The sequence below is a fragment of the Mytilus trossulus genome, chromosome 9, assembly GCF_036588685.1.
Source record: "Mytilus trossulus isolate FHL-02 chromosome 9, PNRI_Mtr1.1.1.hap1, whole genome shotgun sequence".
NCBI classification, from domain to species: Eukaryota; Metazoa; Mollusca; class Bivalvia; order Mytilida; family Mytilidae; genus Mytilus; species Mytilus trossulus.
Genome location: NC_086381.1, coordinates 10,658,829 through 10,730,917, shown reverse-complemented (window position 1 = coordinate 10,730,917; position 72,089 = coordinate 10,658,829). Strand labels below are relative to the sequence as shown.

Genomic DNA, 72,089 nt, shown 5'->3' with positions numbered 1-72,089 from the left:
TTGGTGTGTGGTCTGACGAAGGATAAAACTAATAAAATGAAACTTTTGTTTTTTGGGAGATTGTGTCGTGCAAATTCGACAACAATACATGAACGGTTAAATTTTCGTATGGGACAAATATAAACCGGTGAGTCCAGTCAAATATTATCGACTTACAAGACAATGTACTGTGGAGCAAAATTATATAACCGACTTTAGACTTATATGAAAACAAATGAAAACACTCAGTTGAACGGCGACCAAAATTTAGCAGTACTATAAAATACATACATACATAGTTTTTTTACATACATGTTTGACGGAGCATGGTTTGTTACGACTAGCGGTAACCTATCCATCTCTAAATTCAAAATTTATGACGCTTGTGAAATTAGGAGCCATAGCTATTCAAATGGGGTCTCATTGGGGGGTTCCGATCCTGGATCCCGCTTACTGTTTTGTCAGATTCCCGTATCCCGCTTACACTATGTACGTAAGCAATTCTCACTTTTTCGTCATTTCCCGGGTCCCGCAAGACCCCATTTCCCGTTTTCACGCCACAATAATTTGACTTTCACGTGTCACGCTTACCAAAAATCGACAGTCCCGCGTCACGCTTAGACCCCAATGAGACCCACTTCAAACAGGCAAATGCTCCTTGAGTAACTTATATAAAACGGATAGACTTATGCATTATATACTTTACTGTACATCTCCTTTACAAATTCGTACTGAAATGTTCAGCAAAATTGTTGATCTTCTTGACGTAGAAGATTCCGTTCGTTTCTTTAATCAAGATGATGACGAAATTAATAGTTCGTTACTTGGAAGTATTACTCATACCATTCAAACTATAAATGCTGATGTATGGAGCCTCTTGATGTGCCACATAGCAGATTATATGTATAAACTATATCAGGTCTTCAATTATGATCTTTATAGTCACATATTTGATCTTAACTAATGTTGTTCTTGTATGAAATTAGTGAATTAATACGTTTATTTTTTAGACTGTATTTCATATAATTATGTAACTACCTATGGACTTTTTTTCGTTTGGCACCATCTTACGGTGTTTATATTTCACAACTTGTTCTCTATGCCCGTGTCTGTTGTGACGTTTTTGATTTTAACGAACTTTCCTATGTATTACTGGTAAATTGTTAAACCAGGGATATCGTTACCTTAAATTACTTATATCTTTACTAAATTTTTCCATAGATATAAAGATTTGGTTTTGAAAATTGGTTGTACCTGTAGAAAACTTATTTCAAACGGTATAGCATATCCTCATGTTTACCGAAATGTTGTTAACCGTGCCCGAAAATTTAGAAATGATCCATGTAAACTTGTTGCTCCTTTAAATAAACTTATTCTAAAATGTTACCTATTCAACACAGTAATAAGATCATTGAATATTGTTTTTATTGGTATAAATATTGATTTTTTTATCAGTAGGTTAAAAGCTAACTAAATATTACTGGTATGTTATATACATATACATTTTCATGGATCTACAATCTGTCGATACCTGTAACTTGGCATTGCACAAGGTCATGTTTTTTTCTCTGGCTGTTTATGACGTCTATACACTAAATCCATTGTATGTTGGATGTGTACGGATTGAGTGTTTAATCTTAGAGGCATGATTTTTTTTTATTAGTTGTTAGTGGCTTTGAACTAGATGTCAGATAACTGAGAGTACTTTCAGATCTGTTCATTGTGTCTTTTTGTGTCTTTTTGTGTCGGGATGTATAAGTACCCAGCCACGTCCACTTGTATTTTTTGTTTATCTGATGAGTTAAGCCTTTTTCAACTGATTTGTATAGTTCGTTCTTATGTTGTACTGTTATACCACTGTCCCAGGTCAGGGGGAGGGTTGGGATCCCGCTAACATTTGTAACCCCGCCACATTATTTATATATGTGCCTGTCCCAAGTCAGGAGCCTGTAATTCAGTCGTTTGTTTATGTTTTCATATTTGTTTTTCGTTAATTTTTTTACATAAATAAGGCCTTAGTTTTCTCGTTTGAATTGTTTTACATTGTCTTATCGAGGCCTTTTATAGCTGACTATGCGGTATGGGCTTTGCCTATTTTTGAAGGCCGTACGATGACCTATAGTTGTTAATGTTTGTGTCATTTTGGTCTTTTGTGGATAGTTGTCTCATTGGCAATCATACCACATCTTTTTTTATATATTAGTCCAATGTTTCGTTGACGATTTTTTGTTTTCCTATGTAATATTTTGAAAACTTTGTTTTACATGTTTTCTTATTTCTTCATTACAGTAGTCTGACCTGGATCAAGAACTTCGCCTAGGCCTATGTGGGCGGGGAAAAACAGTAAGCATCTTACTTTTTGGCTTCTTCTCTATTGAACAAACAGTTCTCTGCTGGATACTTGTCTCATTGTCAACAATGCCACATCATCTTCTTATTGTAACAATTGATTTTCTCATTTAGACAAAAATGGAAGAGAAAGTCAATTATCCATCGCTATTATAAATTACAAACTAGTTGAGTCGGAACGACACGAATAGTCCAGCTCCCAAACAAAAGTTTTAGGTCAATAGGAGTTGAAAAGTCCTGTAATTGTGTTTTTATCAGGATATTTTTTTAAGTCCGAAATCCGTAGTTTCGGCACAACACAGTGGAGTGTTTACAAACATTAACTTGATCAATAACTCATCAAAGCAGAATCGCATAAATAAATTCAGCTCAATATTTGAAAAAAATCCATATACATGTAACTGTTATTTTTACGACATTTTTAAAGTCCAAAGCCCGTTATTTCGACTCAAATCAGCGAAATGGAAGTTAGCCTGATCAAAAACTCATCATTGTAGAATCGCATACATAAAATCAGCTCAATATGTGAATGCGTTTAAACAAAAGGTCTGTACAAGTGTTATTTTCATGAAATTTTCAAAATTCAAAAAAAGTAATTTTGGAAAAAAATATTACTCTAAACAAAGTAAACTCATCATTCGTATTCTTAAAGTCGAAAGCACGTAATTTCGTCAACAATAATCGAAACAGGACCAAACATAAATACGATCGGTAACTCAACATAGTAGACTCACATACGACAATTAAGCTCAATATATGAAGGCGAGTCCGTTATTTTCACAAAAGTCCATAATTACGGAAAGAATCAACAAAGCGGAATCAAATATAAACACGATCTGTAGCTCATCAAATAGTAGAATTACATACTGAATACCAGCTAAAGATGTGAAGGCGTTTTAAACAAAACAAAAAAATCGTATAACTGTTATTTTTAAGAAATTTTCTAATTCTGAACCCCGTGATTTACCAAAAATCAAGGGAGTAGAACGTACATCCGATGCCTGAAGGCGTTTAGAAAAAAATCAGTATAATTGTTCGTTGCGAAATGACGGATAAGAGTAACACTATATGGCCCGACTGAACTCAATAGTTTCAAAAATCATGGATGTATACAAACGTGGAAACATTAAGAGCAATATGATAAAAAGGTACATCAGAAGAATTGCGAAATGTATCTATAGATAGAAGAAACCCATGTGAAATGACTATAAGATCTAAATCGAACGATCGGAGTTTGCCGCAACATAACCTTTTGTAAATCCACAAATAAATATAGTTATCAGCTGAACTAAAACAAAATAGTAACACCACTTACAGCCAGATACCGATATTAACACTTAATAATGACCAGTTGTCTCATTGGCAATCATACCACATCTTCTTATTTTTATACATAAAATACTGTTTCGTTTAAAAGTACAAAAAAATATAAACTTACAATCATTGTATTCACCATTACTTTTGTTGACAAACACAACAATATACTCTAGCTCTCCGCCTAAACTGTTAAAAACAATACAGGAATAATTACCACTGTCGTTTGTTTTTATATTTGTTTTTTCAAAAATTGGATCAGATGATAAGATTACACTATCTTTTACCCAAGTTATATTTGTCTTAGGAGGATTGCTTTTTTCTAGACACTCCAATTTCATTTGATGACCTTCTTCTATATAACCAGCCGGGTATCTTAAAATCGATATCTTTGGTTTGTCTACAAGAAATATACATTGCATTAATAACAGAACCAGAAACATATATAATATAATACTGTAGTATGTGTATATGATAGTGCTAATATGTATCGCAACACAGATTCAATGTACGTTTGCGCCGAAAAAAACCCACTTAATTGAATTCTTTAAGCGTACGGTCATATAGCGACCATATAATATTAGCATGATCAACTATAACGTTCTTTAACAATATTGTATGACTTCTACTAAAAGTGAAACCTAAAAATGACGTTCAATTTGAACCTCTTTCGAAACCGCGCACCAGTTTCCTACTTTCCTTGTTGGGTAAAGTATAAAAAGTATAAAGTATTGCACAAAAAAATAAAGCCCCTTAAACAGTAGTTTGGTTTTACTAAAAGGGATAAAAAGCTGATACTTTTAAAATATTTTTGGGGTACTGAATGCGTAGAAAAGGGCCTACGGTTTGGTAGTCTTGTCATTTTGATGGTCTTGTAGGTGTGTATTTGTGTATGATGTGTATAATTTCGTTTTGTAAATTGAAAGCAGGACATTTACACTTAGCGGAGGAAGCAATTCAGTTTATAACGTCTCTGGCATATTACGCTTGTGGCGGCGTCAAAATATGTTTACAGACAACCTTGCAAGACATTTTCATTAACCCTAAAATATTTTTATAGAGAACCTTTAATCGTGTTAAAATCAGGTGTTCCATGCCAATTACAACTTTTAATTAAAAGTTCTTTTTATTGGTAAAATATTTAAAGCTGAAAAATATAATTCTCTTGTTTTTAACGCCTAAATGTTTTTTTCTGAAGGCATGGCAATTTACTTCAGACAATTCCGCAAGACATTGCAAACCTATTGTTTTGAATCAAAGATGTAGCTAAATTTAGTTGATAAACCTAATTTGCCCTTTGACATTTCATTTCATTATGTTATTTTTCAAATTCAGTGATACTGTTGGCTACCTCTACCCTTTTTTATTTGGAAAATAATCATAATTTTCATCAAATTGGGAAATTTAGAATATTAAAACCATGAATTTTACTAAAAGTTCAATTTACAGACCCCCTTTCAAGAGTCAAACCCTGCTTTGAAATAAGACCCCTTTTTGTCAGTGATGATACATAAATAAACCCTCAAATATGCATATGTACATATACTTTAACCTATAATGGTTTAATTTTTAAATTGTTATTTGGATGGAGAGTTGTCTCATTGGCACTCACACCACATCTTCCTATATCTATATAGTAATTTTAGGCATGACAAATGTATAAATGAGTGTTTTTCAGTTTGAATTCGTGCACAATTACTACTGAGACTGCACTGTTTGGGAAAAAAGTAGTGTTTTGGGGAATAATTTTAAGCCATTTTTTTCAAATTGGGATTCTTCTCCAGGGGAAAAAGCCTTTGTTATCCGTTCATTTAAGGCAAACAATATCACTGAAATTCTATGCAAATTGTAGATAAAGGCAGCCATGCAAATTAATACTTGATAAAAAGATGTCATAGAACACCCATGCAAACTTTCAAAGAGTTGCGTGAGAATTTAAAGAAATAAAACAATTTTAGTGTATTGAGTATGTTACCAGGGACACCGTTAAAACCTTGGTCACAACGAACCCACGGCACATCTATATGCAGCGCCACGACACGATCATTGGTCAAATCGTGGGTCATTTGTGATCATCGTACGACAGTCGCACTATATGTTTAGCATCGTGGCGCTGTCGTGTGTCGTGGGACGAAAATAGGACATGCACCTTTTTTTGCTCTACGATTTTTTGTCGTGTCACTGTCTGGTGGCTGTCGTGGTAGTGTCTTACCACAGTCGTGCGATAAACACATTTTTGTCGTGGACACCAACATAAACCATTTTAAATAAAGAAATATCGTACGATTGCTGCACGACTGTCGTACGACAATTCTACGACTGTCTCAAGACACTTGTGATACAGGCGCCTTGCCGGACTCCAGGAAGAGCAAAATATGGTCCTTTGAGCATTGATTCGAGCCCATGAATAGTATAGGAACCAGCGAAACGCCTGACGTTGGTGGGTTAGGCCATGGACCGAACGGCGCCTGGTGTTTGGGCAGTAATGTATACACTGAAGCAAAAGTTGGAGCGGGAATCTTCCTGTGATTTAGTTGGATTCATACGGATGGAGCCTGGTATGCTTCAAGACAGAAGCACGACAGTCTTACGAGAGTGGCATGATAGTGACACGACAGTAACACGCACATCCCATTACATGAAAACCTGAAAAATAGCCCCAAACAACTCACGATTGTCGTACGACTGTCGCCCGACCGACTTGCGACTGACATACGACAGTCAATTACAATTCTTTTTTCTCTGCCGTGTACCCATCGTGGACATGTCGTAGCTGATGTGACAGCTCGAAATATTTTTTTTGACGTTTTGCATCGTACAATCTGTTGTGACCGGGGCTTAGGAAACATTTTTCTGATAATCTGTTACTTCCAATACACCTAATCGCTATTTATTCCATTCCGGGAAAGTTCTAAAATTACACAACTTTTTCATCCAGTAGAAGCTATCTGGAACCCTGTTTAAACAATTCACCATGCATGATACTTTTTAATGAGACCTGTTTAAACTACCGTAAGTACTTCAAACGAAATATTTTTTTACTTCATTTTTAATTTCGAAAAAAGTGGATCATACTATATCAAAGTTTCTTGATGATCACTTTCTAAAGTTTTTCCTCCCTCAGCTCACTGCTGATGACCTCAATTTTCGGCCCGCGTGACCTAAACAGGAAGTTGTATAAATGACTGTTTTTCCAGGAATGGACTAAATAGCGATAAGGTGTATTTCTATATACATTGAATGTTTTATTCCCTATTTATCCGTGTGAACATATGAGAAAAATTCTTATTTACGGTTAAATTTTGACATATTCATTTCAGCATTTCTTAGAAAAAAATCCAGTCAAATATTATTTTATTATTGGATATACCTGGTACATGGGAAATAACTACCTCACATGTATTGAAAGTCATCGGAGCGTTTTAACATAGCAGTAAATTAAACAGTGATCAAGCATTTACGAAGAGATGATTTCAACGTGACGTGAAGTTGAAGTTGAAATCATCTCTTCGTAATACGGACGCCATCACGAGTTTGTTGACGCTAAAATTCCGTTTCATAAAACAATCGCACTTTGCGATGGTCGTACATTGCGTCTGAATCGCGAACGCTATTTACGTGTGGTTAAACCTGTCGCAAAGCAATCGTTAAATAAAAGATGGCCGTCGCCTTGCATACTTTCGGGTACAACCGACGCCGATTTTTTAGCCGACAAGAGGTTTTCAGGGAAGGATTGAAATCAGTGATAATTTAAATGATACATATATCATATCTCGCTACCGTCTTGGTAGACAGGGCATATTTGAGTTCGCATATTAAAGCTTTTACCACGCCTTAAAAGAACGACTTTGGCAAATTTCTCCAACTTTGACCTCCTTTCACCCTGACTTTCGAGTAAAATAAAAGAAAATTGCGTGCTGTGTAATTACAATTCATATGTATAACAAGTTATGTCAACAAAACAATCAGAAATATCTGGACCAAACCATTTGTTTGTGATATATGAACAAAATATCTAGACAATAAATTTTATACCAATGTTTACTGTTGACGCTACTAAAAGGTGTCTTCTGTCACGTCCGCGTTTTTGGCAGGGAGTGCTTGTTTGTCCAATTATAATAACTCCGGTTGATTTATTATATTTTTCTTATTTTGATTTCGAGGGGATTTGAAACTATCAAAATCTATCAGTAGCTGTTAATTAAAAAAAAAGCAGCACTCTTTTATGAAGATATGAGAAAGGTATATTTTAAATATAATAAAAATAAAATTTGTCAGATAATTTTATACTGCGCGGGATTCATTATTTAGGTTCCGACGTTTGATAATAATTTGCATGGCTTTTGTTGGTACATACTAACCAATATTTTAAGTCAACCAATTAATTTTTCTCTATAGGCCTTGTATGGCTAAATTGTCAAAACTTCGAAATCAATAGATGAAAAATAAACATAAAGTTGGAACTTGAACAATCAAATTTGGTCGTAAAGTTAAGAGTGCCTCTATCCACACTTAAATTCCGGGTATGCAACAACACAGTACCGTGCTAAATCCCATTAGAATTGTTCCACTAGTTATATAGAATAGAAATAGTTTTTACAAATGTTATTATTACTATGAAAATGAGTATGGTACGATAGTCAAAAAAGGAACAATTACCGAACATAACCTAAATACTGGTGCCTTACATTTTTAAACAATGAGACAAGAACGAGATAAAAAAATTAATAGAAAGCCATTTAGTTTAAATATATTTTATCTGCAAAATAGCGGCAAAATGGATATAGATATAAACAAAGAAAAAATATTTTAAAATGACGATAACCGAAATGGAATACATGTTATAAAAAAATCGGAACCTTTTCTCTCGCGATGTTATGCTGCTGTCAGCGTAAAAGTGTAATGTTAACTAAAAAAATAATCCATTTATCAGTAAAGCACAGAATTAAAAAAAAAAATCTTAGATGTTATATCTTGGTTTTCAAGATAAGCTTCTATCTAATTTCCATAACAATCCATGAAGGTTCACTTTGTCATGGCAAAAAATGTATTCCAATACTTTCTGTAAATGTGAACTGGTATATTCAAAGTCTATTCATCAAAAATATACTATCATGTATAAATGAAAAATAAAAAATCATATTTTCAAACATTTGCTTCAGATATTTTAAAAACTCATTCAAAAACTTTAGCAAAACTTTAACCCTAGACTGTATCTACTTGTTAATTGTTAAATTAAGTGTATTTACTAGTTAAACAAACTGAAAATGAAAAAAATATTTTCAAACATTCACTCTGGATACTGTCTTTTGGTCATAAATAACCTTCTGTCCAATTTCATGAAATAATATAAAGGGCTGACAAAGTTACTGGTGTCTCAAACAAACTTTTCACAAAAGTATGTACATGAATCTAAATGATGACCCCGACGCCGACGACGTAATTTATTATCGGTATGTCCTTCTTTATTAAGCTCGGCAAAAAGGGTGGAAATACAATGTACATGTAAAATGATAAGACTGGTCTGGATTGGAAAGAAAGAATTTAAAAATTCATCATTTTTTTAAATTGAATGTTTTGGATCGTTGTGTTACTGTAATGCTGACTTAAGAATGTAGGGACTCAAAAATGTAAAATCATAATCTTTCAGTCAGTTTAATTGAAGTCTGGAGCTGGCATGTCAGTTAACTGCTAATAGTCTGTTGTTATTTATGTATTATTGTCTTTTTGTTTATTTTCTTTGGTTACATCTTCTGACATCAGAGTTGGACTTCTCTTGAACTGAATTTTAATGTGCGTATTGTTATGCGTTTACTTTTCTACATTGGTTAGAGGTATAGGGGAGGGTTGAGATCTCACAAACATGTTTAACCCCGCCGCATTTTTGCGCCTGTCCCAAGTCAGGAGCCTCTGGCCTTTGTTAGTCTTGTATTATTTTAATTTTAGTTTCTTGTGTACAATTTGGAAATTAGTATGGCGTTCATTATCACTGATCTAGTGTATATTTGTTTAGGGACCAGCTGAAGGACGCCTCCGGGTGCGGGAATTTCTCGCTACATTGAAGACCTGTTGGTGACCTTCTGCTGTTGTTTTTTTATTTGGTCAGGTTGTTGTCTCTTTGACACATTCCCCATTTCCATTCTCAACTTTATAGTATACATATTTACAAAAGAGTTGTCGCATTGGTACTGATACCACATCTTCTTACAACTATTTTCCTGAAATGTAAGGTCACCACCAACAGCCAAGTAAAGCTCAAATGTTTCACGCCATTATTACAACAGCTCATTAGTCCCACAGCCCATTTTCCCCACTGCCCATTTGTCCGACAACCCAATATTCCAACACTTTTTTTTAGAAGGGTGATATAATAATAAGGTTAACATTGAGACATTACAATACAAGTATAATATAAGTATCATTATATCACCATTATATCACCATAGGTCTCAGAATCGGAGCTAAAACATGATAGAATTTTTTTTTATCGGTTTTGAAATCAAATAGTAGTATCAACCCTGTTCTTCACTAGTCAAAAGAACTTGCAATAAAATCATCATTTTCCCATAAAAGTAAAGTTTATAAAAAAAAATCGAAGATTTATCATGTTTATCTAACTTTTTAAAGTTCTGAAAAATGCAATCGTTATTGGAAGTGCTGTTTTACTTTCTCCATATTTCGTGGATTCGTATTCCCCAACATGATATTCATAAAATCGCACGCTTGGCGTATTTGTAGAAGCTTGAATTGCTCATCCTTTTGGAACACATATTTCGTCATATGTGTCATCTTATTTTCTTTGGACCTGGATTGTATTTGTGTTTTTGGTTTCAGTCTCATTTTGACTGACGTTGCATTAGTGCTAATTTCAGCGACAAAATTAATTTAAATAAAACTCAGGTAAGTGATATAAGGGGTAGAATTAAGTGTAGCGACCAAAGAGGGCGGGTAGTGTTATCCAATTCTGATATATTTATGTATGTAGTTAATATATGTGAAACATCACTCCCCTGATACACGAGATGGAGAAACCGAAGATATTAGCTTATAGACTAATGAAAAACTATAGATAAAAACAACAACCAAGAGGAGCGAACTAGAACAGCACAGAATGACAATGTACACACAAACGCCGAAATATAAAGATCAATAAAATATCAACACTTGTAAAACGAAAGAGGGACGAAGGTAAGGACTGAGCATGCAGTTGCAATAAGCATGTGTATAAACTCCAATATACTGAGACAAATATCCCGCATGAGAAGATGAATCGAAATCAAAACGGATAATTACAAATATTATAGAGTACGGAATAGGTCTTTTTAGAGAAAATTTACACATACACTGAAGACAGATGCATTGTCGGAATAATGAGCTGTCGGAATAACGGATGTCGGAATATTAGGCTGTCGGAGTAATGGGCTGTAGGAATAATAGAGTGACAAAGTAGTGGACTGTATGAATAATGGTTGTTGGACTAACGACATGTCACCTTATCATTGTGAAAATGGAACTTAAAAATTGTGAAAACATTATTCATGCGTTTGACAATTTTGTGTTTCCCAAAATAACTGTAACGATTAATTATTTCAGATCTCCGAATCTCGATAATCCGTTCGCATTATGCGGCTACATGTATAAAAAAACGAGATACCTATCTTGTGGTAACGACATTTAAAGTATACAGTCTGTGATGCACTGGTTGTCGTTTTTTCCTGTATATCATATCTATTGTTTGCTTATTTGTTGAAGGTCGTACGGTGATCTTACATTTACGTCATTTGGTCTAGAGTGGACAGTTTTCTCATTTGAAATTATACTGTATTTTCTTATTTTAACAAGAAGCGACAAGAAGAATTTTAGCGACAAGAAAAATTTTAGCGACAAGAAGAATTTTAGCGACACGAAAACTTAAAAAAAAAATTTTTTTTTATATACGGGCAGTAATAAAGTTATTTTCCTTCTTTTTTTTTTATTATATTGATAGATATTTCGCTGTCATATTATGCGTTTAATTTGTACATATACTTGTGTTTAAAAACTATTATATATTTATTTTATAATTTTTTTCATTGTCTAAAATATAATAAACTGACTGCATGCAAAGAGCTTTATTCGTGAACCAATGTCCAGAAAAGAAAATGTTAATAAAACGTGAATATTTAGTTTTGTGTATTGACTCATTAATCTCTTGAAACCATGAACAAAGCAATAACAGGATACATGAGTACATATCCTATTGAAATAGTTAACAAGCATGCGTAATGCTGAAATAACTAAGTTATACCAAAGAATTAAACGAATGTCTAATTTGATAACGTTAAATGTTATAAATATACTGCAATGTAATACCGCAGTCCCACTAGGCCACGATGCACTACGATCTGTGACAAAAATGCGATGAGGATCGTGGTATGATCGTGTAGACCGCAGTTAGGTCGTATAACGTTTGTGGTGAGGTCCTCAAGATCATGATCAGCGTGGCCAACTTTAAAAATATTCAAAACAATCGTGGTGCGGTCGTGGCAAAATCAGGACGTAGTAGAAGTGCAGTGAGAGCGCACTAAGATCTTATTAAGATCGCAAAGGTCGCTGTACCATCGTAGCGAGAGCGTGTTTCTATTAAGAGAGACTGCGCTACGACCTCACTGTGACCATCACGTTCTCATCATGACCCAACTACGCTTCCACCGCGACTATACCACGCTGTTACCTCAACTTGCAAAAGTTAAGACACGTACAGTACATGAAGGAATTTTTGTGCAGTTAAAAAATGTTGCCAATATATTTAAGCAGAGTTAAGAGAGTTAATCAGATCTTCACACACTTTTAGAGAATCGTGTAGCAGTCATGTGTCATCGTGTACGGTGGGGTAGAGATCGAAGAGTGGTCGAATGTGGTCGCGAAGGGATCGGGTATTGGTCGAATTGGTCTGAGATAAAAATGAAAATAAAAGTCGCAGTGATCTTAAAGCGATCGGGCATTTGTCGAGTTAATCTTCTGTGGCTGAGTTTTCTCTAATAAACTAAACTAAAATTACGTCGCCTGAATTACAATTTATGTATTTTTTTTGTAATTTATTTATATTTGCCGTTCGTTATAATTAACTTAAATATATGTTTATTCGGCATGCCATACTCGATAAAATTGCGGACGTGATAGAAAGCACTCTTTACCAAAACGTCAGCGAAGATTACATTTCACGGAGGTTACACTTGTTCATTTATCTAAGATATAACATAACTGAAGATAAAAGTTGTACTAAAATTAAATGCTGAGATCTTTTGGCTTGGGGATTTATTTCCAAAATGTGTGTTTGTTTAGAATAGACCATTCAACGGAGATGTGACAATAGACTTTCAACTTATCTACTATAGGACTTGCATGAGTATTATTATTTTACTTAGATTAGAAACAATTTTAGTGAGTTTACCTATTTGAAGGAACAATTATTACTATGGCATTCTTGGATTAAGACTCTTACTCTCCGTCGTTTACAAGCATATTTTTCTCCAACGATAGAGAGTGCGAAATCCTGGGATTCCCGTTTTAAAAATAAATAGCGATTGTATAGCGATCGAAAAATCTAACGATTCGTCAACGTTTGTTTTATGAAACACACGTAAACGTAATCGTTGTGTAGTCGTTAGTTACACGCTAAACTATACGTTAGTCGTTATTAGCGATTGCTTTATGAAACGGCAGCCTAGATATGTTTCTTACGTCGTAACTACAATCCCCTTCCCTTAAGCTTTCATAAATGTGACCTACCGAATAAGACAATTTACCGGATTTGTTATATCATAAGCAACACGACGGGACGGGTGCCACATGTGGAGCAGGATCTGCTTACTTTTCCGGAGCACATGAGATCAACCCTAGTTTTTGGTGCGGTTCGTGTTGTTTATTCTTTAGTTTTCTATGTTGTGTCATGTGTACTATTGATTGTCTGTTTGTCCGTTTCATTTTAAGTCATAGCGTTGTCAGTTTATTTTCGATTTATGAGTTTGACTGTCCCTCTGGTATCTTTCGTCCCTCTTTTATGAGGGGGAGGACAGGGGGTACCCTTCTCCCTTCTCCCACCCCTCTTCTCCTTTCTCCTACCCCCGTTCTCCTTTCTCCCATTAGAATAAAACATCTCCTTTTAAGATATTTTTTCTTGAAATATTAGATCATTTTTTAAAAGGAGAGATATTTTATTTTTTCTCCTTTCTCCAACTTTTTCTCCTTTCTCCTACCCCCTTTCTCCCTGTCTCCCTTACCCCTGTCCTCCCCCTCTTTTATGTTGTTTATATTTTGCTGTGAGAATGTCGTAGACAGATCCAGTAAGCTGTACATATTTGACATCACCAAACATTAAACTAAAGAACTTCTTTTTTAATAATGTGGATGAAAAGTTAGATAATTGCCATTTATACATGAAATGCTTTAAAAAAAATACACAAATGAACTGAGTCTGATGAGTTCTGAAGCAACTATTCTGACTAAAGGACCTGGTGGCATCATGGAGAAAAAATCTAAGAAGTTTTGGGAAATTTCGATTTGAACATATGAGAGGGGGCAAGGGGTTTAACTTTTATGCTATTATGTGGCAATTTTAATTCTTTGCTATCTGTTATATCTGCTGTTAGCTGTTATTGTCTTATTCTTTGTAAGCTGTTATTGGGCTTTTAGTTTTTTTGTTATCTGTTATTGTGACAATGTATAAAGGGAGCTCATGTAAAAAGATATAAACAATTCTCTAAAATTCCTTGCAAATTTGTGGAAAAATCCTTTTGAGATATTATCAGAAAACGGGAGAAAAAAAACACAATTTTTATTGAAAAAAACCCCATTACTCAGAAACTTAAAATCTAAAATTTATAAAAATTGAGCTCACGTCATTAAAACAATTTCCCAAGGTTTAATGCAAATTGGTTAAAGAGAGCTTGAGTTAATGTACGACATGTTGACGACGGAAGAACAACAGTCTACCATAATATGTCCCGTAAATAAGCGTATAAAGATATTATAGGATTAAACACATTTTTTCTAGAGGTTATTGATGTGTAAACCAGGGCGATTATCTCACAAACTCAATAAAAGTCCGAAGGACTTTTATGTTCGGACTTTTATGTCAAGTTTGTGAGTTAGAGACACGTTGGTACTCCACAGTATATTGTGCCTAATATAAAGCCTAAGGAGTTTTCTTCCAGTTCTTTAAGAAGATCTTCAACAAATATTTTATATAAGTGGGTTGATAGAATACCCCCTTGTCTAACTCCTGGTTGGATGTTAAAGCTGTCACTGAACTGCCATTTAACTTTGGAGGTGAGACCGCTGTAGAAGTCTTTAATTAGTAACCATATATCAGGGTGTGTTCCACGGTCGAGGAGCTTGTCAAGAAGAATGGTAGGTTGAACGACATCAAAAGCCGATTGGAAGTCGACAGTTGCTAGATATAAGGATAATGTACTGCTTATTTCACATTTACACTCAGAGATTATTAGACTTGCGAAGAGTGGCCAAAGACCTGCAGTAAATCCAAATTGTAAGTCAGTACCGGAGTTGATAAAGAGTTTGCCAAGAATGCAGAATTCGTGTAGTTTAGAGTTTACTGGAGTCACGGTGATGCCACGGTAACTATTAACCAGAGATGGATTTTTTTTCCTCAACAACAAACATAATTATGTAAAAATTGAACAAATTCTAATTTTTAATTAGTACACGAACTCTGAGAATGATTAAAATAATCAGTAAAGGATATCTCTGCTTCTACGTATAAATGTGGCATTCCAACAATGACATTACTATAAAGTAGGTTGGATATATTTAGGATCATTTAGAATATCTCGTCATACTGATTTTTCTAGATTGTTAAAGAAACGTAAATAGTGTAAGGGAGAGCTTAAGTTGCGTTAATTTCTCGAGAAACAGAAGAGAAATTTGTACAAAAGTGTTTAAATTTAATTTATTTATTTGTGTCTCCTTCTCGTCAATCTCAGTAAGATTTTTTGGGTTGTTTTCCCCACTATAAAAACAAAATGAATGACACGAGGGGATGTCAGTCTTATCAACCACATTGGGGATTGACAGCTTGAAACCGTCTTTCTCCAAAAATTATGTCAACCCGTTCCAAGGATACTCGTCCCAGACTGAATATCACTGTTTTTCCTTATAAAATATTACAATTATTATTGGGACAGTACTCCTTTGACTATTACAAATTAAAAGATTGCAAAGACAGTCTGTAGGAGGTTTTGTAAGGGGAAAATGAATTTTGTCCCGAAATGTTTTCGTGTGCCTTGAAACCCAACTTGTTGAAAAATTGTGAAAATTTCAAACAGTCGCATTCAATAAAATTTTGTGATTTTAAATCTTCAAACAAATTTTTGCAAGAATTTAACTACAACATTTTTTTCTGGCTAAATTTGAATGTTTCTTCTATGCCATTTAACAGTCAGGGGTATTTATAATGACATTATGTGCAAAAACACTCAATGATTTTTACATACTAGTGTTTTCGACCGTTTTTTAGGGTACCCCTAAACTGATCATATTCAATATACCCTAAACATAGTATGAAACGGTGAATGTCCTTAAGACTTTGGCAGATGATGCATGGACGCCTTTCTTTTCAATGATGTGAATATAAAAAAAATTTAAACGAGTGGAACATTTTGGTGTTACCAAGACCTACCACCTTAAGCACTATTTTTTTGTGTGGCAGTAGCAGTATCTAACGTTACGTCGCAACTTCCAAGCAAGAACCAAAGCTCATAAACTCGGCCGATTCGGACTCAACCCCTATGAATTTTACTTATCCTCTAAAGATCCGTAGGGGTCAGTAGCGAACCATATAAATTTGGAAAAGTTTAATAGGTATAGGGTACTGTTATTTAACATCTAAATGAAAATTGTAAATGTGCACACTATAAGTAAATATTTTGCAACAGAAATCTCTGGGGAGGATTGAGATCTCATAAACACGTATAACCCCGCCGCAATTTTGCTCCTGACTTGGCGCCTGTCCCAAGTCAGGAGCCTCTAACCTTTATTAATTTTGTATGATTTTTGGAAAATGACGCTTCGTGTCTTGTTCCGATACTATTGACCTGAACTTCCATTACATGCCTCTGCCTATCGCGCTTGGTTCGTGTTTACTTTCCATTACATTTCTCCGTCTACCGCGCTTGGTTTAGTATTTACTACTTTACATACAAACTGGAATCTGTTGTATTGGTTATCATTTTGTGTAGTAATCAACCGGGAAACAGTTTACATACCATTCGGTCCGTCTTATTACCAGAAAGATCGAAGTGTACCAGCCAATGTTGTTAGGATACTCATAAATCTATTTTTATACCTTTATTGATTATGTGAAGTAAGACTAAAACATTGTTAAAAGATTAAAGATATATAGTTAATCGGGGAAAACTTGATAGTCTTTTCGTTTTACAAACAACTGGGTTTTTTTTAAGAAAATATAATTTGCCTTGTTGGTCCATTTTCTACTGGTTATACGACGGATCGGTGTACCGGTAATCCGACTCAATCTTTGTTTAGGCCGGAGACCACAATTAATTCCTCTATCATTTCTTTGTAATATAAAAAAGAAGATGTGGTATGATTGCCAATGAGACAACTATCCACAAAAGACCAAAATGACACAAACATTAACAATTATAGGTCACCGTACGGCCTTCAACAATGAGCAAAGCCCATACCGCATATAGTCAGCTATAAAAGGCCCCGATAAGACAACGTAAAACAATTCAAGCAAGAAAACTAACGGCCTTATTTATGTAAAAAAATTAACGAAAAGCAAATATGTAACACATAAACAAACGACAACCACTGAATTACAGGCTCCTGACTTGGGACAGGCACATACATAAATAATGTGGCGGGGTTAAATATGTAAGCGGGATCACAACCCTCACCCTAACCTGGGACAGTGGTATAACAGTACAACAAAATCAGTTGAAAAAGGCTAAACTCATCAGATAGACAAAAAATAAAAGTGGAAGCGTTTTGTCCCATTAAACATTTTTGCCTCTTCTTTTTGTCTAATTTTTGGTGTGTGTAATGTACAGTACAAGTCCAAAAATATATGCAATTTTCAGAAAAATTGCATCATTACATCATACAAATTTTGCCAATACACATCCATTCCCCTATAGGCAAGTCAAGAGATGTTCCGAAAACTTTAAATATAACCATTTTGCACCCGGCCTAACCATTCTTTCCTTATTAAAATCAGTTAAAATATTACATCCAAAAGTTTATTTCAGCTCTCTTCTTTCATTTCCACCCCAGATAAGCTAAGAAATGAATGAGAAAGGGATAGAAAAAAATAAAGAAAATATACACTATAATTAAAGGGAACTATATTAATTGTGGTCTTGGGCCTTTACAATGCAACAGTAGAGTCTGTAACAGACTGTATCTGTATGACATGTGAATAAATTGTCGATACCGATGATGGCTTTAATACAACGGTTTGTGAAAGCGCCGCCGATTTATTGGCGGGGCGGCAGAACAGATTTTAAGCTCTATACTATTGATGCGTCAACAAAAATGTCGTCTAGCTGAGTCGGCGCGATCACTGTCTTACACAATTTGAATATTGTACGGTGTTTTACTTGGTGGAATGTCAATACACTCACAGTTAGAGTTATTCTTTACTTGCTTTTTCACAATAATTCTTGCGTGGTATTCTTTGAATTTCTCGGCAGTTATGGTTCTCCTCGGACATGCCTTTTAGAGAAATTCGTCTGGTTCAATAGCGTGAATCAGCTCCCTAACTACTTTGTACATAAATATAAACTTTGGCTTCAATGCCTTGTTCGTCCTTGTCTGGAGATCTTGTTGTAGTTCCAGTTTGGCAAACAATTTGTCAACTTATCCATCCTCTTTTTACTTGTAATCTCTGGTGATAAATTTTGCCGCTTGACATGTTTATTTTTGTTACCGGGTAGGGGTCACATAATATGGCTCCATATTGAATGATGAGATCAAGTCCTACAGGTCTAGTTCATTATCCAATCTGACACAAATTTCAATAACTGGAATGCCACCCAAGTTGAATATATGGTCACCCATTATAACAGCATAATTACTTGGACTTGTGTGTAAAACCATGATGGTTCAATGGCATAAACTTAAATGGAGACAGAAATTTGACATGAAGATTGTGGATTTATATAATTTAGTGTAAAATAACAAAAACTAGCTTACTATGATATATGGTTAAAGAATGAATATCAAATTATATATGGGTTATGGGCAGAGTTGTTATTAGGACCGTAACTACCTATGAAAAATGATTTTTTTTTTGAAGTAATAAAACGAAATATTAACAATATGTACAAGAAGAACTTGAATTTATAAACAACACAATTTTACAGTTTTAACAGTGTTATCATGATACGTGATATATCTCATATTCGGGATTTTTTATCGAAAATTAACCGTTTAGCATTTTTTTTTATTTCTTTTTTCCTGTGGCCGTCCGTCTGTTATTCAGTATTCGTAAAAGAACACATATGAAACTTTGCTTTCGACAATTTTGAATAAAGCTTAACTATTCACGTGTATTTAGGGCTCAATTAAGCAGAGGAAGTTCCCTTTGTATTGTGAAAGTTATGATATAGAAAATTCGTAACCGGCTGAATCACCTGTTGGGTCATTTGATCTCCCGATCGTACAAGAACATTATGGTCAATGCTTTAGTAGTTAAACACTCCCATTATTTGAAGCATGGACTTTCTGTACTAAGTATATATTAGTTTAGAAAGTCCTTGTTGTAGTTATATACATGTCTGTTCAGCTTTCAACAATATTGAAATTCAAGGTCCTCGATAAAAAAATATCTTGCGTTCTATGATTATGCTTTGTATGTGTTTTTAAGTTACTAGTTTGATTTCTAACAAAAATATCTTTAAATAGTTAAGGACCTGGTTATATAATATCAATATGGCAGAGAAGTGGTTTCAAGTTTCGTATAAAGGGACCTGGCTGACATTAAATAAAAAATCTTTAGTCTTTATTTAGTATGTACAAAAAAACCAGCCAGTAGTCATTGGATAGTGTAGATCATTTAAAAAGTCTTGACATATTTATCAGTACAAAAAACAGCTAGTAATCATAGGATATTGTAGATATTTCCATCATTCTTGACCTATTTATTTGTATAAAAACCAGCCAGTAGTCATTGGATACTGCAGATCATTCAGGTAGTTTTGTACTATTTATTTGTATAAAAAAACCCAGCCAGTAGTCATTGGATACTGTAGATAATTCAGGTAGTCTTTCAGACTCTTGACCTGTTCATTTGTATTTAAAAAAATAAATCAGTTGTCATCTTCACTTCACACACACCTATACGAATATCAATTATATGCTTACAAGACATGTTGCAATGTTAAACTTATTACTGTATGTGAAAATCAAGACTTGCATAAAAAATATCCCAATATTAGAGGCAGCGACGTCATTTTACAACTAATGTATTTGTTAATCAAACTGTGTCTTAACAATAATGGTAAGCTATACGATCATATACTATTAAAACTTGAATATTCACCACCCCACCAGTTTTTTCCGTCACCCTTTCTTGGGCCGAAGTACATCCCTTATCTCTAATTTTACTTCGTTGGTAAGTTTTAGAAAATTAAATCTATATAAAGAAATACTTACGAAGTATGTTTAATGTAACTAAAGTTTCAATGTTGTCTTTAAGCATTTCATGTGACACGCCACATGTCATGTTCGTCCAGTGATGTTTGTAATCTGGTACAAACTCTAAGGACAAATATGGCCACGTGCCAAACATGGTAACGTTTGATAACATGCTTTTCCAGTAAATACGACCTTGTGGTTTCCCGCCTATAACTTGACAAGTTACATTTAACACACGACCCTCAGTTCCGCTTACAATACCAGTGTTATTGCTGTTTAAAATTTCAATGTTTTTTGGAGCTTCTGAAAGAAATTGTATCAATATTCAAACCACATATACTGATCAAATGAAAAGCTCTCACATGTTCAACTTCATTGAAGGTTTAGTGAAGATAATCGGTACTGCATGTGTCATTATGTATTTCAAAAATAAAAAAAGTGAAAATACCTAAAGAATTTAAAGAAATATTTGTAATGGTATAGGTACATTTGTTTTACTGTAGCAAATAATTACAGAAAAAAACCGAAAGCCATATTTTTACAAACTGGTTAAAACTTTATGAACATATAAAATTAAGCCATTATCATGACTTCCAGGTATACAACAAAAACATGTGGAAGTGTATTACTGCGCATGGTTTTTCTTGCGTTGGTATTTACCCTAGCTTATATTATATAATTAGCAAAGTTTAAATCAACTTATGATCAAGAATGCCCAATTAGTTGAATTGTCCAAGAGCATCGAAATAACAACAGTAATTAGAGGGTAACCACACCGTGAAACAACAGCATAGTTGTTCCGTGTACTTTGCCATTGTTCTAATGCAACAATTTGTCAGCTACACTGAAATCTCATTAGACATTTTATAACATGAATGATATTAAATATGAAACTTCTAAGTAACACACCTTTCATCTGAAGATTAATATCTACCGTCATAATTTCTCTGTCTACTATGATACATCTGTATATTCCCTTGTCTTGTCTTGTAAAGTTGAGAATTTTAAGATGATATTCTCCATTATTACTTTTTCCAATAATTTCTATTCTGTTTTTGTAATTTGGATTGACATCAACACCATACGTTAACGTCACTTCAGAAGCATTATTTTTCAGTACGTACGACCAGAACATCGTTGAATTGTTTTCAGTAACTGTTGTGTTACATTTCAGTACTATATTTTCTTCTGGTTTGACATAAACGACACCAGTTTCTAATGGATTAAGATTTAAATTTAATATGTAAAAAAATAATGCATTCTTTACATATACCTGTTCCCAGTTTTGTGATAAAGATACGAATAATACAATTCACAGTCTATGGAAAAGGCGAATCGATACAAACGTTTCTTATATGAAGTAGCGATATTGTCTTTCATCATATACTTATAGAAAATAATGGTTTAATTGGACCCTATAATAAAACTAATTTGTAATACATATATTTACTCATTAAATTTGAAGAATTGCTTTAGGCGTATGATATGACTTGTGTTATCAACTGCTTCCGGTTTATATCAACTGTTTCCGTTTTATGTAAACTGCTTCCGGCTTTTATCGCATGCTTATTTGTATCATTATCGTACATTTCGACTTCATTTGACAAATTCCAAAAAATAAATCTCAATGGGACGTTTTCTGTGTACTTTAGAACAGAACAAAGTTGGACAAAACATTTATAAGAAATCGGGAACATTTATTATTGAAAAAATGCAAAACAAACAATTCATCAAATGCGTTTTTTCATAGTTTTAAAAATAGTTTTTGTAGTCTGTATGTATTCTGCTGATGTACATGATAAAAAGAACATAACATCTGGACACTTTTAATTTGCAAAACACTCATTTGCAAATCCGCCGCCGCCTCAAACAAGAGCTACAATATCATGTATATAACCAAAAGGTGCGGAATTACCTGGGATTCAATAATTCCATTGGTTTTATACTGTTACTTTCATATTTATTTTGCAATTTCAATTATAAAAACATGGGATTTTCAATATCCCATGGGACAGGGCAAAATCCCATGGGATTTACCATTATCCCATGGGATTTTGGTTAAATCCCATGGGATTTTTTTTGGTCGCATGGGATTATTGTAGTCCCATGGGATATTTGGTTAAATCCCATGGGACAAAAAAAATCCCATGGGACTATAATTATCCCATGGGGTTTTTAATATCCCATGGGACAAAATAAAATCCTATGGGATTAAAACTATAAATATATATATATAAATAAAAAAGTTATGTGTATGTTACAATGAATGCTGTTTGGTAGTAAAATGTTTTAAATGTATACGAGTTTTTTTTTATATTTTTTATATATACATATATATATTTTTTTTTATATTTTGTCACAAACATGTTTTTTATTTGTTTATATGACAATAAAGATTATTCTTATTTTGGAATGTATAATAATAATATTTTACAGTCAAAGAATAAAGTCCTTTCACTGAAACAAAATGATGAAATTTCTAAATAAATGAAAAAATATTGTTTTGAAATCTTTGTCTTGTTTATTCTATTATGAAAAATAGAACTGAAAAAATATTTCATATTCTGACTGAATAGTTCACTCTTTTCATGAGGTAAGATTTTCTTTGTTATAGGTTCATTGCAATACTTGTATAGGCAAACAATTTGAATTATATATACCTTTGTGGTGTACAAAATAGTATGCTTATATTTGCAAATTTATAATATAAACACTTTTTGTTAAAGTTTTTGCTTTCTTTATTCACAACTTGCTATGTACAATTATTCAGTCCACTATATAAGAGTGAAGTCAATAAATAATTTCATTCACTAGAATATTCCTGCAATTCTTAGACAAAACATTTTTTCAATCTGTTCTTCAAAGATCTTCCTCTGTACATCTTTATTGAATGGAGAGATTCAAATGAGAAGACAAAGCAAGTTTATTTGGACAACAACATTCTAATATCTTGTTCAGTCGTTCCATCTTTCAATTGATAATTACATTGTTGTATTTATATGATCAAGTTCTTGTGCATCAATGATCGTGATGATATGACTCCTTTTTGTTTATAGTCATCATGTTGAAATTTCCTCTTTCAAATAAATGTAGGAAAAAACATGTTCCATTTCAAGTTAATAAAAAAGTCGCACTATGGAGAAAAATATCAGCTTTAAGTTTTCCGTTCAGTATTGATCTGTGAATGATGACCATGAAAATCGAGATGTCTGACCTACAAATACACAAACTCAAAAATTATCAGTGAAGAAATCAATAAAATGGCTATTTTATCATGTTTATGATTAATATGATAAACTTTCATTTAAATATTCCAGTACTAAATTACAGAAATCTTTTAAATTTTATAATAGTTTAGTTTAAGTACAGCTTATTTAAAATTATAATAAAAAAAATATAGGCCACCGATGAGTTAAATAAGATATTACATTTCTAATGCCAAAAAATGGCATTTTTGCACCAAAGGGAGATAATTTGGAGCTTTTCCAATGATATATGCATTTTAAAAGTCATCTGGGGCCAAACCGAATTGATTGTTTTGAATGATTTGGTGTACCATACATGTATGATAAATTATAAATAAAATGAGTTATGAAAAAAAATATTAAACATTTTTCTGAAATTGTTATACCCTAGAGCCTCCTTAAATGTCATTTGATCTCTATTGGAGAAATGTCTCATATTGGAAATCAGAGTGCTAAGTTTTTCTTATTTTTATATCAACCCAGCCATATTATACCTGTCTAATATCAGGAGCTTGTACATAGTTCAGTGGTTGATGTTGGTTCATATCCGTCATTTTTATTTTTCATAATTTTTTGTTTTTTATAAATTAGTCTAGTATATTTGACGTTTGAATTGATGCTCTGTTTCAAATTTGGTTAGTGTTGACTTTTATAGATTTCTATAACATGTATAGGGTATGGGTTTTCTCATTACTTACAGGTCATCAATGGCCTCTAATAAGTAATTACAATGCTTACATCCACTAAATTGAACTCTGATGGATAGTTTTTTCTTTCATCATACCACATCTTATTTTAATAAATATTTAATCGTTATTCAAGGACAAAAACTTTTATAACAGTGGACTTACCATTTAGGCTTTGTTGACCTCTGTAAATCTTATTTTGTTGATAATTTCTTCTGTTTATAGTTTCCCCTTTATCTTTCATGTTCTTGCCCTACACATAAAAGGGTAAACATCATTTAATGACAAAAATAACTACTACATGTATTACATAATTAGTAGGCAACTGAAAATTTTGTCTTATTTGTATATAACATCAACTTACTCATCATTCTTGCTGTTCAATATCATGAATATTATCCTTATTCTATGAATATGAGGTCACAGTAAAATTAACCTTGGCAGGCAGACATCTTTTTTTTTATATGATACATTGTAGTCATTCCATACAACAAGTAGACCTATGCTTAAAAAATCTAAGGCCAAAATTTAAAATATGTTTGTTTCCCCTCCCCCCACACGGGTGAAAAATAAGCGCCCGGGTCAAAAAATTATTTTCCACAAAAAAATCGAAATTATTTTTTTCCTGAAAATAATTTGTTTCCATTTTTGGAAAGTGCTTGAAAGCAGAAGGATTGACAAACAACATGATTGATAATCTAAATAAATACACTCAAATTGAGCACAAACAACTGATAAGTGGCCTGGACTGGACAAGTCAAACCATTCATGTGACCATGCTATGACAATCACATCCAGTTAAAAAAAACTAGAGGCTCTCAAGAGCCTGTGTCGCTCACCTGTTAATGTGTTTACTGATGTCGGCCATCTTCGTTGGTAGGCGGGGTCATTAGACACTTTTTTTTTTAAATAGATACCCTAGTATTATGATTGTGGCCAAGTTTGGTTAAATTTGGCCAAGTAGTTTTAGAAATGATTTTTATACAAGTTGCAAAAATGACGAAAAGTTGTTCAATATTGACTATAAAGGGCAATAACTCCTTAAGGGGTCCTCTTACAATTTTGATCATTCAGACTTATTTGTAGATCTTACTTTGCTGAACATTATTGCAGTCTACAGTTTATCTCTATCTATAATAGTATTCAAGATAATAACCAAAAACTGCAAAATTACCTTAAAATCACCAATTTTAGGGCAGCAACCCAACAACAGGTTGTCCAATTCAACTGAAAATTTGTGAGGGGATATATCTTATTATGATGGACATTTAAATCTGGAAAGATTTGCCCTAAATGTCTTAGTTTCAAAGATATAAAGCAAAACCTGCATTTTACCACTATGTTCTAATTTTAGCCATGTCGGCCATTTTGTTTGGTAGGCTGGGTCATCAGACACATTTTTTAAACTACAAACCACAATGATAATTATGGCCAAGTTTGGTTAAATTTGGCAAAGTAGTTTCAGAGAAGAAGATTTTTAAAAAAGTTACAAAAAATTATGAAAAGTTGTTAAAAATTGACTATGAAGGGCAATAACTCCTTAAGGGGTCGACTGACAATTTTGGTCATGTGGACTTAGTTGTAGGTCTTACTTTGCTGAACATTATTGCTTTTACAGTTTATCTCTATCTATAATAGTATTCAAGATTATAACCAAAAACTGCAAAATTTCCTTAAAATAACCATTTCACAGGCAGCAACCCATCAACAGGTTGTCCGATTTGTCTGAAATTAGGGCAGATAGATCTTGACCTGATCAACAAATTTACCCCTGTCAGATTTGCTCTAAATGCTTTGGTTTTTGAGTTATAAGCCAAAAACTGCATTTTACCCCTATGTTCTATTTTTAGCCATGGTGGCCATCTTGGTTGGTTTGACGGGTCACGCTACACATTTTTTAAACTAGATACCCCAAGGATGATTGTGGCCAAGTTTGGTAGAATTTGGCCGAGCAGTTTCAGAGGAGAAGATTTTTGTAAAATATTACGGATGACGGACGACAGACAACGGACGCCAAGTGATGAGAAAAGCTCACTTGACCTTTCAGGTCAGGTGAGCTAAAAAGAACCTGCCTTCCTGGTCTGTTTACAAAGGGTAAACCCGGGGGAGGGGAAACAGACATTCTTTTAAATGTGGCCTGATAAAATGACAAAACCAAAAAAACTTATGATTGACCAAAGAACAATAAAATGCTGTCATGGTTTATATATGAATCTGCCATTCAGACATGCACACCTTACAATTGTTTCATATCTACCAAATATAATCTACCTGTAACTTTAAACATATGATAAACTGACAAAACAATGCAGTGTTTCATTGACCAATGAACCATGAAAATTAGATCAAGTTCATATAAAATATGAGAGACAGCTAAGTGCATCATACAATTATTTCATTCACTAAATAAAGGGGCCTTATTGCTTACAGTATCCGGAAAATAGACCAAACCACAAAAACTAAATATTTTCAAAGTTCCTTATACCCTGCCAATTTGTTATGGTTGTGCCTGTTCCAAGTCAGGATCCGATAATTCAGTGATTGTGTTTATGTGTTTCAATTTTTTTGTACATAAATTAGGTTGTTAGTTTTCAACTTTCAACTTGGCTATCATGTGTAAAATCATACAAGTGTTGGGAAAACAGGAAGTTGTCGAGTGATGAATCTGAAAATGCATCACACGGTATAGCTGACTTATTTAACCCTGAAACACAATTTCAGAAATCCTTCTATTGTAGTTCCTAAGGAAAATGGGACGAAAAATATTCATCGGACAGACTGACTGACGCAAGGATAGATGGACAGACAGGGGGAAAACAGTATACCCCCCCCCTTTTTTTAAAGTGGGGGCATAATTTTAATACGGGGCTATAAAAACCCATGCAAGATGTCAAAACAAAAAGAAGTAACCTAATTCTTACTTGTTAGGGGCTATTTATTTATTGTGAGGCCCCTCATGGGGGGGGGGGGGGGTCCTAGTAATCACATAATCACCATTTTTTTGCAAATATAATCACATAATCATTAAATATTTGCTTATCTTTAGTAATCAAATAATCATAAACTAAAAATACAGTCCTAGGTAATCAAATAATCATGAAATATTTGGCTTAATAATCAAATAATCATTAAAAAAACGGCCAAGTAATCACATAATCAAAAAACCCATGAGGGCCCTCTATTGTCGGTTATACATATAACAATACAACATATTAAAGGTCTGTAGAGCTTTTATCCGACATACATATATGACAAGCACAATTCATTTGTACATGAAACATAAAGCTCATCACTGAGATAGTAGTCTCAGATAGAAGGAGGCGGGGTCAACCAAACTCCCCTATTCAATCTGAATGTAGGACAGAAAGTCACAGTCAAAAAGTCACACACTGTCACAGGACAAAAAGTCACAATTAAGTTTTGAGATTATTTTTCTTCGAACAAGAAAACACTCTTTTTGTATTTTTCTTGAAGTTTTATACATGAACATGATGTAGCAACTTTAAATTAAAATTTATTAAAAACAAATAAATCAGTGCATTAGGTTTGTGCACATTACCATTACATTTGCGCACAAAAATCATTACGTTTGTGTGCAGCTTTTGATTACATTTGCACGCATTTTTTAACATGTAAATATAAAAAAAAAGATATAGTATGATTGCCTTTTACAGCTGACTATGCGGTATGGGCTTTACCTCGAGCTTTGCTCATTGTTGAAGGCTGTATGGTGTCAGACCTATTGTTGTTAATGTCTGTGTCATTTTGGTCTCTTGTGGACAGTTGTCTCATTGACAATCATACCACATCTTCTTTTTTATATTATGAACAATTTCCGAAAATTAAAAATGAATATATGTAATAACAGCCGGAGCGCAAACATCTGATTTGTCCGTTAAAACCCCGGATATGCGACAAGACAATCAAGTGGAGATAATTTGAGGAAAAGCTGTCAACAGACAGCCGGACAGCAAATCTCATAATGGCGTCGATTTTATTATTCTGGTCACGTGATTTTCAGTTCAAAAAATGGCATTTTTTAGCAACGGCAATGACGCCACGAAATCGACGGCGTAAAGCTATTTTGTGTATTTATCATGCTAAACCAAATACATAATTAAATACGGCAGGTTTCAAACTTTAACTTCGTTATACATTTAAGAATGAAAAAATAGAATTTCATTGATTATTTGACTCGGAAAGATGAAAAAACGTGCCGCGGCCGTGACACTTCTCAGTAAATAAATGTAAATTGAAATGACACACGGAATGGTAACGTATTTTCCTTTATAGGGATGATACCTCCCGATATTATGAACATGAAATGCCTTTTGATACAAAAACTCGCCAGGTAAAACGGCATTGTGTCAATTCAACAGGCTCAAAACTGGCGACCGGCCAAAGGGAGATAACTCGAATGAAAAGTCGTTGAAGGGACGGCTGATCAGAAACGAGAGAAAATAACCATTTCGCTCAATTTTAGTAAGGGAAAGAGTGATTCTGGGGTAAAATATTCAAAAATTTATCAGTGTGCGATAGCAAATGTGTAAATATGAAAAATACCTTGGATATTACAATTAATCATTGGAATGAGGGCACCTGTCAGGTATCAGGACCCAAACTAGTGAGAGTTAGTATAATAGAATGTATGTCTGCTTTGGTAAATCACTATTTAATTACATATTGCATACAAACATCTGATAATCATCTAGAAATCGGGGGAAATTGCAAATAGTATTACATATTCACATTATTCAGTTTAAAAAATATATTATACTACAGCTTCAGAAGAAATATAAAAAAGTTTTCTATAGGGTTATTTTTTTTTATATAAAGTGAGGGGTTATGGACAGTAAATTATTAGAAAAAAATACTTACCCAAAGCGTTTGTGTTAAAATTCCATCATTAAAGAGGGAATGTTTCAGCATATTCCCTGATTGCATGTGTGTAACCTTTATTTTGTCATATATACTTTGATATGAAAATAATTATTTTATGGCATACTTTTTAGAAGAATCATAAATTATAATTATTCTTGAATACACATAAATTATTCATTTTGATTCAGCATTCAGTCAGCATGGTCAGATGCAGAAACATACTTGTTTCTTAGTAGATTTACATGGAAATATATTTTATAAAGATTATGGGCATAAAATGTACATTTTTATTGTTATATATATTCTTTTCTAGAGTAATGTTTTTATAGAATTTCTGTTAAGTTATGACCCAATGTCAGTTATATCTGTGAACTTATTAAATGTTTATTTCCATTCTAAATATGTTTATCCATGCAAGTAATTATTTATGTGAGGCCAATTAATGATGAACACTGACATGTAACAACTTCTAGTCACTGGCATAAAAATATTGCATTTTATATTGGTCTTTGTTCTCTACAGTGTTTTTTTTTCATTTTAACTATATATTTAGATTTGGCCTGATAGTGACACTGTCATGTGTTTTGTTGTGTGCTGTCTCATTTTAGAAAAGGGGTTAATTATATTGTAAAATATAAATTCTTAAAGTAGTATTTTTTTAAAAAATCTTTTAGAACTTAATAGGGCTTGGGAGATATTATATAAATCTAAGCATAGAATATGGATACCCATACAGTCCTCTTGAGTCATGTCTGTTTAACATTTAAGATAAAGTAAATTTTATATTTTTCTAGAATAAAGTAAAATTGAAAATAGCTTTCTCACTAATTACATGTATATGTAATTTAGTGGGATAATAATGCATGTACTTAAATTGGGAAAAACCCAATCACAACATTCAACAGCTAGAGCCATGGGGTGTGAAAAATAATTATATAATGAATATGATTTTTTTTTAATATAATTCATATATATATATCATATAGTATTATATCAGGAACATGTATATATATATATTGCTATACTGTTCTCAAATGATATGTACATTGTTCCATCAGAAACATAGATAAATATTTAAAATAACCGTTTGTGGTAACATTATATATAATACTGATCAATACTGAAATATGTGTAATAATGAAGAATTTAAAAAAAATACCATGTTGACCTGATATATAAATCCTCAATCATCAAATGCAGGTACATGTATGTAAAAAAGAATGAACTAGACTAAGTATTCATTATAAAAGAGATTAATTTACCAATAGGTAAACTGGGTGCAGATTGAACAATCATCTATGAAACAATTTTTGAATGACTGTTAGAACCTAGAAGATGAAATGGGAACTAGCACAAGCAACATTATATTATGAAGTGCAGATATTATCTGCATTCATTTGAAATTACATCTGAAAGCTACAAAATAAGGATCTGACTCTGTTCAAACTGTTTTCCTCTGTTATTTATCTATGATATATCTGATCTCAGAATGTTTACACTGAACATGTCATTTTTTCACTGATTTAGGACAAATTTAAACCTAACAAGTGTCACAATAATTTACACCTGGACTGCCCAAAAAATAATGCACTGCTAAAGGGATGTTATTCGGAGGTTTGTGTACATTTTATTACATGTTTAATGTACAGAATTCATACTATTTGTGTGATTTATAAGAAAGTAAAACAAATTTTGTACATTTTTTTATATTTTTGTGTACTGGGGCATGAAAAAGGGAAATAAATTACGCAAAAAATAACAGATTTTGTTAATTTCAAAGGACATGTTGATTTTCTTATCATTACTGGCAAGTTAGTCGTGTTTTAGGCAAGAGCAGAGCAGTTTCAACCAAAAAAAGAAGGGAGTCCCCACAGGGCCTTACCAATTTGTGATGTGTACTGAAATTGTGCTCGTGTGTAAACAACGAAGGGTAACGGCATGTGACTACCCAAGTTCTGTTCTCCATGCTCTAGTTTATCAATATAAACTTCTCATATTTATTTTCCCTAAGTAAAACGGGTTTGTGTCAATTCGTCCCGAGTTGAATATTTATCAATGACAGTCGATGTTGAAAAATGGCGGTTCAGAAGGCTGAAAATAAATGACTTGAATTTCCGATTCAACGATGAAATTATTTGACTTCTCATATCTTTTAAATACTTGTTAAACTTCTCATATCATGCATACCGCTCGTGATACGTTTAATTTCTTATAATTTAACAAAACCATGATTTTCTACCGGGTCGTCTTCCGCGGGGAATTATTTTTCTACGCAGCGACATCTGTCGACGACGTTCTCTTAAATTATCTCCACTTGATTCTCGAATAATAAATCCGGGTTTTTAACGGACAAATCAGGGATTTGCTGTCCGGCTGGGTCATATGACGTTACCAGTCGATTTAAAATACTTAAGCGGCCTGTCAAACTCAAAGCCTAAATGTAGGTAGCGGGAAACAAAATCCTCTTCTTATTATTGAAATACGTCCATATTTTGAACCAAATGAAAGTTAATACTGGTTAAATCATTTAGAAATTATGTTATCTTCATATTTTCTCCAATTTTTTACCTTTCGAGCTAATTTTTACTTATTTGTTCCCTTTTTCTGCCCCACTGACGTAGTCTGAATTTCAGAGTTCACAGTTGAAAAAGATTGTTTACCAACAATAATGTCCACGTGTTCATCTACAAAACGTATTTCTGACTCGTTGAAAACTTACAAGACACTAATTTATAAATTTAAAGTCAAAAAGAAAGAAAAAATTGGGGTGGGGCAACATTCAGAGCCTTCAGACCATGAATATTTTATTAAAAATGTAGCCCTCCTTTAACACCTAAAATACTGAAATTTGTTATCATCCTCAGCATTCTGATCATATGCCCATAAAAGAAATAGCATACAAATAGAATAAAAAATGGAAATGGGGAATGTGTTTGAGACGACGAACCAATCAAATCGAAAATGCACAAAACAACCCAATTATAAGCTAGGTCTTCAACACAGCAAGAAATCCTACAAGTATGAATTTTAAAGGGTGAGATTGACGGGGACCAGCCCTGTCCACACCGACTTTTCAAGCTTATTTGATGATAATAGTATGTCCCACTTCTCCCTCTGTTCATAATCCTTATAATCTGCATCTGGTTTAATTGAAATTGCTAGGAAGGGCCCTTAATGCCTATTACCCCTATTTCTCAGAATCTTATGTCGTTTTATAGACTTTTTTGGTTTCCTTTTTGATAATTTCAAGAAAAATGAAACATGCACATGTATATTTGTATCTAAAGGACTGGTGATATAACTTTTTCTCCAATTAAGGTTACTTTAGACTTTTCTACGTTTAGTGTTGACCAACATATTTTCATCCTTACAGACAAATGGATATATTTGTACATGTAATTGTATAAAATTTGTATAGGCATCCTTCATACTCATTTTAGAGCTCTTCTTAACATCTAAAGAAATTTATTGACATGACAATTAATTTTTCCTGTTATCTTTCAGTCTATTAAATTATGAGCTCAGATAATTATATATGCAGCATTTAAAGCCGGTATGTTATAGTTCATGTAAACGTTTCAATGTTCATGATGTTACAATGCTCATGTAGATTCTAAATTGATGTTTATAGTCCCCTTCCAACAAAGTTGGCACCCTGTCCATTAGACTTTCTGTCAATCAATCCGTCTGGCAAATCTAGCTTTCCGCACTTTTTTGTCATGGTTACTCAGTTTTTTGTAGAATTATGGCCCTTGGACTCAGGAAAATCACTTAAGTTATCTGTTAACTGCATATATACATGATATAGTTTAACCTTTACAAATTTCAGATCAAATTTGAATATTGTTCTGATTTGATAATATTTTGCATAGTTATATGATCCTAAGTCCTAGAAAAAGTAGAAAAGTCATGCCAGACTACCATTATACTGCTTTGATATTTGGTATCTATAGTTTTAACATGGCAATTTACATATCAAGTTCAAATCTGGTTTAAGTAAAAAATATTTTCAACTGGTAGCTAGAGGATGGCAATACTCTCAGAATGCTAGATACTATCCATGCTGGTCTGCGTCCACACTTGTTAACCATTCTTATAATTAAAACTATATATGCATAATTCATAATGCTGTTTCTCCCATTTCACAAATACCTCTATTTGTATGAATTTACTCAGGTTCATATAAAAATTGACGAAGATGTATGATAAATGTATGCAATGTACAATATTCTGTAGTTGTCTGCCTTTTGTTATTAATTTCAGGTTCTTTAAAACATAAATAAGAAGTTGAGAGCTTCATAGTATGGCCATTGAAATGTTTATACCATTATGAAATATTGTGTGAAATCTGCCAAAAAGGAGTGTCTAAATTTCACTAAAATTTTCATTACTAATATGGGAGGTAACTCTGGTTGCCTTAAATAAAGAGCTGTAAATTGAGTGAAAAGGTGCACTAAGGAAGACAACTCTTACTTTTGTTTAAAGATTTATTTTGGGGGATTTCAAACAATTCAAATGGATAAAATTTAAGATAATATATACATGTATATATATATTTTTCGTTCTATTCTTGTAATTGCACCTTCATGTTTTTAAGTTCTAAAAATTGGGAAATTAAGTATGATTTTGGATGTTTTCTTGAACAGGTCTAGCAGGGCAAACTGCTACAAATCATGCCATCTGTGTATTTTTTTTTAACCATGTGATTAAGTAGCAAGCTGGTTTTGTTTTGTGGTCGTATACTTGTATCACTTGCCTTCGTTTGAAGACAGATGGTTTCCAGATAATAACTGTAGTATAAGAAAAAAGTAAACTATGAAATTTTAACAGAAGGTTTATAATCACAAAAGGAAGGTTGGGCTTATTTTTGGGGGTTATGGTGATTAGGAATAAGGGGAGAAAATGGGGCCCAAATAAGCATTTTTTTTTGGTTTCCAGATAATAAAGTGTAAGTGTATGAATGTCTCTGAAATTATACCACAAATTTCCATACTTCAAAGGGTTAGTTAGAATTGACTTTTGGAGGTTATGGGTCAAACCATTTAGGAATAAGGGGGAAAGGTTTTTTCTAGTTAAAGGACAATTCATACAATTTAAAAACAGTGTAAGTGATGAAATCCAATCTCATTTAAAGAAAAATGATGTGTATGATTGATTTCCTCCCTTACACTACTTGTACATTATGTATTATGAAAAATGATGATTGTCTTGAGGTGATTAGCTGTCAATTTATTCTTAGCAGTTAGTATTAATTAATATTAATAGCCATGACTATGTATGTCATTTTATATTCTATGACTTTTATAATGTATTTAAATGGTTAATTACAGGGATTGCAGGGATAGAACTTAAGACATATTGGCAATGGTAGCCCACAGCTTAAATTTTGTAGCCCAGATATAGTCGTATACAAGGAAAGCAGAAATTTTAGTAGCCCACACCAAATTTTAGGGGCCATTGGCCTGTGGGCCCCTGCTTATTTCATAACCTGAATTGAGGTTAAAATTTTGTCATGGTAGCCAACAGCTTAAACTTTGTAGCTCACATGTATAGTCAAAACAAGAAAAGCAGAAATTTAAGTAGCCCACACCAAATTTTAGGGGGCATTGGCAGGTGGCACCTGCTTATTTCAAACCCTGTAATTATGGTTGCAAACTCCATTAGAAATGGAAGTGAGATTCTGCCCATATTTTGAGGGAAAGATTTTTTTTAGATAAGGGAAGAGGAGGTGAAAATAAATGGGGGGAATTAGATTTTTTTTTAGGGGGGGGGGGTTAAATAATCTTATGTGTGAATATTGTGTACATTTTGGTCCTAACTTTTCAGGTTGGCCATCTGCCATTATATCCAGCTGCGCTTAGCAAAGCATTTTATTTTACTAATTAATTCACTTCTGTTGTTTTTTTTATTTTTATTATTACTGATTTATAATTTCATTTATTTAATTTGAATGTTATTATGGCTTCATTTCCTTTATTCATATTTTTACATTTTAGTTTACAACATTATCTTTTGTTTTATAGTTGCATAAGACAGGTCACATAACATTTCATGGTCATTTATAAAACTTATAATTTTAAAATTTCAGATTACCAAGCATTTTTAAGTTTTTCTCTTTTAGAGGTTGGTTATGTTATGCTGATTTAATAATGGAGATACTAATATTTCTTTTATTTTTTTTAAAATTTTATGTAGCTTTACAGTTTGTTAAATTCATATGATATTAAATGTTTTCTTTTAAAAATTTAATGCAATTGCAAAGTTTACTTCTTTTGAAAAAGATTGAAAAGTATAATTTAAAAAAAGACACAATCATGCAATCAGTTAAAATAACTTATACAATCCAATTAAAAAAGAACCAAAAACAGCAAGAACAAGATCTGGTTTTGCTGGTTTCTATGTTGTAATGTAAAAGCCAGGAGTAGAACTTTGTTAGATTAAGGTATGTAGGAATTTTTTCTATATATCTTTATTCTGTCAAACCTTTGCAGTTACAATGGTATACAGGCACTACATGACATCAATGATACAGACATAAATACATGAATACACAAAGCAAAATATGTACACTATTTACAATTATACTGATAGTATTTAGCCAGGAGGGCACACATATGAATTTATAAATCTAATGAAAGTACACAGCTTTCTCAATTTAGATTTTATATTTAAATTCATAATTTTTTTAAACATAATTATATTTGGACGATTTAAATATTTTTTATCAATACATTCTTTTCTTTTTATTGACATCTCTGTGCACATCATAATATAATGATACTCATCTCCAAGATCTTTAGAGTTACATAAGTTACAATTTCGTCTATCTCTCTGAATATTTGTCCATCTCCCTATCTCAATGGGTAATTTATGGTTGATGGTTCTAAATTTGCATAAAGTATAAATATCACGAAATTCTAAAATATCAAAATAGTTCTCAAACCCAAAAGTATCCTTAAAAATTCGATAATTTAATGTCTTCGAACATGCTTGCACATTTGAAAACCATGTTTGTTGAAACTGATCTTGGAGTGATGTTCTGATTGTATTCTTTAGCCAAATGTCACTAATACATGTTTGAGATAACCACACAAAAGATAATCCTGTTTCATTAAAAATAGATTTAACATGGTTTAACCATTTAAACTTTACATCATTTTCATTTGACAGTTTAAACAGTAGTTTATAAATGGTCGCTGATAATTTAGTCGGTTTACCACATACTAATTTCAGCCAAAATGATACCATACGGACTTTAATATCTAAATTAATGGGATATCGTCCAAGTTCACCATATATTACGCAATTTGGGGTAGAAGACTTTAGGTGCAGAAGAAGCTTACAGAATTTTAATTGAACTCTCTCCAAAATGTCGTTATTACCAAACCCCCAAATTTCACAACCGTACAGTAAGACCGGTTTTACTAATTTGTCAAATAAATCTAATTGACAACTAATAGATAACCCATGTTTTCTCCCCTTTTTGATTACCTCATACATTGCCTTTGTAGCTTTTTCTGCTAAATGTTTTCTACAGTGTTTAAATGTCCCATTTCGTGAAAAATATATCCCAAGATAGTTAAATTCTTGAACGATATCTATAACAGAGTTATCATATGTAAAACTGAGATTTTTGGGTTGTCTCCCATTACTAAAAATTACAATTTTTGTTTTTTCTACATTAACTTTCATTTTCCAGACATCACAATATGAGTGGAATTTATCTAGCAATAATTGAAGATTTTTGGCCGATTCCGTCATTAACACAGTATCATCTGCATAGAGGATTGCGAACAGTTTAACATAAATATCTAATTTTTCCTCAAGTGCATCTTCAATAGTATTCAAACCAATCAGGTTCTCGTTGATAAAAAAGTTTTCCAAATCATTTAAGAAAAGTGAGAACAGAAAAGGAGATAAGTTTTCCCCTTGTCGTAGGCCAATATTGCATGAAAAATAATCTGATATATTGCCATTATAAGATAAACATGACTTAATATTATCGTACATCTTATGAATTATGTTATACATATGACCATTTATGTTATTCAATAACATCTTATACCATAAAGCGTCTCTTCTGACTGTGTCAAACGCTTTTTCAAAATCTACAAATGCACAAAACATTTTTTTCTTTTTTAATTTCAAAATTTCAAAGAAAGAGTGCAGTATAAATATGCAATCGACTGTTGAATAGCCACTTCTAAATCCAAACTGGTTTTCATTTATCAATAAAAATTCATCGGAAAAATTTGATAATCTGTAACATAAAATCGAAGTGAATAATTTCCCAACACAACTGACAATTGTGATTGGTCTATAGTTTTTTGGATCAAATTTGTTTCCCTTATTCTTATAAAATGGTTTGATCGTGCCAATTACCCAAGATTCTGGTATAATTCCAGTTCTGAAAACTAAATTAAACAATTCAACATATACATCAATTAAAAAATCACTAGACGATTTAATATATTCATTTATAATCATATCGTCGCCACAGGCTTTATTACTTTTCAGTTTCTTAATACAATTCATAATCTCGTCCTTTGTAATTGGACCATTAAGTGTACCATTTAAATCATATAAAGCATCTTGGTCTACATTTGGTAAATCAATAGGATCGGGGGTGCCTGAATTAAGATCTCTGAAAAAATTAAGTAAATTATCAAAATTAATTTCAGGTTGTTTCGTGTGTTCCCGCTTATTCAAAATATTCCAATACTCTTTTGAATTTTGAGATCTGAGGTTTTTTAATCTTTTAGCCATATCACGTCTATGAGTTTTTATGGCTTTGTCCATCACTTTTTTATATTTCCTCTCAGAATCTTTTACTTCGTTGTATAATAAAAGCGAAGGTGAAAATTTGAGCCTGCGCTTAAGCTTTCTGAAGTTTTGCCTCGCAAATTTGCAGTCATAATTTAACCATGGCTTGTCTCCCTTCTTTTTAGGGGCTCGCTTTTTTGGTTTATCAGTTCCTGTTCCAAACGTTGTCTTAGCAGACTCTAAAACAACTAATCCAATCTCATTTACAAATGCGTTGACATTGTTATCATCAACTTTTTCTATATTCACACTTTTCAAATTACGTAACAACCTGTCCAATCTATCAACATTTATATTAGCTCTAAATTCAGGTACCATTTTATGATCCCATTTATTAATCTTTTCTCTAGACTGAACATTGGGACTGTCCTGTTCATTACAATCTGTGACCAATGAGTTGCTTTCTAAGCGTAAATACAATAGACAATGAACATCTGAATACAAGTGTGAAAATTCTAGTACATCAAAATCAATAAGTTTTTCTAAAATGTTAACATTACTCAAACAATAGTCTACAACACTAGCATTTCTGCAGGTACATTTCCCAGTTTTATCATTTCCCAGTCTACCATTCATAATGAATAAGTTGTTACATTTACATAAGTCAAGCAGATTATTACCGTAACGTGTTTTCCCTTTATCCATACTAATACGATCTCTGGGTATATTATACAATTCTAAGTTACATACATCATTTATAGATACACACTCCAAATCAATACTTATATCTTTATCATCAATAAATACATAATCTTTCTCATTTGAGGTACGTGCGTTAAAATCACCAATAATAAAAATATGTTCAAATGTTGTAGAAAGTTCCAAGTATTCACTTTCAATTTCATTGAATGCATCAGGGGAGGAGTATGATGTATATTCTGGTGGGATATATACTACTCCAAAAATTATATCCTCATTATTTAAAAATTTTGAAATTTTACACCATAGAACAAATTTACTATTTGTTTCAATCACTTCTATAGAGTTATTCAGATTTTCTCTATACCCGATTACAATGCCACCTGATTTAACTCTTGATATTTTACGTCTATTTTTGAATTTTAATGTGTAACCAGATAAAAGAATATCATCCATATCGTCAGTTTTTGATTCAACAAAGCAAACAACATCATGTTTTCGGATTAAACTTTCAAATTCTGGATATTGTAGTCTATGTTTTAGGCCACAGCAGTTAACATATAAAAGATCTATAGCTTTTTTGTCTGTAATACTATTTTTTGACAAATAGGCAGATTCACCTGATAAAGACGCACCTATTATGTCTTCATTATTACTAGTAATATTTTCATCAACATCAATATCTACATGAACGTTTAAATTTTGAAAAATACAATTAATCTGTTCAAATGTTTCATCATTACACAAAGTTTCATTACAATTACTATTTACATTATTTTCAGCAATGTTTACATATTTATTATCATGTTTATCAATTAGTGTCGGACTGTCAATATGTTGCGCTCCTCGGCAATCCTAGTAATGAGCTTTCGGAGTTGAACCTGTGCGGGATCGTTTCTTTGGGTTGCTATCAGATGAGGGGGTTGATTTTGTTCGTTCAATATGCGGTGATGGGGCGTCACTTTGACGCTGTGGTGTGGCATCACTTTGGCGTAGCGGCGAAGATCCATCTTGGCGTGTCGGTAGGCTGCCATCTTGGTATGGGATATCTGCAATCTCGGCATCGTCAGGAATTTGATAAAGCTCATTGTCTATAAAGAGGCGGTCTCGAACGAGTGTTGCAATTTTCCTGTTTCGCTTTGCCTCTTTCATTATAGGATACAGCTTTCGTCTCCTGTCCTCTATTTCTTTGGGGAATTGTTGCTTAATGCCGTATCTTGTGTTCCGTAGCCTGTAAGCATTATCTAAAACGTACTGTAGGTCACAATGATATAGGAAACGTGCTACTATGGGTCTTCCGCCACCTTGATATCGTCCAAACCTGTGAACGTTTCCAAACTCTATTTTATAGTCAATACCTAGTTCGTTGTTAAGAAAACAACGGAGAAGTTCTTCGGTGTTTTCATCTCTGACGTTACAAAGCCCGGTAAAAACAAGATTGTTCTTCATGGAGCGGCACTGAAGGTCGAGCACTTTTTCCTTCATGTTTTCAAGCTCTGTTTGGCAGTTGCATTCTTGCCGCTGGTCACTTAATTCTGATAAATTTTTGAATAGTTTATTTATACAGGCTTTTGTTTGTTCGAGTTCCTTTGAGTTTTTCTCGGTGACGATTTTGTTTCTGTCGCATCGAGCTTTTACATCGTCAAATAGGTTCCCTATCCCTTGGACATTGGTTTCAAGTTCCGTAACTGTTGTTTGACATGTTTTTAGTCCCTGCTCGTTAGTTATAACCCTGCTGGTCAAGGATGTTATTATATTTCTAAATTCACCGAAATTTTCAATCCCCTTTTCAACAACTTGCAATCTTTTATCAATACTCGATACCAAGCTAATAAAAGTGTTCAATAGTAAAGGTACGCTTAGATCGTCTCCATTGCCTTCAATAATTGTCCTACTATCTTCCATTAATTTACGAGTCTCGCTTAAAGCCATTATGTGTATTGCGGATGTGTGTAAACACTAAAGGGCATAGTTGAATGTTACAGTCCAAAGTCCAACTTTGATGAACTGGCCAGTAGCGCTTTCTGTAATAGTTATACACCTAGGGTAAGGTATGTCTGGATAAGAAACCCCGTCGGCCGGAGGCCGTAGGGGTTTCTTATCCAGACATGCCGTATCCCGAGGTGTATAACTAACTTACACCCCTTTTAAAACTCTATATTGTTAACATTGATTATCAAATGAAAAAAAACAACGAAAGCATATATTTTATTGACAATATCAAACCATGATTTATAAGTTTTTTTTGTTATTACATGAAAACCCACTAGTAGCCTTTTATGGTTATCTTCGTTCACACTTTGACAAGTGAGTATGTTTTACCAATGTCAAGGCTGTTTTGCATATTCCAAATAAATCCTTGGGTTGATATGGATCAGCAGGTCAAGGTTGACCGTATCGTGTATTCATATTAAAAACAAAAAATACGTCATGCTCCTTGTATGCAGTTGTCAATATGGAAGGGTATGAGACGGACGACATTTCTTAGCAAGCGTTGGATTTGGTAGATGAGACTAATTTAAAAGATAAAGGTAATATTATAACCCAAAGTACTTACCTGTATCAGTTTAATAAAGGTAATCATATCTATATTTTCAATTTTACGGTTTTATGGGGGGGGGGAAGGCCCCCCACTACTCGAGAATGAATAAACATTCATATACGGACCTACGAAGGGATAAGTGTGTCTGCAATAGAAACCCGACTTCCAGCCACGCTCAGCATACAAAGATACAGATGTAATATTTCGTAACTCTCTCTTCTGCGGAAGAGGGGCTGATCCAGCTGGGGTTCCCAACTCAAAAGAAAGGGGCGGGGGTTCAAATAAGTCAAATACATTGATCTCTTAAATCTGGTCCAACCCGCGGAACCCCTACCCCGGATCGGCCACTGGATAACGGGGGGGGGGGGGGGGGGCGAGAATTCGAATTCCACCCCTTTTTTTTTTTATAATAGTAACATATGACTGGGATAAAAAAAAACTATTACTTTCAGCAAAGGAGTAATTGAAGGATTTTTTTAATTTAAAATAAATGCTTAATTTTTTTTTCGCTATTGGAATTTCCTTAAATGTTTTTTTTTATATCTTGAAACAATTTGTAGTGAACACTGTAAGTAATTTCTTGTGTTCATTCTATTTAAAGAATAATCAATTTCTATTGTTACTAATAACAATGGACTTTGTTTGCGGGATGTAGAAGCAGGGGTTTCCAGAAACCCCGCTTGTCACAGCCTGTGGTCAAAATCCATTGTTATTCGTAACAATAGATCTATTCAATTTACACGTGTTTCAAAAATAGAAACTATGAAGTATAACAATAGAGCTGGGGTGTAAAATACGTTATATTGTTCAATCTTAGTGAGTTGTATTCGTTACATGTAGGTGTTATGTACTATTTTGGTGATGTCTATGAAGAATAAACAATTGCTGTGAAAATAAATAAAGTGTTACTTTTCTTTGGCTTTCTTCATCCGAAAATAAAGTCCGTTCGATACCGATTCCAATCATATATCACATATTCTCCATAACGCTTTCCATTTTGCTACATTTTCGGTATTTTGTTCTCTGAAAATTTTACACGTCCATCATTCTCAAGGGCACATAACAAACTTTCTGAGACAAGTGACTGTGTGCTAATTAACACAACAATAATTTCTTTACTGAAAATTAAAAATGAGATAAATAAGATTTACTACATATTTGATCTCAATTATTTAAATCATAAAAAAATGTATTTTTTATTCCAATCAAAATCATAAAAAAATGTATTTTTTATTCCTATCAAAATCTTGAAATCCTTTTTAATGAATTTATTTGGTTTAAAAATGATATTTTGATACATGTATACATATTTGTGTAGGGGCCAGCTGGAGGATGTCTCCAGATGCAAGAGTTTCTCGCTGCATTGAAGACCCATTGGTGGCCTTCGGCTGTTATCTGCTCTTTGGTCAGGTTGTTGTCTCTTGTACACACTCCCCATTTCCATTCTCAATTTTAAAACATGTGAATACATGTAGTAGTTTTTTTACATTAAGGAACTAAAAGATTGTTTTTTTTTAAATATTTGTCTCGTTTAAAACTTGTTTCTAAAATTCCAATAGGGAACATACTTTATATTATTGTTTTAAACTATAAAATAAGAGACTTATTGAATCCTTTTAACTGAAATTAGTAATTTTAGATCACAGTGATCTGATCTAAAATTACTAATTTCAGTTAAAAGGTTCAGAAATAAATGATAAATAATTTGGTTAAAAGTTTGCATCCAAAAATATATAGATTTACACTTCATATTATTTGGCATTGGCTAAATTTATTCCTATAAGTACTTTTAAAATTCATGTAGATTAATTTGCAAATAACAAATGAATTTATTGAAATGTATGGTTTTTCTTTTTTTTTTAATTCAGCTGTAAAACCAATAATTAAAGATAAAATTGCATTTTTCCCCTTTAAATGGTTGAAAAAGGGTTTTGAATTACCAATGAAGGGGTAATAAACAAGAGTTCTGCTCATGATTCAGTTAAAAGGAACTGATTATTTTCTATTGAAAAAATAAACACTTTGCAGAATATTCTGTATGCCAGATATAATCTTGAGAAGTAACTTTAATTATTTCATCTGGATTTTTTTTTAAAGGAAGATGAAGTTCATAATTAATTCAATATATTCATTTTATCAATACTGCCTACAAATCAATAACAAAAGGAAAGCATTTGTTCAATCAGTCATTTATGATCACCCCCGTCGTATTGTTGTTGTTTTAGGATCGAGTTATTCCCCTTGGAACGTCCTATTTTTCGACTTGTTGAATCGTCACACCGCCGGTTTACCTATCGAGATTTTCTATCAGTGGGCTTTTCTTCAACAAAAGATCAATAGTTATCATCTCATCTATATGAATATACGTTACTATTTCGTGTGTCATTTCAATTTACATTTATTTATTTTCAAGTATCACTTCCGCGGCCCGTATTTTCATCTTTCATCACCTAATTTGCAATGAAACATTGTATTTTCAGCCTTTTAATAATAACGTAGTGAAAATTTAGAACCTGCCGCATCAAATGATATACTTGGTTTAGAAAGAGAAACAAGTTAAATGTCTTTACGCAGCATTTTTCGTGACGTCGATGCCGTTTCTAAAAAATGCCATTTTTTGAATGGAAAAGCGCGTGAGCTTTGTCGCATTTTCGACGCCATTATAAGAATTGCTTCCCGGCTGTAAAAAGAAGATTATTTCAAAATCTTTTTTTCATTTATATTCAATAAATTGTCAACAAATTGTTTGTGACTTTTTGTCCTATCAACTTTGTTACTTTATGCCTGAGTTTGACATGTGTTTGGCTTTTTGTCCTGTGACTTTTTGTCGGAATGTCCTGTGACTTTCTGTTCGTTTACCTTCCAACTTAATCAGTGAACTGAAAATTTGTTTTTTGCAGAAGTCCGGGGAGTGTTAAAAAATCACATCTGCAAGTTGAGAGTCAACACTTACACAGGGACTACACCAACTTCCAAGCAAGGACTGAAGCTCATAAACTCGGCAATCAACGCAGGACTTCGGGAATGTCCGGAGAGCCGACAACCTTGCTTCGGAAGTTGGGACTACACAATACTTTTTCAGAATGTCAGCAAAAAAGAATCACTGGTGACAGGGGAGTGTAACCGATGAATTGATCCTGAATCAGATAAGATTTTCCCGGTACGTCTAAACGCCGCTCAGGAGGACCTCCAGGGTGCACACGTGCAGGGCATACAAAGTGCACTCATGGCAGACCCTATATAGTCGCCGTCGTATCTACACACATGATGGATGTATATATTCGTTATAGATCGTTATACACTTCTCATTTTAGAGTTAAATTTGCAAGCAACCTCTTAAGATTTTAAAATTATAAAGCTACTAAAAAAGTATTATTTCCCCCAATTTTCGCAATTTTTTCGCCATATAAAATATTAAGGCGACTGTGCTTTTAGTGAATATAAACGATGACGAGGCCTCACGAATAAATATAAATATGAAATATACTGGAACATCGATTCGCATAGATCGAGCAGCAGAGTAAACTTCCACATAAATCTCGAAGTTTTTTTACGCCGGATAATATAGACTGTGCTCCTGAATAAAGTTGTCAGATACATTAATTTGTGTTTTTTACTTCTACAAGAAATTTGATTCAAATGCTAATTACGCACCATTTGCTGAGCAGAGAATCATTCTAAGCCAGGAACCGTCTATACTAAATGATAACAGTAAGAATAGAAAGTCTCTGTAAAAAGGCAGTCAATCCTAACAGAACTGTATTAACTTAATGATACATGTACATCAAGTTCCAGCACCTCACCAAGCACCCTTGCCTTGCATACTGAGATGGCAAACTGGTGTGTGTCAGTATTTTAATATAAAACTGCGTAGGTTCATATCGTTTGATTCAACGTTTGTTTGGTTATTTTTTAAGGATCGTTGTAAATTTATATCTAAATCTTTGTTAAAATACGATTTTAAATTGTTCTATTTCATAATTTTGTCAAAGTCTACTTTTTAAAGATATAAATTTTACAGAAAAAATGAATATTCCATTTTGATTTGAAGAAAATCTTTTTGAACTGTCATGAGTCGACATGGTGTTGCAAAGCTGATTACAGGTAACTATAACATACAGTAATTTTCCATTACGACAGTGCGTGTATTCTCGGGTGTGTATAACGTATAGTTTTCAAGAGAACATCCTGTCTACGTGTAATACAGATTGATGACATTATACAACATTTCTTTAGTTAAATGTGATAAGGTATCTGTGTCCATTCCCTATTTCAACACCACTAATTTTTCGAAGAAAAAAAAAAAAAAAAAAAAATTATATGAAATTAAGAAGAAAAGTAGCAAATATAAACTTCAGTAATTGCGCATTGAGTAAACATAATTTCAATATTGCATGAACAAACCCGTGAGAAAACGTATATATACATGTATGAATAAAGATGTGTTTAAAAAGACCTATTGGCTTTATTTCACACTAGGACCTAAGATAACTAGAACTAAGCAATGATTGATCCAGAAATTTTCAAAAGTGGGGAATCATTGACTGCCTTAGAGGGGTCACGTCCAGTCATGCTTCCGTGATTCCCTATATAATCTACCATTTGTTTCCCAAGATTTAGGAGGGGGGCTGGTACACACTTATAACTATAAATATACCTCTGCGGCGGAGCAAGCCATTTGAAAAGGAGGGGTTCCAACCCAGGACAAAAGGGGGAGGGGGTGGTTCCAACCATATGTCCCCATTCAAATGCATTGATCGTTCAAAAAAAGGGGTGGTTCCCACCCCGAAACCCTCCCCCTGAATCCGCCACTGATACCTAGTATGCATATAATTAAGAACAATACAATACAATAATATTTTATTAACGTCTCACCATCAATAATACAGTATAAACATTTCACATTATAAAAGTAAACCTTTTTAAAATTATTAATGCCATTCTAAAAGAATTATGAGAGACGGATTAAAAGGAACTAGTATTTACAAATTTTCAAAAAGCACTTATAAAACAAAAGTTAAATGATAAAACATATTTACATCAATTATCGGTATAAAAAAACGTCTTCTATGGTCTAAAATAAGCTTGCAGGTTTTGGCACTTTTTTATATCACATTAATATTATCACTCGCTAAAATAAATGAAAGTTTCAAAAAATTCGGCAATAGACTAAAATGTTCGTATTCAAAGTTTAAAATCTTATACAGTTCGTCTCTTAAATCGTCGTATAACGGACATCCAGTCAATACATGCTCCTCGTTTTCAATTTTATTGTCACAAACAAAACAAGTTCTTTGATCTACTGGAAGATTCTCGTAGCGTCCTGTCTCTACACGTATTGGGGCAACACCACAGCGAAACTGAGAGTAAGCTCTTCTGTGTGAAGGTATAATCAGCTTATCTAGGTAAAGTTCTGTATATACATCCTGTTTAAATGTTCTATATGTACGTAGTTTGTTACCTCCTGGTCCATTTCGTCTAGAAGTGTCTTTATGCAGATCTTCATTCCATTTCTGTTTAAAGTCAGACATAAGTTTTACGTGTATAGCATTGTTAACTTGCTGCTTATCAATATCAGTGTCATCAAACCAGTTCGCTATACCACATGATTCGAATAGACTATAAATTCTAAAGTTTGAGTTTTTGCACACTCGATGACGCCTGAAATTCTGCTCTGCCCAAATGTCTATTTTCTTATTTATTCTATTTTCATCCATATATCGTAACCGATTCCAATAGTTTATGATTACCCGCCATTGTTTCACAGACGGTGGTGTCCATCCCGAATCTCCATTTACTGCAACGTTTGGGGTATAACGACCAACTCCCATGAAAAAACGGATGGCTTTGTTTTGAACGGCATTTATACACGAGAATGACTTATCTCCCCATACTGCAGCACCGTAACTAATAGTACTCCAAACCATAGAGTCGTACAGCTTTGTAAAAGTTCCAAAAGGTAAACCTCCTAGTCCCTTGTATTTCGATATTACAAGTCCAAGTGCTCGACTAGCTGCTGCTGCAATATACTTTGCCATGACGTTATAGTCCAAGTGTTCTGTAAAAACTAAGCCTAAATATGTGTAACGTTCTACTGTCTGTAAAATGTGGTTTCCGCAATGAAAGGTTGTTTGACATCTCGGGAACGAATTTGGTCGAAAGTGAACTATATTTGACTTGTTATCGTTTATTGTCATCTTGTTATCGGTACACCATAAATCTAATGCATCAAGTAACGTTTGTAGCTCTGTTTCTGTGTTTGATAACAACACTAAATCATCGGCATAAAGTAAAGGCTTTGAATATATGCATATAAAATAATGGTACGTTTAAAAACCGTTCAGGATCTCCTGGTTGCACACAGGACATTAAGTAACTTAGGACGTGTATATATAAAAGTAAGAGTTCAGGGTATACATTCGATAACTAACATATTTTATAATTTTGTAATTTTTGTTTTGATAACATCAGAGATGTATAATACATGTATTGAGACATATATATGTGTCTCTGAAAAAATCAAACCATCTTTAAAGAAGTTATTTCAGCTTGAATCGACTGTCTTTTGCATAAGAATTCCAAAACGTGAATGTTATTTACAAATGCCAAAACCTGCAAGAAAGAAACATTTATTTAAGACAGACAGCTAGATACCATAAACATACTACGTATACACAAGCCAGAGTCTGAGCTTGATTTGCTATATGATATAAAAACCAAACTGACGAAAAAAGGTCATTTATTCAAAATCATAAAATGCAAAAAATACATTTTGCAAATAAAACATTTGACATAAAAATTCATATTTAATATGAAATAATAATACATAATTACTACGAAATTACATCAACTAATATCATGTCAATTGAATAAATGACAAAGAATAGCAAAGGTGGGGAGAAAAACCTGCCCCATAAATAAACATATATACATATCTACTTCAAAAGATAAAATAAAGGGCGGTATGTGGGTGGGAATTTTGAACAAATTGTTTGATAAGAATCACAAGTTAACACATCAAATACTGATGATAAAAGGAAGTGACCACAATGCACATACATGTGAACTCGTGCTGACCCGCAATGCCATTGACCAATAAGAAAGATGATATCCGGTCATGCATTGGACATAAAAGAAATTTCTCTGCACGTGAAAACAAGTTATCTAATTTCAACAATTTATCGTTTAATTAAGTAGGACACTCTGACCCTTTGACCAGACTAGAGACATTATACATTTACAGTAATAATAGCTCACTCTTTTATTTAAGTCGGTAAGTAATAACCAATTAAACAGAATTATCTTCTCTGCTGTCTTAAATTATTTTATTCCGCTTAATTTTCAATTAGCAAATAAAACTGGTTTTAAGACAGACAGCTAGATACCATAAACATACTACGTATACACAAGCCAGAGTCTGAGCTTGATTTGCTATATGATATAAAAACCAAACTGACGAAAAAAGGTCATTTATTCAAAATCATAAAATGCAAAAAATACATTTTGCAAATAAAACATTTGACATAAAAATTCATATTTAATATGAAATAATAATACATAATTACTACGAAATTACATCAACTAATATCATGTCAATTGAATAAATGACAAAGAATAGCAAAGGTGGGGAGAAAAACCTGCCACAAATCCACTCTTTGGCTGAAAGAGTGGATGTGAAATCCACTCTAAGGCTAAAAGAGTGGATCCCCCACCCGAGGACTCTGGCGACGTGAATACAATTATATTATGTAAAACGTTTCCACATTTAGCAAAAAAATTAAAAGTTCCTATTTTCATATACCAAGATATTACTCTAAAATTATCTTTTACTGGTGAAAATGATTAAAGGTGTAAATCTTATTCCGACCAGTATAACAGCAATTAAATTACAATAGAATCGCAGTTACAATGTAAGTATGATTCAGAATTCATATTTCTTCTTACATCCAGACATTTAAATATAGGATCCTTTATATATTTTAGTACAGACAATTAGTACTTTGATTAACCGAAACTATATTTTTAATTTTAAAAATTCAAACAAAACTAAAGTATATTTTTACAAAGCCCTGGATCCTTCCTAAATACGAAGTTTTATATCTGACTATTTCTGTAAGGGATCATGAGCAAAGGATTCCCAAACTACACTTGACATTTTTCAATCGAAAATGTATAAATATAAAAAAAAGAAGATGTGGTATGATGCCAATGAGACAGTTCACCACAAGAGACCAAAATGACACGGAAATTAACGACTATAGGTCATCGCACGACCTTTAACAATGAGCAAAGCTTATATTGCATAGTCAGCTATTAAAGACCCCAAAATTACCATGTAAAACAATTCAAACAAGAAAACTAACGGCCGTATTTACATAAAAAAAAAAAATATCAAAAAATAAATGAACAAAAAACTTAAATGTAACACATAAGCAAACGACAACCACTGAACTACAGGCTCCTAACTTGGGAAAGGCACATACATACATAATATGACGGGGTGAATTCCATGGGGTAAACATTTTCAAATTAAAATTAGTAAATAAGTATTTACTGTAAACCTTTTTTAACTCTCAGTTATTTTTGTTGTGATCCGAATTGATATGAGACTATAGAAATAATTTTCGTAACTCATGATACGGTAAAAAGAAAAGTTTTAGTCACAATTATTAATATACAGCTTTTTAGAAATTTAGTGACTGGTGAACATCACCATTCAATATTAATAGTAATAATTTATATCAATAACACCACTATAAAAAAGGAGGAATACACCAAACTTACTTCAACCTAACATAAAATAAATTCATTCCTTCCTGGCATGCGACAGAACCTATTTTAACAAACTGTCATACCAATGCAATACATAAAAAAGGTTTATATTGTATAGTAGTAAATAAAGTTGTAAAATGAATAATAAAAAATTCCAGCTTTAAGTGATGTTTTATATAATTTTTTGTACCTTAATTGCGATAAAAGTTAAAAAGATGTAAGTTTTAACCGAGTAAATATTTATAGCTTTTGACACATACTATAAACATTTAACCAAAAGAAAAAGAAAAAATTTAGTTAATAAACAGTTTAATTAAATATAAAAACTTTGGTTTGTGATGGATTTATCTCTAAAGACCATAGCATTTAGACAACATTGGAATGAACCATTAAGTCGTTTTATATATATAATTTGAATAATTAGTATGAATAAGCACGGCAACATTTACATGAATTACGAATTATTCATGTATACATACAGGAAGTTAAACCGAGCCTACCGAATGATCCCATTGACATTCGAACAAGGTGTAAAGAAAGCATGAGGAGGGCGGCAATAAAGACATATTTTGTATGAAATAAAGATCACAAACGTTTAAGCAGGCTATACTGACCCAACACAAGATACATTGAAATTATGTGAAATAAAGATAAAAAACGTTTTGGCAGGCAATGCTGACCCAAAACAAGACAATTGTAATTATATGAAATAAAAATCATAAAACGTTTTGGCAGGCAATTCTGGCCCAAAACAAGACAGATGTAATTATAAGAAATAAAGATCATAAAACGTTTTGGCAGGCAATGCTGGCCCAAAACAAGACAGGTGTAATTATAAGGAAAAAAAATCATAAAATGTTTTGGCAAGCAATGCTGACCCAAAACAAGACTGTTGTAATTATATGAAATAAAAATAATAAACGTTTTGGCAGGCAATGTTGGCCCAAAACAAGGCAGATGTAATTATAAGAAATAAAGATCATAAAACGTTTTGGCAGGCAATGCTGGCCCAAAACAAGACAGTTGTAATTATAAGAAATAAATATCATAAAATGTTTTGGCAAGCAATGCTGACACAAAACAAGACAGTTGTAATTATATGAAATAAAGATAATAAACGTTTTGGCAGGCAATGCTGACCCAAAACAAGACAGTTGTGATGGTTTGAAATAAAGATCATAATGTTTTGTCAGGTAATACTGACCCGCAACAGCTGAAGTAAGTTCTGATACTAAATTTATTCTTTTTAGCTGTTAAATTCTATAAACGTATTTGACTTCAATCCTTGAATCACGGACACTATTAGGACCATTTCATCCATGAACTGCGGCAGAAGTCTTTGTTAGTTTTATTTTCCTTCCTCCAAAACTAAGTGCTGTATTTAAGTAACGAGAGTCCTGGACAATTAACGACATAGTCAACTTTAAAGAGATGATGGAATAACATTAGGTGCTTTGAGCTTTCATCGTAACTAGGGTCCAGTTGTGTATCAAAATGCTGATTGAAGTCGTATTTTGTAAATTTGTATTTATAAAACAGTCAATTAGGCTTTGGTTAGTCAATGTTGATACGACTCGCACTTCTGGATCAAAATTCTAATCACGAAATTAGGTATGTGTCCTTAATGTCAGTGAAACAGCAACCCATCACTATTCGTATGTTCGTATTATCGGACTTATGGCATACCGCTTGCAAAAGAAAGTATATGGAAGTTGTTGATTTCACGCTTTATTGCACACGTCCTTAAATGGAGAAAGTTCTTTCGTAGATGAATGCCATTCTTAGCGCTCTTCGTCCATAGTCAAGGCATGAAATAAACAAACAAAAAAAGAATATAAAATAATGGATAAAAATTAAATTCTCATTAAAAACAAACTTGGTCTTACTCAAGGACCACAAACATAACGCATGTTAAGGAATAATATGCGATAATTAAATTATCAAAGTTTCTCTTCTTTAATAATCAACCATTAAACAGAAAAGATGTTTTTATCATGTATTAAATGAAGAGTATGAACTTTAAAATATCATCAGTTTATATCTATATATGTCTTGTCCAATGTTTTTTTTTTTTTTATTAACAAATCTAGTATAAAGAAAAAAGCAAACGACCTTACAGTGCATAAGTATCGGCATAAAAATTATCAATTACGTTCATCGCAACCCAAACTATATCATTTACATGAATTATACTAGTAAAGATAAATAAAATAATACAATAAAAACATGTATTACAAACTGAAAAACATGTAAATCTGACTACATGTATCAAAATACTGGCAATTTTGTATGAAGTTAAAGAATTGATTACAAAATTAAATTTATTCCAAACCAATCACCATGACGAAAAAATAATTAAATGTAGTTTAGCATGAGTTTCATGGCGAAGCATAAAACAATACAGAGATCATAGACCAAGCTACTACGACCTCTGCAAAAATATAACATGCGTTTCATGACGAAGCATAAAACAAAACCCACTACAAATTAACTTTACAAAAGCAAATACACAGAGGTCATAGACCAAGCTACTACGACCTCTGAAAAAGTAGCAGGAGTTTCATGACGAAGCATAAAACAATACAGAGATCATAGACCAAGCTACTACGACCTCTGTAAAACCGAAGCAGCATGAGTTTCATGACGAAGCATAAAACAATACCCACTACATACTACAATATTTGCAAAAGTAAATACACAGAGGTCATAGACCAAGCTACCACAACCTCTGAGAAAAATAATACACAGAGGACATAAGTACAAGCAACCACGCCCTCTGCGAAAATTTAAACATCGTCCACATTACCCAAAACAGGCAAAGACAGGTAAATTGGTTCGTAATAAATAAGCATTGGGTTGCGATAAACATATAGGTAAGAGACATATCCTTTTTATACCGATCACATAAAGCAAACAAGGTACACTTGCATAAATTAAAATACTAACAATTATAGCAATTAGGCTAACTTGCAAAATTATGATAAGCTCAAACCAAACTGCCGTGACGAGATTTACGAAAGTAGCATGAGTTTCGTGACATAGCAAAAAATAATGAACTCTGCATAAAACGTAATGAAAAAGCACATAGTACACAGAGTTCATAAGTACAAGCAGTCAAGCTAACTGCACCAATTGAAATAACTCCAACCTTACCCAGACAAGTAAGTCAAATGGGTTTGTAACACAATAGCTTAGCATTAATACTTAAACTGTCTTGCTCTTTCATATAAGAGTACTTAAAATGTATGAAACCGTTAATAACATCATATAAATTATAAGTGTACAACTTTGCATTCTATCATGTATGGTATTATTATCGTTATGCAATAATCAAATTTTTAATTGTAGTAAAATTTAAACGAATCATGTATCTTACACATACATAAGGCGGATATACGTTCTGCAAATATTATGATGCTGTAAAGGATGCAGTAACTTGTAAAATTACAATCAGGTTAATCATCAGATAAATGGTAAATAATTACATTTTGATCGCAAACGCATAGTGTCGCCACCCACATGAAAATCAAATTGATCCAATATCTCTTTGACAAAGAAATGAATTTGACCAACTGCTCATGTTTGGCATAAATCTAAATAGTGAGTTTTATCCGAATGAAAGGATGGTTAAAAAAAAAATAACTCTACGTTTGTTCAAAATGTAAGCATAGAATATTAAAGTATAGTTCGATTTTACCTGAAATAGCTAAAATGAAATCACTCCAGTCCAAAATTAATCCACATATAATTTTGAACAAATTGTTTGATAAGAATCACAAGTTAACACATCAAATACTGATGATAAAAGGAAGTGACCACAATGCACATACATGTGAACTCGTGCTGACCCGCAATGCCATTGACCAATAAGAAAGATGATATCCGGTCATGCATTGGACATAAAAGAAATTTCTCTGCACGTGAAAACAAGTTATCTAATTTCAACAATTTATCGTTTAATTAAGTAGGACACTCTGACCCTTTGACCAGACTAGAGACATTATACATTTACAGTAATAATAGCTCACTCTTTTATTTAAGTCGGTAAGTAATAACCAATTAAACAGAATTATCTTCTCTGCTGTCTTAAATTATTTTATTCCGCTTAATTTTCAATTAGCAAATAAAACTGGTTATTCGGTGATTTTTACACTAAACGTTTTCGTAATTTTTTTTTAAATATTAAAAAGTACATGTACATCGTTTTTTCAAGTTTTGTATAGTAACTGGTTTGATTAAGTCCCCTTGATGAAATTTAAATTGCGAGACGCTTATAGGTAAGACAATACTTGGTCATGTTTTATGAAGATTTAAGCCCAAGGCGAAGCCGAGGGCTTACATCTTCACAAAACATGACCAAGTATTGTCTGACCAATTTAGAACATATTCACACTTTCGAGTAACCTTACAAAATTAGCCTTTCCCATTGTAATATTTAAACCTTTAAAAGAGTTTACATTTTATAATGAACCAAATTGTAAAACATAGGTAATCATTTCAATGGATGGAATGCAATAGCTCTGACATAGTTTGTGAGGACCGAATGGATTTATTGTTTTTCTTCTGCTTCAGGTTAAATTTGATACTATTAAAATTTGAGATTTTTTTATTTTAAAAAAGCAGCACAATGTTATATAAATCCCCTTTTTGAAATTTGATTTTTTTTTATAAATATAAAACTCTGTATAGCATTTAAATTCAGACCATTCAACGCTAAATGCTTACTTTTTGTTATTGATTACTTAATATGTATTGTGTTTCTTCATAAAAAATCCTTTGCTTTATATATCAGCAGTCTGAAATTGTTCCTTGAAAGAAACAAAAATCCCTAAAATGCCCGGTTTACAACAAATAAATAGTATTTTACCTACATCCTTACTCTCATTGTTTTTGTTTATTCTATATTATGTTTACCATTAAAAAGATTACGAAAATTTGCAAAATTCAAAATGATTTGTTTTAATGTTTGCTCTTTCATCTTTAATCAGTAGGCTGTTTTCCAAGGGAAAATGCCTCAGGTGGTTGTACACTTCATTAGTGCAGTTGTTAAGAGTTCACTTTCATAATTAACTGTCAATGAAAAGTCATTCATGTATAGCAGTTCATAGTGCATGGAAAACCATGTACTATGAATATAAGGGGGCAGAAAACTGACTTTTCATTGGACGAGAAAGGGTGAGTATGTTCTAATAATTAATAAACTATGATCTATCTATCGGCATGCGTCGTTATTTGGGAAACGTAACGGATGACCGATGGTCATATTCAATACGATATACCAATCATCATTTGAATTTGGTCAATTGATCTTTAATAATTAGGACTAATTGGTGCTGGCAGAGAATAAGTCGCTTGTGATGGTTAAAAACATATAGAAGTAAACTTTGCCAAAAAAAAAGGTTTCTTTGGAAAAAATTATGAAAAAATATGAATATGCTAAATTTTTTTTTTTCCGAAATAATAGTTAAAGACGTTTAGAAATAACAAATTTTCACAGTTGGGAAATTTTCAATTCAAGTTATTTCATTTTGAAAACGTTGAAAATATAAATCTTATTATATGTACAATGTGGGCCGCTTGGAGATCAACTTGTGAAACCCTGCATAATTAGGGTTTGTCTACTTTCGTCTTTTTATATTGCCAAACATTCTATAATCAAGGATTTGTACAAGGCCTTGTTATAATGAATATTATCGCCAATATCACCATAATTACATTAAGAACAGATACAATATTCTCCTATGGAGTTTGCCATCTAACAATTCAAAATGAAATGTTGAGTCGAAACTGAGGTACCAAATCTATAAAAAGAATCACTATTTTAGTCGAAATAAAACTGTATATACTCTTTTTTTTCAAAACTCCTGAAATAATTTAACATTATCTATAGAGAGCTTACATATGCAAATCTGTTTAGAAGTATGTGAGCGTAAATAAAAAAATTTTATTACCCCCCCCCCTTTTTTTCCTTCTATAAAATTTAATTGTAAACGATTTTCTTTCTTAATTTTTGTTTGCTCAGTAACTGGGGTTTATGCTGTCAAAAAAAAAATGTCTCCTTGTGTAAAAGTTATTGATAAAAAAAAATTTGAAGCTTCCAGAAGAATAACGGTACGTCTAAACACCGCTAGAAGGACCTCCTGATTGCACTCATGACATACGAAGTGCACTCAGGACCCTTTATAGTCATCGCACACAGGATGGATGCATATATTCTTTATACGCTTTTTATTTTAGAGTTAAATTTGGTAGATTTGAAATCTAACTCAGATAGATATGTTACATTTGTAATTCTTAGAATATAAGAAGGGCACGTGTCACTGATTACACAACTACTGAGCCATGAATTATCCAATCAACAAAATTAATTGGATTATCTTTATTGTTGTTTTATATATTGTGTTGTTAGTACAGTGTGACCATGCGGGAAGTAATATTGTGACGTTTAGAATGAATATCACGATGTTTTAAGATTTTCGTCTTTTATTAAAATTTCGTTCCATAAATTTTTAAGTTTTATTCTTAATTTTATTATCATGTCCTGGACCAGTAATTAATTCTTTGCACGAGTTTGAAAAGGGAAATAAATGTTCATACTTTAAAAGAATTTATATTAATTAAAGTTTTGTATATATGGAATCCGTTCTTAACGGTAAGAGCCGTACTTTTCAAACAATCAAACTCATATACATGTAGTTAGATGTTATTTCTCATTTTTATCGCACTTGTCCAGGAATTTTATTTTTGAGTTATACGAATATTTTAAGAAATCCGTTTTTATTAAGGTTTTTTTTCTCTAATTAAAATTGTTTTGTCCAGTTTCACAACCCTGGAAAAAAAATAAAAAATTCTGAAAATAAGTCTCCGTTTTCGTCTCCGTTTTTGAAAAATTATGATATTTTGGGTATAATTATTTCTAAAAAATATGTAAGTTAGATTGTAGTAGCGAGAAATTATAAAAAAGAAGATGTGGTATGATTGCTAATGAGACAACTATCCACAAAAGACCAAAATGACACAAACATTAACAAAGAAAGACTATTTCGAAGACAGTTTATTGAGACGAAATCCGTTCAAACCACGACTAAGTCTTCGTGCACAGATTTCCGTTAAGGTTCAACTGAATATTGTACATAATTGTCTTCTCTTGTATAATGGTTTGTTGAGAATAAAGATATACAAATGTAATAAAATTTGATATTCAGTCAACATTGTGTTTGTTTAAAAACTTGATTTAGAGAGGGAGAGAGAGAAAAGAATCACACTGAAAAACAAAAATCGAACTTGTTACAGAAAAAACGCAACTATAAAATAATTTTCTTTATTCGTGAACTGCAAAACACAACAAATTAATTTAACCGTCATCATGAAAAATAAACTGAAAAAGCACATCGAATGAGATATATATTTTATTTTTTCTATATGCAAATTCATGTTAAAGGTAAAACTGAACTAAACAATACAATTCCTAAAAAACAATAAAGATAATCCAATCAATTTTATTGATTGGATAATTCATGGCTCAGTAGTTGTGTAATCAGTGACACGTGCCTTCATTATTTTATAAGAATTAACATATCTATCTAAGTTCGATTCAGGCGCGGATCCAGAGGGGGGAAGGGAGGGGGTCCGGGTGATTGAAACCCCCTTTTTGGGCCGATCAATGCATTTGAATGGGGACATGTAGTTGATCCCCCACTTTTTTGTCCTGGGTTAGGACCTCCCCTTTTTTAAAATGGCTGGATCCGCCCCTGCGATTTCAACTTCTACCAAAATTTAATCTCTAAAATAAGAAGCGTATAACGAATATAAACATCCATCATGTGTGCAGATATGATTACGGTAATGGGTCCTGAGTGCACTTTGTATGTCCTGAGTGCACTCAGGAGGTCCTGAGCGGTTGTTTAGACGTACCCGAAGAATAAATCATTTCCTGAACCTAAAATACATTTATCTATAATTAAAGAAAATTCGCCTTAAACATTATCTCATGTATTTAAACAGTTAATTGTAAAATAATTAATTCAACGTCGGACTTTCTGTCTGTTTACTAATACTTTTCTTGTTCGGTTTAGTTTATACCCATAATAGATGAACGGAAATAAGTACCTTTTTTTAGGAAAATTTACAACTAGATGAACGGAATTAAGTACTTTTTAGGAATTTAACTCAAATTTTCAAAAACAAAATTCTACACTTTTTACCTGGATGTTTTTCTCTGTCTCGAAGCCGCAACCGTTGACCCCGTATCAAACGTAGCGACCAACACCTCACATGACGTATTCTCGATGTTGAGGTATTGACAATATACAATCACATTTATCAATATACAGCAAGTAAGTAATTTAGTGTTGAATGCCAGTAGATCAGAATTTGTTAATGGAACTTTACCTGTTTAAGGGGCACTAGCTGCCAAATTCATGTTCTTCATCGATTTTAATAAAATTCACGTAACGTGTATATAGTGTTGAATTGTTTATTAAAATGTTGCGCAAATATAGGCTAATATGCATAAAACCATTATATTTCATGACACTGCATGAAAAAGAAATTGACTAATCGCATAATACCAGAACCAGAGACATATATATTGTATCTAATATCTCTGCCAGAACTAAAAAATAAACTACAATAAGTCCACATACACATAAGAGGGTATGGATGTGAATTACCATAATAGAGAACAAAGGACAAAGAAAAAAAAGGAATAAAGAATACTGAAAGAAAGAGAATAATGGAAAAAAAAGTGTAAGTTATTAAAAATATAACTAAAAAAAGAAGACAGAAAAAAAGACACCCCTCCGAGACGAGCCTTACATGCACTGTTATTACCCAAGGTTAATTTTACGGCGGCTCATTTTATTTTGGCTTAGAAATAAACATTATTGACAAGTTTCCTTCCCCTGCATTCTCGATCCCACATGTAAATAGCACGGTGATTTCAAAAAGACATTGATACATCATCTGATCATTACAACACTTGCCGTCAGTATTTGAATATATTGATTAAGAAGGTATAGAAGATTAATGCACGCACACTATTATCCACCACTGGCCTAAATAGTTAGTCCGCAAACAACGAGGGTCATAAAAACCCAGCACTTTGAACACAGCCACCGGCATGGTGTGAATCAAAAGCTCCCCACTATCCATTTCTACCCAAAGAAAACTTTTGCCTTTCATTTATCAAAAATGAAATATGTTGATATTAATGGTATATAAGAATTATTGGGGAATTCAAACCATTCCTATTGTAAGTGATAAAACTAAATTTATATCAGGGTGATTGAAATGAGGAAAAAAAGGGGGGATCAGGAGTTCAGGGCCCCCTAAAGAATTGGTTGATTATATATGGAATCACTGAGTCATGGCAGGAACAGGCCCCTCTTAGGCAGTCGGTGGGCCCCACTTATGAAAAATTCTGGATCCACCACTGTGGTCATGGTGGTCATGGTGGTCTTCAGTTGTATTATCTTTTTAAAATAAATTACACCTGTATAGTGTATCTTCTTTAGTGTAAATCAAGGGAAAATACTGTGAACTATCTGTGCATTGGGGCTTATTAAAAGGTATTTCAGGGGGAAGAAAGAAGGGAGGGGGAGTCCATGGGAGGTAATCCCCACCCCTTTCATCCTTTCAATTTGAGAATATGCTATTATCTTGTAAACGGTCCAGATCCCCATCCCTTAACCATATATATTCTTGAATGGGACGATAAAACAAATCAAATGAAATTAAAAGGAGGTCTTTGGGGGTTACCCCACCCTGTTCAATTTGAGAATGTGCTATTAACTAATGTGAACGATCCAGATCCCCACCCCTAAACTATATATATTCTTGTCGGGGACAATAAAATTAATAATGAAATAAAATAAAAGTGAAGTCCCACACCCTCTAGTTTGAAAACTTGTAAATGGTCAAGATCCCCACCCCTAAACCATATTTATATATTCTTGTATAGAACAATAAAACAAATCAAAGGAAATATAGGGAGAGTCCATGGGGTTCACCCCAACCCCCACATGTTTGAGAAACTTTTAAATGGTTGATATCCCCTGTCATCCAGTGGTTAGGTGAAAATAAATCAGGATCCCTGATCCCCACCTTCAAACCATATATATTCTTGTATGAAACAATAAAACAAATCAAATGAATATAGGACCATCCCCTTTGTCTTGGGTTGGGAACCCCCTTTTTAAAATGGCTGGATCCACCCGGCATACCATCTAGCTAGCTATAAAGGCTTTAAAAATATGAAATCAAACAAGGAAATTAACAGTGTAGGCAACTGTTTTGAATTTGAAAAATAGTCTTTTACATATATAACAATGTTAATTTTTTTGTGCATTTATTTTTGCTTATCTTATTTTCAATAATGGACAAAATTGCATGATTGAATATTGTAATTTAAGAAAAATCAGCATACATGATATAAAATGGGAAGTGGAATCTGGGAATTTGACAAAGAGACAACAACCCAATCAAAGAGCAGACAACGGCCGAAGGTCACCTATGGGTCTTCAATGCAGTGAGAAAAATTCGGCACTGGTCTTCAGCTCATAAATATGTATCAGAAATGAAAACGAGATACAGCTTTCAGTTGTATTAATAAAAACCTCACAATAAGTTCTGAATATCAGAATATACAGTATTGCAAGATTCTCTCAAAATGTACACATAGAGCTGAAAAACTGTCAGTGACTGTAAAATTAATCATGCTTACATTAAAGTCCATGGAGTCCATCTTAATATGCATACTCTCGTACAAAGGAATATAAGTATGCAATAGACATCAAGTTTTCAAAAATAAAAGTATCTATGCCATTAATTTACGACAAGATCGTAATCAAGTAATAATTTCGGTTTGTTTAAATATTTCGGAGGTTAGTTTGACCTCCTCTTTGGTGATGATGTTTTCATTTGAAAGTTGGGAAAATTGTTTGTACATGTACCAACAAAAATAAAAACACAAAGTCAATCTAAAATTATGTTTTTATCATTTTTTTATGTTTAGGTTGTCAGCAAGATGAAAAGGACAAGTATGCAGTTCAAAATTCAAAATGTGAATAAGTTGAGGTTCTAGGTCTTACCTTTGCAGATTTTCATATTTTGCATGAATGATTCAAAGGTTATACGATGGACAGCAGAGAAAGAAAAAACAACTTTTCAATTATCCTGCTCCTGGATAAATGTAAAACATCTTGTTTTTCGGTAAGTTTTATGCTCTGTTTTGATAGTGTTAGTGCATTCATCTTTCTAGTCTTTCCTCAAAATTGTAAGTTTTTGGTGAGTGTTCACCATGAATTTCAGAAAGTAACTTGTGGATTTACATGTATATACTCAAAATTTAGTACTAATATTAATGGGATTTTAGCATGACATCCTGCCAAATGCTATTTAATCATGTTTATGTTCCAGAACATACAAGTATTTGGACTGTACGCATACAGTTTGCCCAATTTTAAGAAGTTGGTCAAGTTTATTACAAACAAATGTACAGTACAGATCAACATAAGTGAAATTTTTAATAGATTAATACAAACAGTTTAATTGCAGTTAAAATAAAAACACAGGTTTGGTCGAGCTGGTACCAGACAGTACAAGTATACTTAAATGGTCTGACTGTACACATATGGTGGGACTGTAAGTTCTGGACCGTAAAAGTAAGATCCGAAAAAACTGATATGAACTGGAACATTTATACATGTCTTAAAATTAATATCAAACACATTGGTGTTTTTGAACTTGGTAATAAGTTATTTGATAGAACTCTAATGTTTTGGGATGTATTAAAATCAAAAATATCCCATTTTTACTTTTAATAAAGAAGATTATTGATGTATGTTTAAATGTATATCAAAATGAGACAGCAAGCCAACAACACAAAAAATAAGGATAAAACATACATATTTTTTTGTATCAATGTTATAATTTCCAATATGTTCAAAGAGTTTAAGGTATTTTTTCATTGAAATAAAACACAAATTGAAATCTGTCTGAACTTCAAATGCTTAAAGAAATATTGTTTCTGTTGTGTGCATTTTGTAGAATATATTGCAAATTCTTGTGAATAATGGAATGTTATTATAGTTGTCTAAAGTTTTAACATTGATCTTTATACTGTAAATTCATAAATTATTGCGTGCATTTATTATTGCGATTCTGCCATTTTGACTTAAATGTGATTTTAAATTTTACGATTTTGAGAAAAATCCTGTTTAATCCATATAAAATATTTCATAATGCAAGTTTAAATTATTGCGTTTACGACTCCGTTGCCTTTTTCGCAATAAAAAAAAACTTGCATTAATTCCGAATTTACAGTATATATATATATTATGTATATAACTTGGGAAAATACCCAAATGTTATAAAGAAGAATAAATTAATTGATTGTTATATGGTATTAGAATAGGAAGATGTGGTATATTGCTAATTTGACAACCCTCCATCAGAGACCAAAGGATGTAGGCCGTTAGCAACTGATGACACTGGACAACCTTAAACAATCAGTAAAATCCATACCGCATAGCTATTTTTATTGAAAATCATATTATTGCTACATGTATGAAAACAATTTTGTATAATCCATTACTTTAGATTTTATTGGTTCTTTTTCAGAAGGATTGAAATTCACCACCTAGAATAAATGGAGTAAACATAGAAACAAGACCAGAATAAATTCAAAGACAAAAGTTGGATCAGTTATTATTTTCATCACTCAGTCAATGATTTGAAGTTCTTTTAAATACAAAAAAATATTGAAACCACAATACTAGTAATGTCAAAATTCTGTGCTGAATGTCCAAAAGTGGACTATACCATCAAACAATGCTGGATGATACGAAACTATTAATGTTTTGTGTTGAGGGATATTGTGAAAAAAAAAGATTTACTTAAATAGCTACTAGTATGTTCAGCCTAACAATAGAGTTTTTATTGATTTCAAATGGCAAATAATTGTGTTTCGAGAAAGTATTCTATAATTCATGAATACACATATATTGATACTTACATTATCTGCTTTGTTGTTTAAAAGTTAAGTTTTGAACAGTAAAAGAACAATATGCTTAATTAACATTTCCCAAGAAAAAAAGATATTCAATTAAAAAGATTCATTTTATAATAATTTACTACCAAATAGAATAAATTGTAATATACACATTACTGTTTATTTATATCTATACATTTACAATTAGAATCCCATAGGATTTTAATTTGTCCCATGGGATATTTAAAATCCCATGGGACAACAAATATCCCATGGGACTACAATAATCCCATTGGACAAAAAAAAATCCCATGGGATTTAACCAAAATCCCATGGGATAATGGTAAATCCCATGGGATTTTGCCCTGTCCCATGGGATATTGAAAATCCCATGTTTTTATAATTCAAATTGCAAAATAAATATGAAAGTAACTGTGGAAAACCAATGAAATTATTGAATCCCATGTAATTCTGCACATTTTGGTTATATACATGATATTGTAGCTCTTGTTTGAGGCGGCGGCGGATTTGCAAATGAGTGTTTTGCAAATTAAAAGTGTCCAGTGTTCATGGCATTTTTTCATGTCAGACCCAATATCAGCCCATGGTCAAAATCACGGCTCTCGGGCTGATAAGAGGTCTGAAATGAAAAATGCCATGTTATAATCTATATATATCAACGAGTTGCACCGTGGGGAATTTCAAACGATATTTTCTCGGTATATAATTATAACTGTTCTTTTTAAAACAGGGTGACATTTAACACGACAAACTTCTGCCTATAGTTTTCATGAATCATGTAATATAATAACAAACAAATTGTATTAATACGAAAAAACTGAATTGTTGATTAAATGAAACATAATTACACGATTTATCATTCGCAGATGTACATATTCAATAAATATCTCGTAGCAAAATAAATGGAACAACATTTCTTTGAATTCAATTGTTTTCTAAGCCAAAATCATCTACAGTTCAATGATACTGCTATATTTTATCATATCAATGCGATATTTTTCTAATATAATAGCGATTTGATTTTATTATGAAAAATTTATAAATGCAATATTTTTCTAATATAATTGCGATAGTTTTCTCATACAAAATGAGTACGATAACACGTTACAATGTATGCCAAGAAAACCGCAAACATAATGCAAAATCATAGGTCAATACCTGTTTAATGTTATAGTCCAAACATCACTTAAATATCGTACTTGTAACAAAATTAACGTTTACATGAACTAATCATGTCGAAAATGTTGTTCAACCCTATCGATAGTTGATAGTGTGGTAAGGTTACATAGGCTAGACATGACGAGTACGGACTGGGACGAGAGAACCAAAGAGACCAACCGGAAGCAAGTGTGTGTGCGGAGTAATCGTACTCGTGTGAAAGACAAATTGCAGACGAGTGCCATAGAGAATATTGCAGAGCCTAAAGAGTGAATACCGAGTGACAATACTTAAACCTAGAATCTAAGCCTTGCCGATCACAACATAATTTGTAAGTAAGCTTAAATATGCATCAAATGGCAATTGCAAGTTGGGTTTAAGTGTTGTGAAAAGCTTTTCAAAGGGAAAGTGCAGAAAAAAATAATTCGTTAGCGCGAACACATGGTATCGACAATTAAACAGGATATAACTGTGTGGAATACATGAGTAAAGGATAAATGTGAATAGTTGTATGATTTTGCAATAACAATGAGTAGTTTTGTGTTAATTTTGAAAATTTTGAAAAAAAATTATCACGGAAAAAATAGTTTTCAACAAAAATCGTGTACATTAGCCACAGTATCCTAAAATTAGACGTATGCAGATGTTGCAGGATTAAGCGAACAAGATAAACGGACACATCTTTGTTGGTAAGTAACAGGAAATGCAGCAAGACTTTGCTTGGGGCGTGTGCGCCGTAATAAAGACATATCATATGCTGAACTAGTGAAACGTATGGAGGAGAGATTCAATTTCAGATAATTAAGAGAGACAGTAAGAATCCAGTTCCAAAGTGCACGACAATCCCCTGGAGAAGACATAGACGATTTGGGCAGAGCGTCTTTTGAGTTTGGCAGACAAAGCATTTGGAGAATTACCAGAAGAATTTGTCAAAAGTGAGGTTATCACAAATTTTGCCATGGTACTAGTGTGGATAAGCATGCAGGAAGTGTAGCAGCATCTTTTCGACATAAAACAGTAGATGAGGCATTGGAACGAATTAAGTTACAACAATACAATGACAAAGCAATATTTGGTAAGAATGTGCGTTCCCGTAATACACGGGAGACCCAACAGCCAAATAGTGAAAATTTTGAGGATGATGCATTCCAAGTGAATAATGTGATGATGGATTCGCAACAGCAATTAGTCAAGAGCATCGATTAATTCACTGATAATGTGGACCGTAATTTGAAGCAGTCAGTCAAATATTGGTGATGTTCAAAACAGTGTTGATAAAAACATCCAGGCTGTGCAAGCAGAAATCAAAGGGATTGAGAGAAAATGGAAAGATGAAATGGAATCGATGAAGGACACCATGAATAAAATCAAGAAAACCGGAATAAGTGGTCAAGACAGGTCACAGTACAGACCGCGCCAAAACCATTGAAGAGATAGATCAACATGGGAGTTCTATACTTGAAAGTTTTGTCCAAAGTCGAATGAAACACACATAGAGGCTTTAAACTCAAAGGGGTCGGGCTATTAGGCGGTGGTCCGTCCCGCACTGTTGAAAATCGACAAAATGAAAAGATCAATTTAAACAAAACAATATTTAAAGATGTTGACACCGAAAAAACATTTAACGATGTTCACACAGATAAAACAGCATTTAACGATGTTGACACCGATAAAACAGTGTGTGGAAGACCAGTAGTTTGTCAGGGGGAAAGTGTTGGAAATAAAGTTGACAATGTTTTTGAAAAACTTTCAGTAGAAAAAAGACAAAAAACAACTTTGGAAATACCGTTAACTACGGTCCATCCCCAAAAAGAATAGACATAGGTAACCAGGTTAATATCAGTCAAGTACAGTGACTGTTTGCTCTGAGAGGATATTCACATCTATGCAGTAGAGTAATTCATCTCGTTTGAGTTTGAGATACGCGTTAAGAGATACACCGTGGTGGCGGCTGTAGACACCGCTGCGGAAAAGACCATTTTTGTTTTTCGTTTATTTTTTATATAAATAAGGCCGTTAGTTTTCTCGTTTGAATTGTTTTACATTGTCTTATCGGTGCCTTTTATAGCTGACTATGCGGTATGGGCTTTGCTCACTGTTGAATGCCGTGCGGTGACCTATAGTTGTTAATGTCTGTGCCATTTTGGTCTCTTGTGGACAGTCTCATTGGCAATCATACCACATCTTCTTTTGTATATTATTTCAGATAAAGTTTTTGAATCACTCAAGAAAAACTGCCAATGTTGAAAGAGACGGTTATGCATGCTGCCGGCCGGGGCATGAAAATGAAGACATTAGTAGTAGGTCCAGTGAACATAAGGATTGGAACAAAACTTTATGAAACGGATGCGTATGTGGCGCCAATAGATGCTGACATGATATTAGGTTTGAACTTCATGGTGGCGTTTAGTGTAACGGTTGACCTAAATAAAAAGAAGCCCACATTCAATATAGGGGGAGAAATGTTAGAATCCCCTAGGCCTGGACCAAAAAGACGTATACTAGTACCTGTTGTATCCAAAAAAGTGATTGAAGAGGACTGTAGTTCCGCTTCATTCAGTAGAACATGTGAATGCAAAGTTAGAATACCAGCTTGAAAGGTATATAATTGAACCATGTGATGAACATTTGCCAATTTTAATTCCAAGATGTCTTAATAACTATCAGGATAAACCTAGTATCTGTTTGGTTAATTTAAACATATTTTATTGTCCAAAACAAATGGATTAGACACAAGTCTGATTGTTTGGTTAACACTTGTGACAGATACTCTACACTCAAGAACAAATCTGTAATTGCAAAAGCGGAAGTGGTTAATGAAATTGAACCCTGTGTGTCAAATAATCAAGTCTCCGAAGTTAGAGAAGGAGGACAGGTAGAGTAATCTCCTAAAATGAGACAGTTTTAGATAGCTCTAGTGTGAATTTATCATCTTGGTTTCTTTAAAATTTGAAATGGGATAAACGTTGCTTATATCTACATACGATAAATATATATAAAACAAAACAGGTATAGGGTTAAGACTAGGTTTAGTACTGGTCGAGTACAAGTTGTAATAGATATAAGATGACGTGGGGAGAGTGCCAATGAGAAAACTCTCCATACAATACACAATTTGTAAAAAGCGAACCATTAAAGGTAAAAGTATGGTCCTTAATAGGGAGTCTTGGCTCACACCGAACAGCCAGCTACATTTGTTTAACGGGCACCAGAAATGACTAGTGTAAAACCATTCAAACTTTAAGTATGGTTAAGTATAGTTCAGACTACAGTCGAGTATTATCAAGTAAATTTCACACTAATTCAGATTGGTCGAGTAAAATCATTGCAGTCGAGTACAGCTATAGGCCATTTCAAACTATTACTGGTGTGTAGTGATAGCAATAAAAAGAAAACTTTTGCTACGATAAGTGTCATAGATCTGTGGATACACATTTGGAAGATATCGTATGCTGATTAATGTTATACACTTATATTTACAAACACACGTCGAAAGATCTCAATATTGACGCATTCAAGTGCAACCTCCTGATTGCATAAATGCTTAATCACCATTCATATAAAATCCGTCTGGCTACGCTATCACATTGTTGAAAACACATTTTCGATTTGACGTTCGCAAATGCAGTTTTACTTGCGACGCGTAGCGAAGACAGAAAAACGGATATTTGATACCTTTAAATCAAAATTGACGGTGACAACTCTTCATCTCCAGTACTGTTATTCCGATTCTAATACACTCCAAAAAGAAATGATACGTTAAAGATTGAAAAAAATGTATACATTTAAAATACAAACAAATTCCGCGAAACTTCATGAATGGTTTATGCGCAAAGACGTCATGGTTTAACGCGACGTCATACAAAATAAATCTTACAAACTGGAGGTTAAAACGTTTATTTAACTGATTTAAAAAAAATCATCGGTAACTTTTTCATTAAAATTGGTACAGATAATCTCCTTCCGTAATCAAATCTAATGTCCTTTTAAAAAAGAGGGTCCAGCTTATGATTAAAATTCCTCGACAATTCATCAAGTACCAAAGAAAATATCAATCCACGAAATTTGATACTCACGAAAATAAACGAATCCCCAAGTATGCTGTTTAATGAGGAAAGATGGTTTGGTCTATAACAGATTAATGTACATTTTTGTAATGTGTAATTATCCATATCTGATTCATAACGGCGCTAGAGTAGGCAGTTTCTCATTAACGCATAAGCCCTGCTTTTCAACAAAGCGAAAGTTTATGTTAATAGTTTGGAGAGTGGTTAAATAGAGCACTTGTCAGACTCAGCAATATAACATTCTTAGATATGATATTCTTAGTTATGACATTCTTAGTTATGACATTTTGTAAACAAGATTTTATTTCCAAAATGACAAAGTAAGTTCAAATATCATGTTTAAGGGAGGTATTAAAATAATTTTGCTAAATTTTTCGGATTTAAACAATTAAAAATTTCTCTAAAAATGAAATTATCAAGATGCTTTACAACATACAATAATAACAGTGAACATAAATAAAAACATCACTATAATTAAAAATGTTAACATAATTGTAAAAGGATTTCTTTTAAAATCCAACATTTGACAATAAACATTTTTAAAACTGAATAAACGAAACCTTAAAGGTGCTTTGCGATATCCTGAACTTTTTTAAACGATTAAACTCAATTTAATTCAAAGGATTGATAAACATTGTTAAAATTGGAAAGATTTTTCTTTTCTTCTTATTTTTTTTTTACCTTTTCTCCTTCATATTTATAGATTAGTTGTATTATTTATTTTTATGTTGTGTCGTGGTCTTGCATATTTTGGAATGCAAATCTTGTTTTATGCTGGTTTCCTTGCCCTTAATTTTTTACATTTATGTCAGTCTTCTCGTTCAGGCTTTGTTTTCCCATGTTGGGGCATGTAGTTCATTGGTTGTCGTTTCTTTATGTGTTGCATATTTGTTTTTTCGTTCATTTTTTGTACATATATTAAGCCGTTAGTTTTCTCGTTTGAATTTTTTTACATTTGTCGTTTCGGGGCCTCTTGTAGCTGACTATGCGGTATTGGCTTTGTTCATAGTTGAAACCGAACGGTGACCATAGTTATTTATTTCTGTGAGTCTCTTTGGAGAATTTTCTTATTAGCAGTAATACTTTATCTTTTTTTTTTTAAATACAAGAAAATGACAATAATACAATCACCAACATGTAACATGTACATGCATATTTGAAATATTTTGGTGAAATATGTATTTTTTAGATCTACGATTACACGTTCCTTTTTTTTCATAACATGTAAATAAATGTGGATATATACTGTACCACTCCGAAACACCAATCCAACAACACAGATGAGAAAGGAGGCCAGTATGTAGAGTGAAACTTATTTAGGTTAACACATATCAGAGAGATTGTTAGTCATTTTAAAAATAGACAATATTTTCACCTGTAGTCGATGTCACCAATATAAGGACACATACATGTAACATTTTTGCCTGTATCCTGAACATTTTGATCTATAAAACAAAAATGTATTTAAAGAAAAAACAGTAGAACATTTCAATTGCAATAAAGATTATTGGGTATCAGGTCTGTTCGTGCGCTCAATACACTTCGCACGCTGCACGTTCGCATTTAATTTTATTTGAATTTCAGTTGAATCATGAGATTGTATTTACCAAATTATTCTATTTTCTTGAATAAGATTTAAGTAATTATAATAGAGATTTTTTTTTATTAATTTATTAATTTATTAATTAGATGATTAATTATTAAATGTTATAATTATGTATGATTACTGCTAATTGGTATTTATAACAGCTAAATTGGGTAATATTGTTGAGTGATTAAAAATCATGATTGTTGATTCAACTTGTGTTGATGTAAATACTGCATGTATTTAGCTTGGTTTGAGTAAAACTTTGAAGATTTTAAATCAAAAACACAAAAGATAATTGTTTTAAACAGCTTTGCTCCTTCAATTTGATATCGTGTGAAGAAAATATTTATAGCAATACACTAACAAAAAATGATTTAGATTTTATCAAAACACGATTCCAAATTGTATAACACAATACCAATAAAAAAAAAGGCGCGAACGAGTAGGGTGCGAATGGACTTTAACCAGAAAAGTCCTTGTTTTCCCCCTTGTTTGCGCCCTAATTTCGAAATGGTTTGAGCCATAACCCAACCTTCCTTTTATGGTTATTAATCTTGTGCTAAAATTTTATTTCTATTTACTTATACTAAAGTTATTACCTTGAAATCATATGTCTTCAGACGACATTGACGACGACGACAACGTGATACCAATAGACGACCAAAATCTCTTTCTTTTTGGCGGTCGTATAAAAATTAACATTAGGTTGGATTAGTTATGAAGATTATTTGTAATAAATTTTATGAAAAATTAACAAGAACTTTTTGTTAAATTAAATAAAAATACCCCTAAAAAAATGCCTTTTTTGTTTCTAAAATCATGACACATCGATAAAAAATAATAATTTCTAAAGAATACTTATACACATTTTGAGCATACTTAAGTTAAGTATCTTTTGGGAAAAAAACAAGTAAGGTTTGTGTATCCAAAGGATAGAAATGTAAATTTTTTTTTTAGTAAATTTCTAAAATTTCGAACTAATTTTATTCTTAAAGTAGAACATAAAAATATATGTTCATTACATATTTAAATTGACTTATATATATAATTAGTTGAAAATAGCGTGAATGCAATTTTTTCGTTAAAAAGTCAGAAATATATCGTATGCCTTATATGCAATAAAATTGGATATCATTTTCAGTCCTTTTTACCATTTTATATATTGTATGTAATGCATACTCACATCAAAATATAACATAAGCAATAATCAAAACTTTCATCTTGTAGTCACAAGCATTTGCATATATGAAAATTTACCTACCATGAATAATATTTATATTAAACTATATCTAAAGCATTTCCTCTTCATAAAAACGTTTGTATCAAAAGCGTATGTTTTACAATCATATAAATATAATTGAGTGATCTATAATATTTCCGTTAAAACAAATATCAATCTATATGTTTCCTATCAATTCTTCCTGTTTATTATATCTAACACCATTGTTATAACGGTATCTTCCTCGAATGCCAACACTGCAACATTTTATCACTTTCTCATTAGAACAAATAGTAAATTTTAGGTTAAAATTATTATGAATATTTCAAAAAAAATAAAGAAAATTAAAACGTTTTATTACTTTTTAACCAAAAAATATGTATGAAATGAATATATTACTTACAATTTATGTAATTAAATTTTAGATATTTTATTAGTTAATATATAAGCTATATGAAGATTTCAATTGTACAATTAATAAAATTTAAAAAATGATAAAGTTTTATTTGATAACTTCTTAGCTCTAAAAAAGTTTCAAGAACATTAATCAAGGAATCTGGTAGGATATAACAGCACACACAACTATAGAAATATTTAAAAAAAAAAAAAAAACTGCTAAGTCCAAAACTTGTGCAAATTGGAATTCCTGACAAAATGCACATATTGACTTTGTGATTTTACACTTTCAAAGTTTTATTTAAAGAGAATCCATACACGTAAATTGTCGGTAGATCAAAGAATAATGGCATTCAAGGAATAAATCATTATGACAATGAAAAAGTCAATAACAATCAAAACCAAGTAGTAAACAAAGACTCACAAAAACCAAAAGACATTTACATCAACAGTTATAACATTGGTTTGAACACCTTCCTGATCTGACGTTACCGTGTCCGGAGCAACGCCAGTTCCTGAGCTTTTTATAGTGGGCGACCTCAGAGCCACATTAGAATTCCTATTTGTTTAGATTTCATGGTTGGTAACAAACTACAGGGCGATCAGTATCATCGGGGACAAATAGTCCACCAGCAGAGATACAAATATAGAATACTTATTTACTATTTATTATAATTACAAAATGAAGAACTGTTGATACATTATGAATCATTATATCCATTCAAATTTGAATCTATATTTTTACTAACCTACAAAA

The 72,089-nt window shown here is 32.6% G+C and overlaps 1 long non-coding RNA gene across 2 annotated transcripts; it reads right to left on the bottom strand.

The window, feature by feature from the left end:
• Positions 1–22,725: 22,725 nt before the first annotated feature.
• Positions 22,726–44,999, bottom strand: LOC134683573 (uncharacterized). 2 transcript variants are annotated; one of them, XR_010101058.1, is made up of 3 exons: positions 44,775–44,999; positions 24,401–24,488; positions 22,726–23,518 (listed from the first exon to the last, which is right to left on the bottom strand). It is a non-coding gene; the product is annotated as an uncharacterized LOC134683573 (long non-coding RNA). The 2 variants fall into 2 exon arrangements; XR_010101057.1 differs by lacking the exon at positions 44,775–44,999 and adding an exon at positions 44,074–44,088.
• Between the last annotated feature and the right edge of the window lie 27,090 nt (positions 45,000–72,089).